General features: G+C 38.1%; 4 protein-coding genes across 4 annotated transcripts; 2 read left to right on the top strand and 2 right to left on the bottom strand.

The window, feature by feature from the left end:
• Positions 1 to 21,758: 21,758 nt before the first annotated feature.
• LOC148695102 (flotillin-like protein 4) lies at positions 21,759 to 24,428 on the top strand. The gene is made up of 2 exons (XM_088698143.1): positions 21,759 to 22,790; positions 23,765 to 24,428. The coding sequence occupies exons 1-2, from the start codon at positions 21,864 to 21,866 to the stop codon at positions 24,275 to 24,277; spliced, it is 1,440 nt and encodes a 479-aa protein (XP_088554269.1). The 5' UTR covers positions 21,759 to 21,863; the 3' UTR covers positions 24,278 to 24,428.
• Positions 24,429 to 27,667: 3,239 nt separating this feature from the next.
• Positions 27,668 to 29,254, bottom strand: LOC148695101 (hydroxyproline O-arabinosyltransferase 1-like). The gene is made up of 6 exons (XM_088698571.1): positions 29,100 to 29,254; positions 28,911 to 29,008; positions 28,731 to 28,800; positions 28,482 to 28,553; positions 28,234 to 28,347; positions 27,668 to 28,113 (listed from the first exon to the last, which is right to left on the bottom strand). Exons 1-6 carry the CDS (start codon positions 29,241 to 29,243, stop codon positions 28,054 to 28,056), a joined length of 558 nt encoding a protein of 185 aa, XP_088554697.1. The 5' UTR covers positions 29,244 to 29,254; the 3' UTR covers positions 27,668 to 28,053.
• Positions 29,255 to 31,382: 2,128 nt separating this feature from the next.
• Positions 31,383 to 34,189, top strand: LOC137718642 (flotillin-like protein 4). Its single transcript, XM_068458191.2, has 2 exons — positions 31,383 to 32,385; positions 33,393 to 34,189. Exons 1-2 carry the CDS (start codon positions 31,459 to 31,461, stop codon positions 33,903 to 33,905), a joined length of 1,440 nt encoding a protein of 479 aa, XP_068314292.2. The 5' UTR covers positions 31,383 to 31,458; the 3' UTR covers positions 33,906 to 34,189.
• Positions 34,190 to 34,687: 498 nt separating this feature from the next.
• LOC137717669 (hydroxyproline O-arabinosyltransferase 1) lies at positions 34,688 to 37,277 on the bottom strand. The gene is made up of 8 exons (XM_068457106.2): positions 36,779 to 37,277; positions 36,352 to 36,419; positions 36,061 to 36,262; positions 35,872 to 35,969; positions 35,692 to 35,761; positions 35,443 to 35,514; positions 35,195 to 35,308; positions 34,688 to 35,074 (listed from the first exon to the last, which is right to left on the bottom strand). The coding sequence occupies exons 1-8, from the start codon at positions 37,184 to 37,186 to the stop codon at positions 35,015 to 35,017; spliced, it is 1,092 nt and encodes a 363-aa protein (XP_068313207.2). The 5' UTR covers positions 37,187 to 37,277; the 3' UTR covers positions 34,688 to 35,014.
• Between the last annotated feature and the right edge of the window lie 34,812 nt (positions 37,278 to 72,089).

Genomic DNA, 72,089 nt, shown 5'->3' with positions numbered 1-72,089 from the left:
GAAATCAGATTAGGGTTTGGTAGAAATTAGGTGGGAAAAAGACTAAGGTGCACCAAAATCTGAAGGGAAAAGGATTGCTCAATTCTCTAAGGAAAAGGATTGCAGGTTCTAGAGCTTCTAGAAGAGGGAGAGGCGCCACATTTCTAGGGATTCTAGAAAGGTTGGTGCGGCATGTATTTAAGGACAGATAGGGTCTTCTAGAAAGGGGATTAAGGGGAAGGGTGTGGCACCCTTTTAGGAGCATATGAGACTTCTAGAAATCAGGTATTTAGGTCCCCTTGCAGCTAGAAATAAGGTAGAACAAGATTAGGTTAGGATAAGGTTTGGATAATGTTCCATGTTTCTTGCTCTTTCCTTATCTTCTTTGTCTTGAACTTGTTTCTCCAGATTTGTAGCATGTTCCTAGCCTATTTTGACTTCAAATTCGTCCATCCACCTTGCTCCATATGCAAGCTATCCATTCGATGCCCAAAACTGCTCCAAATAGCTCTAAAATGCACTTTCTTGCTTCTTTTACCATTAAGACCTAGAAACACACGAAAATAGCTTAAATCACTATAATAAGTAGAAACTAATATGTAAATGCAAGAAAACAAGCTAACTAAGTCACATAAATATGCTCCTATCTTTATCCAAACTGACAGTGTTCATCGGTCGGCTGATTCTACGACTCCAGTACTGTTTATCCAAACTGAAGATGTTGCCGGTTGCCTTCATAATACTGTTTATCCAAATTAAAGATGTGTTGGCGGAAAAAAAGAAAATAAAAATCTCAAGGTGTTTGAGAGGTTTGCGCAGGATAGTTGTGTTTTGAATTAGAGCAGCTTGAATGATGCATCTCCCTCTCTATTTATAAAAGCAATTTCCCAAATAATTGAACTAGAATTTCACTTGGACTGAAATTCCTCATCCCAATCTGATTCTATCTCAACCAATCCTAACCTCTATAGGACTCTGAACTAAGCTCTTTAATCATTCAGATTCATCCCTTGAAGTTCAGCATCTTCTCTGACTCAGAAGTTTTTTAAAACTCTAAAGAGTCCATCTTGTATTAGGATTCAACCATTTCATCTTGATTTAGGCAGAAATCACATTCTGATAGCACTCTTCCGAACTCTATTGGGCTCGACCCATGGCAGAATATTCTTGAGACTCCTAATTGGACCGAGAACCTCGGGCTAGGCCAAAAATATCATTTTGGGCCCAAACATTACCCCTTCGCTTCTAAGGTCTTTGACCTACAGAATTTAGTTGAACTTCAACCTTGAAGAAGTGGCCCATTATCAAATGTCGATCTTCATTTTTTGGTCGATCAAAAGATCCTTGTGAATTTCGAATATTCCCATCCACTCAGATGCATTTATTGAGCACGATCTCCCACCTCGGATGTCAGTCTTTAAACGTCATAAATGTTTGACATGTGGAAACTTCTCGTTGCGACTGTCTGGCTTCAATGATGTATGAACCCCACGTTTGAGGTGCGTAGATGTCGAAACATCTCTTCATAATGATTACGCCTTAAAACTCACCATCACATGCAATCGTGCAACCCCGATTCGAGTGTATTTTGGTCTTTCCACCTGGATTTTTAAATTTTGTAATGATTGCAAAATATTTCGGCCGGATTTACCCCTCAACTTTTGAATTTGAAATCGTCGATCTTTTTTTCCAGTTGCCTATAAATATCACCTCCGGCCTCATTCCAACTTTACACTTCCAAAATTCTCAAAACTCTTGCCATGAGCTTTCGTAACCCAAAAAAGACCAACCTTTGAAACTTGGACAAAAACCTCCGAACTCTTGCTTCAATGGCTACCAATACCTTCATCACCAAGCTTACTGAGGAATGCGACAAGTGTCGCGATTTCATTGACCACAATTGAAAGTCCTAGGATGGGTACTAATTTAATCTAGAAATGTAACTAAATTTCAACTTAAAACTAAAGCAATTTAAGGTTTAAGTTAATCAGTTATGTAAACTAATCCCTACGCAAATAGTCAAAATAAATATAAAGAGTACGCACATGATGTAGGATTTAACAAGGCAAAACCCACCACTGGGAAAATCCTCGGGCTACCAAGCCAGGAAGCACTAAGAAAGAAAGAATACATAAAGACTTACAAGAACTCATCAACTAGACAACCATACTAGTTGGCAGCTTTGTCTTCGCGCTTTGCTACTCGATCTTTCTTCAGTCTTTGAGTTGAAGTGGCACGACACTAACACGATCGTCAATCACCTTTTCCTCGAACTTTGCAAGATACTAACTCGATCATGCATAATGTTTATATGATGAAGTGTTTGGTTGAAAAATCAATCAATTACGAAAATCACAAGGCACATTTTCATAATTGACGTTCAATAAAACCAAATGAAAATCAGCATGAAAAAAATATTTTCTCTTTAAAAACACATGCTATTGAAACCACAAGATGGCAGCCACTGAAAAGTTAATTTGAGATTAATGTACTGAAAGTAATGTTTTCTCTTTTAAAAACACAAAGCTGCTGCCAATCTATAATCCAAGAAAAACATGCATATGTGGCTTGAACCAAAACCAATTTCAAACTTTCCTTGTAACCCTCAAGGCACGGGAACCAATTTGGAACTGATAAGATTTCATAACTAATGATAGGTTTTAGCTAAATGACAATCCTTTTAAAACCACAACTCCTAGATACACACGGCAACAACTTTTTTAAAACAATGACAACCATGCAATCCATTTAGTTGGATAACTCTCATCAATATGCAATCAGATAAGTCTTTTGAAAATACAATCAAATAATCTTGAAAGTAGTTTTAATAAAAGACCTATCTCAAATACAATATCATGAGATATAGATGAATGTAATTTGATGCATGCATGCAAACGTACCTGAATGTGTATCTTGTTCACGTAACATCTTCTCATCAAAAGAGTAAGAGACCTCCCTAGACTTAAACAATTACAATTGAAAATATATAACAAGTCTATGCATTTTGTCAAGAATTGCCAATATTGCACTAACAATCTCCCCCTTTGGCATTTCCTTGACAAAACCCTCAAATATTTCAAAAATTTAAAACTTATGCACTGAAGTCTGTAATCTGCACACATTAAACAAAATACCCATGACGTACAAAAGACAGATGTTGCATGTTTATTAAGAAATAAGGATAATCAATCAACTATCTTTCATCGTCCAAAAGAGAAAATAAAAAGAAGCTTTATTATGAAATAAAGATAATCATTCAAACATGATGTATCATCCAAATAATAAACTAAAAGAAACCCTCACTAACTAAAACATTATTCTAGCAAAAAAAAAATCACTCCCCTTAACTACTAACTAAAATCTCTCCCCCTAACTATAGTCTCTCCCCCTTTTTGTCATAGGAAAAGCCAAATTAATCATGCTTAGGCAACGATTCGTCATCGGTAACCCAGTAGAGATCTTCCTCAGGATCTTTCTCTGGATCATCGTCTGAAGTAGGAGTTGGCAGCGGTGTGCGTTCCAGAATTGGTGGACATGGAGTATGAGAAGGTGGTGGAACACTAGCAGGACGGAAGTCAGAATCATCATTAGATGATGAAATATGAATGAGAGGAGTAAACATGTGATTGGGGATACGATGGATACATTACTCCAATTGAGAAAGTCGATGACTAAGATCCATGATAGAAATCTTAATGAACTGCTCCAACTGAGAGAACTGTTTGCTGAGATCAAGAAGACACTTGAAAACCTCAGTGGGACAATCAGCAGAAAAAGTTGAAGAAGCAGGTGGGGACGAAAACAGTCTGCGAGTCACAGACCTTGTGCGGGGAGAAGAGAAGGGAGGAATAATGCTCGGAGTCGTGCCTTTCAAAACATGAGAACGTGTAGACTTGCGTGATGAAACCATGATGAAAAAATTGTATGGAAAACAAAAATAAGGACGACAACAAAGGAAGATGGAGGCCACGGCAATAAGAAACAAAGATGAAAAAACCAAGGCAATAAATAACAAACAAGGATGAGATGTTCGACTGACAATGAACAAAGGAAAAACACGGGAATAAAAAGACCAAACCAAAGTAGAAGTCCAAGTTCAACCCAACTTAAAAGACCAAAGAGATAAGCAGAACAACAAAATAAATAAATAAATAAAAGAATAGAAAGATGAAAACGACTCATTATCTAGAAATCAAAGGGGATAAAGCAAAGAAAAGGAAAATAACGATTTTTTTTTTTTTATTGTCCACGGAAACATAATACAAACAAAAGAAAGCCAAAATAGTCAAGACTATAGATATGCAATATGATTAAACAAGCCAACTCAAGAGCAACCCCTAAACTCACAAGGAATATTCTCAAATTTCACTCAAGGTGTTTGGGGTGAAGTGTTTACACTCAAAAAGATCATTATGTGAATACCCTACCATAGGCTTGCAGAGCAATCTCATCTCCACACATCAACAAATTACCCTCAAGAGATGAAATAGGTTCTTACGAAGGGTGATAGCAGGGTGTAGGTACGGGATGAAGGAAAAAAAAATATGGAGGAGATAAGTCCAAGAAGCTATAGAATCCTGTCGAAATAAAACGGAAGAGAGGTGGAGACATAGAGAACCACTAGAGCAATAGAGAGTGCTTTGCACATTTAATATATTTGTGGTCTTCAAGTACAAGTATACCTTTGAGTGGCTTCAGAGATAAACAATTGCCAGGTGTGTTATACACACGAATCTTGATTTTTCACCTTTTTTTTTTTTTTTGAGATAGCTTTTCTTGACTTGGAAAGATTTTGTCAGCACAAGTTTTGCTCTGCAATGGGAAACAGTCTTGGACCCTTGCCTAAAAAATTTATTCAACTGGCTTGGATTGTGGGGAGACCCAGGGTATAAGAAGTGAAGCAAGGAATATAAACTGAAGGAGAGGTTCAAGAATGCAGAAAAATACTAAAGCACTGGGGTATAAGAAAAAAAAAATCGTAATTCTTATTTTCATCTCAAAAGAAGAGTAAAGAGCGATACAAAGCCTCGAGAGATCGCAAAGCAAGTTCTAGAGAGTTAAAAATCACATAAGATAGAGCACACAGAAACGAGTAAAAGTGTATGAAAAATGCATACACTAACTAGAGGCTCAAAAGCTCACAGGGTGCAGAGGTGCAGGTAAGAAGTCAAGTTTAATCAGAAAACATACATATAGTATCAACCACCAAAGCAAAAACATATTATGTGTAGCACGAAGTAGAGAATGCAGTGGACAAAAGTTTTGTAGACTAACAAGAATTGGACTTCTTTTGCGTTAAAGTTTAAGAAAAATTAATAACTAAGGAAGAAAAAGAAAAAAAATGAAAAGATGAAGTTTAGAGAACACGACATATTCCTAATGCCTTTCGAAAAGTTTCGAAACGATGAGTGTCGAGAGGCTTAGTAAACAAGTTTGCAAGTTGATGTTTAGTGGCAATAAACTCCAATATTAAAACCTTCTCTTCAACCAGAACACGAATAAAATGATGACGAATGTCAATATGTTTGGTACGAGAATGTTGAACTGGTGCCTTGATTAATGCCTTTATAGCACTAGTGTTGTCACAGAAAATAGAGAAGGTGCCTTGATTAATGCCATAATCACGAATCATTTGCTTCATCCAAAGCAGTTGGGTACAACAGCTACCAGCAGCGATGTATTCAGCTTCGGCAGTGGATAAGGAAACACAATTTTGTTTCTTATTATGCCAAGCAACAAGATTGTTTCCAACATAGAAACATCCTCCAAAAGTACTTTTCCGATTATCAGCATTTCCAGCCCAATCGGCGTCTGAAAATCCAACAATTTCAGAATTGGTTTCAAAAGAATAATGTAAACCAAAATCAACCATGCCACGTACATACCTGATGATTATTTTGACAACTTCCAAATGCGATTCTTTTGGATCAGCTTGATATCGTGCACATGCACCAACACTATAAGAGATATCAGGCCTACTAGCAGTAAGATACAACAAACTTCCAATCATACTCCTATAGAGGGTTTGATCAACACTTTTTCCATTTGGATCCTTGTGAAGTTTTGTGGTTGTTGCCATGGGATTGGAGGCTGGTTTTTGCTGAATCCAAACCAAACTTCTTAACCAGCTCACTTGCATATTTTGTCTGAAAGACAAGAATACCGTTTTCAACTTGTTTGACCTGTAATCCTAAGAAAAAATTCAATTCCCCACACATACTCATTTCGAATTCGCTCTGCATAACTTCAGTGAATTCTTTGACAAGTATGTCAGATGTTGAGCCAAATCTATGTCATCCACATACACTTGAGCTATCATCACATCCTTGTTTATTCTTTTAACGAACAAGGTTTTGTCAACAGCTCCTCTTGTATATCCTTTCTTTAACAAATGGGTTGAGAGTTTTTCATACCATGCTCTAGGAGCTTGTTTCAAACCGTACAAAGCTTTCTTTAACCGATACACATGATCAGGATGTTTTGGATCAATAAACCCCTTTGGTTGCTCCATGTATACTTCTTCTTGAAGTACTCCGTTTAAAAAAGCACTCTTGACATCCATTTGATATAATTTAAAATGCAGATGACATGCAAAAGCAAGTAACAACCTAATGGACTCCAATCTCACAACAGGAGCAAATGTCTCGTCAAAATCCAAACCTTCTACCTGAGTGTATCCTTGAGCAACTAGACGAGCTTTATTTCTCGTTATGATACCATGTTCATTGGTTTTGTTCCGAAAAACCCATTTTGTTCCTATAACATTTGTTTCTTTGGGTTTGGAAACAAGATACCATACATCATTTCTAACAAATTGATTGAGTTCCTCCTGCATGGCCATTATCCAATCATCATCTAAAAGAGCTTCCTTGGCATTTTTTGGCTTAATCTTTGATATGTAGTACGTGAAGTTTACTATAGCAGTAGTTTTGCTTCTTGTTAGTATGGTATCTTCCACGTTGCCAATAATGTCGGACTTGGAGTGATCTTTTTGCACTTGCTTGTGTCCTTTTCTCAAAACTTTTGTTGAGTCAACATTTTGGTGCACTTCAACCTGAGTAGTGGATGACTCATCGGTTAATTTACTTTGAAGGAATTCTTCATCTGAAGCAGGTTGTTCAATACTTAAGGAGGAGTCATTCACAACAACATTAATGGACTCCATGACATTTTTAGTTCTCTTGTTGAACACTCTATATGCTCTACTAGTGAGAGAGTATCCTAGAAAAATTCAAATATCACTTCGTGAATCGAATTTTGCTAACATTTCCCTATCTCTATAAATGTAGCATATACTTCCAAACACTCTCAAATGCTTCACGTTTGGTTTCTTTCCTTTCCAAATCTCATATGGTGTGCACTTTGTACCAGGTCGAAGATAGAACCTATTTGCAGTATAGCAAGCGGTGCTGACTGCTTCAGCCCAAAAATGACTTGTCAAACGAGCGCTAGTCAGCATGACATGACTCATGTCAAGCAACACACGATTTTTCCGTTGAACAACTCCGTTTTGTTGAGGAGTGATTGGAGCAGAAAAATTATGAGCAATTCCTTTTTCATCACAAAACTCAGAAAATGATGTGTTTTCAAATTCAGTTCCGTGATCGGTTCTGAGTTTTATCACACGATCATTTGAAGCAACTCTATCATTTTGAATTCTATTCAACAAGCCACAAAATGCTTTGAACGCATCAGATTTCTCACGCAAGAATGCAACCCAAGTAAAACGTGAGAAATCATCCACCAAGACAAGAATATATTTCTTTCCCCCAATACTTTTGGTCTGTACTGGTCCAACCAAGTCCATGTGCATCAGCTCCAAAGGTCGTGAGGTTAAGATGTAGTTTGTTGACTTGTGTGAACTCTTTGTTTGCTTTCCCACTTGACATTCTCCACAAATTCCAAGTTCTCCAGCCAATATTGGTAAACCTCTCACATATTCCTTCTTGGAAAGCTTGATCATATCCTTACAATTCATATGGCCTAATCTTTTATGCCATAAATCCAAAACATCATCAGCTGCTTTGTTGCATATATTTGGCACATGTGATTCATTTGCATTCACACAATAACAGTTGTCTTTAGACCTTTTTCCTTCAAAAATGTCTATCCCACTAGCAACTTTCACACAACATTTCAACTTATTGAACAATACTTCAGCATCATCATCATCACAAATTTGACTGATGCTAATTAAGCTAGCTTTAAGTCCATCAACTAACATGACATCTTTTAAGCATGGAATTCCTAGAGTTTTGATTTCTCCTTTTCCAACAATCCTTGCTCTTTTTCCATATCTGAAAGTGACTGCTCCATTTTTACAATCCTCGGTGAAGGTTGTGAACCATCTTTTGTCTCCAGTCATATGCCTCGAGCAGCCACTGTCGAGATACCAAGTATCAGACTGACAAGTTGAGAGGGCAGTAAAAGCCACCAAACATGTAAGATTGTCTTCATCAGATGATGGTGACATCTTATCCAATAAGCAAACTTGAGTCTCCTTTCTTCTCCATACTTGTTTTAAGTTTGGAGTGATGGAATTGAGCATTATTTTTGAAATCCTATTCATTCGCTTCGGATTAGCAACAAATCTCATTTTGAGATTTGATTTTCTAGACATCCAATGGGTGGTGTGCTTAGTTCGATCTTCCTTTCGAAGTTTGTTACATCTAGGTCTGATATGTCCTATTTTTCCACAGAAGTGGCAAGTAGGAATGAAGGTTTTTAACCTAATGAAATTTCTTGGATCAACAAAAGTGCTCACAGAATTTGGCTTATTTGTAGTGGTACACGAATTTCCAAAGGGTTCATCACTACTTTCTTTCCTGCTTGGTTCTTGTAACGCTTTGACAAATTTAGTAACAGAAGAGGAAGAACTTCCAGTCACATTAAAATCAAAACCTAAACCACTTCTATCACCTGAATTTTTTCCATAACTTAACATTTTGTCAATTTTTCTTGATCCAATACTAAACTCTTCAACCTTCTTTTTCATGCCTCTTAATTCATTTTCAAGGATTTCATTTTCAGATACGAGCATATGTAGTTTTTCCAACATTGACTCTCGTAGCTTCTCTGCATGTTCCATTTGAGATTGATGCTCAATCTCTACTTCCTTCTTCTCGCTTTCAAGCTGCACAAGTTTATTTTTCAGTTCATCATTTTCTTTCTTCACTTTCATGGTGATATCATAAAGTGCAATATACTTTTGTAAGACTTCTACGGAATCAGGTTCTTCAACTACCGAGTCATCAGTCTCATATCCATCCAAGATTCCAACAAACGCAACCACTTCATCATCATCTTCAGATGCCGTGTCCTTCTCTGAATCGCTGTCACTCCAAGTGGAGGTTAACGCCTTGTTCTTTTCATCCTTCAGCTTTTTAAGAGTATTGGCACATTCATGAGCATGATGTCCATACCCTTGACATTCAAAACACTTGTCTTTGTCATTTGAACTTTTCTTTTCACCAAGTTTGACAAACTTAGAAGAATTTCCATGAGAGACATCTCGAGAACGAGGAACTTTGGAATTTGAATCAAAGTTGTTTCTATTTTCACGTCCCCTGGAACTTCTGAGTTTCAAAAATTTCCTAGCTTGTTTGGTAAGAAGAGCAAATTCATCTTGAGTCAGGTTTTCAAATGAATCCTCATTCACTTTTTCATTATTGACTTTGAAGGCAACATTTTTTCCTTTCTTGACTTCGGTAAAGTCAGACTCATATGTTTGTAATGATCCAATCAATTGTTCCAACTTGTAAGTGCTTAAATCTTTCGATTCTTCTATAGCTGTCCTTTTCGCATGAAACCTTGAAGGGAGAGATCTTAGAATTTTCTTAACAACTCTATGTTCAGGAATGCTGTCACCAAGATTGTGACAACCATTTACAATTACACTAAGCTTAGCATAAAAGTCAGAAAAACTCTCATCATCTAGCATTTTGATATTTTCAAATTGCGTGATGAGATTTTGAAGCTTGGATTCTTTGACAGTGGAGTTACCTTCATGAGTAACTTCAAGAATATCCCAAGCTTCTTTCGCCGTTGTGCATTTGCTAATGTAGTTAAATTGCTCAGGCGAAACGGCAGTGAATAACGCATTCAATGCTCTTTGATTGAATGTGCTAATGCTGCATTCATCTTCACTCCATTGTCTTCTAGGCTTAAGCATAGAAACAGTTACAGAAGATTGTCCTTCGTCTTTTGTTTCACTAACTGTTGGAGGTTCCCAGCCTTCTTCAACCGCAAGCCATACTCTGTCGTCAAGCGCCCAGAGAAATGATTTCATCTTTGCATTCCATGCAGCATAGTTGTCTCCATCAAAATATGGTGGATGAGAAACTGAACCCATAGCCCTATTCCTCCTAGACTACCCACGAATCTCACTAGGTATTTTTAATGACCTGCTCTGGTGCCAATTGAAAGTCCTAGGATGGGTACTAATTTAATCTAGAAATGTAACTAAATTTCAACTTAAAACTAAAGCAATTTAAGGTTTAAGTTAATCAGTTATGTAAACTAATCCCTACACAAATAGTCAAAATAAATATAAAGAGTACGCACATGATGTAGGATTTAACAAGGCAAAACCCACCACTGGGAAAATCCTCGGGCTACCAAGCCAGGAAGCACTAAGAAAGAAAGAATACATAAAGACTTACAAGAACTCATCAACTAGACAACCATACTAGTTGGCAGCTTTGTCTTCGCGCTTTGCTACTCGATCTTTCTTCAGTCTTCGAGTTGAAGTGGCACGACACTAACACGATCGTCAATCACCTTTTCCTCGAACTTTGCAAGATACTAACTCGATCATGCATAATGTTTATATGATGAAGTGTTTGGTTGAAAAATCAATCAATTACGAAAATCACAAGGCACATTTTCATAATTGACATTCAATAAAACCAAATGAAAATCAGCATGAAAAAAATATTTTCTCTTTAAAAACACATGCTATTGAAACCACAAGATGACAGCCACTGAAAAGTTAATTTGAGATTAATGTACTGAAAGTAATGTTTTCTCTTTTAAAAACACAAAGCTGCTGCCAATCTATAATCCAAGAAAAACATGCATATGCGGCTTGAACCAAAACCAATTTCAAACTTTCCTTGTAACCCTCAAGGCACGGGAACCAATTTGGAACTGATAAGATTTCATAACTAATGATAGGTTTTAGCTAAATGACAATCCTTTTAAAACCACAACTCCTAGATACACACGGCAACAACTTTTTTAAAACAATGACAACCATGTAATCCATTTAGTTGGATAACTCTCATCAATATGCAATCAGATAAGTCTTTTGAAAATACAATCAAATAATCTTGAAAGTAGTTTTAATAAAAGACCTATCTCAAATACAATATCATGAGATATAGATGAATGTAATTTGATGCATGCATGCAAACGTACCTGAATGTGTATCTTGTTCACGTAACATCTTCTCATCAAAAGAGTAAGAGACCTCCCTAGACTTAAACAATTACAATTGAAAATATATAACAAGTCTAAGCTATTACAGACTCATGCATTTTGTCAAGAATTGCCAATATTGCACTAACAACAATGCCATCAAACAATCGTCGTGGAGGTTGGCGAAAAGGTTTACAGTCGGGTTTGATACGTAGTTTATGTTCGACTAATATATGATCAAGGCCAAGCATCTTATGGTAACTCCAAGCAAAACAATCTTTAAATTCCTCAAGCAATTTTCAAAGTTCATCTTTCATAGGCTGAGGTAACAAAGCACTAATAAATAAAAGCCGAGGTTCGTTGGCCGTCCCAACATTTATTTCTTCTAAAAGATCTTTGACTTTAGGCCAATTATCTTCAAGCTTGACTGGTGCATCTTTAATTTTGTTGAAGGACAACTCAAGGCCGTTATCCTATTCGACAAGGAACTCTACTAAGTTCACGCCAGAATTTGGTTTCTTGGAAATGGTATACCAGTGGGCCAGCAGTCATTCCATTATAGATGAAACTGCGGCCTTTCATTCATCCTGTCGTGTTGCTTCAGTCATCAGGATATTCGGCTAAGTTAACCAATCCGAGTCTCCCCGAATCTTGTTGGATGGTCTCGGCGCTAACCTCGATGGCTTTCTAGACAAAGATTCTGGTCGGTCTGCCTTCTTTGTTAAAGCCTTGTAAAGTGATGTAGGCAACCTGGTCATCATAATAACGAGCTTAAATCATGTTAGCCTCGAACAACTGATTATCAGCTGGATAAACTATTGTTGATTTGCCGTCCAAAAAAATAAGGACCTGGTATAATGAAGAATGGATACAGCCAGTGTGGTGGATCCAGGCACGACCGAGCACCACGTTGTACTCGGTCTTGGAGTCAATTATAAAAAATGCGGTCATGTGGGTTTGACCTGCAATATTGACTTCCAAAGGGAGTACTCCTTTAGTCTGGGATTTATCGCCGATAAAATTGCTCATAGTTATGCCAGATGGAATGAGGTCATCTTTAGAACGATGCAAAGCTTTCATGATGGAAATGGGCATGACATTGATTGTTGCTCCACAGTCAATGAAAACTTTAGATATCGGATATCCCTCGATATGGGCTGTCACATACAATGGCTTTAGGTGGTGGAGGTTGATGGCATGGGGAAAGAGCTCAGCTAAGGCTACTCTGAGCTTGTCCTATTTGCCAATCAGTTTAGCCTCTTCAGCATTCATGAACTCGACTGGCATTGTTTTTTCAATAACCACATCATTATCCAAAAAGCTTGGTTGGGACGTGGTTGTTTGGAATTCCGCAGATAAGACATAGACCATGTTAATTTCCATGTTGTCGAGGACTGAGAGGCCCATTGGGTTGTGATCCCCGTCTTCTGGATCTTCTGGCAAAGCATCTTGTTCATTGGTTACCCCAATGACGTCATTTTCTACCAAAGGCAAAAGGTGCACACTTGGTATGGCCGTTTTATCTTTGGCTTCGGCAACTGGTGCCGTTGTCACCAGGATTTGATTATGTGTTTGCAAAGCCTTGTGAACCCGCTCCTGATACGTGACACAAGCATCTCGTGTATCCAAGTAAGTGTTTAACCTTTTAACTCATGACCGAAAAAGGATACGATCGAAATAACCTTAAAATGATGTTGCGAATGTTGATGATCATCTAAAGAGAATGAGAGGTCTGTAAGATCTAGATCAGTGTATGGGTCGATGTCGAAGCCAAGAACACTAGCTTCACGAATATGTTGGAATCTGGGCTTTCATTCCCAAATATTTGACCATTTATGGATAATTAGTTTGACATCGGGTTGGTCAAAGCTAAGTCGAGAGACTCCTGACAAGCCTTTGGGAAGCCATACAGGTCATTTTCCTTCTTATGAAATTCTTGCATGTATTATTCTTATGAAATTCCATTTGACTTTAATCAATGGTTCCTGTGGTGGTAGTGAAGGGAGTTTACTCTCAGCCTCCTTCCTAAAATGCTTGATGTGAGCTTTCATTTCTCCAGGCCGAAGAAGCAGTTTGATGTGTTTCTCAAATTCTTCTAACTTGGTTTCAAAATCACGATCAATGACCTTTTTCCCTTGAAGCAACCTGGTCATGATTGTCGGAGGTTGCCGATTCCTTTCTTGCTATCTCTGCCATTTCGTGACTAAAACTTCCTGAGCTGCTTGCCGACAGGCCATGCAGTCCATCCTCTATCAGCGATGTTTATGAGATTTAGACAGAACGGTATATGCGCCTGCAGGAAGATTATAACTATGCCACCGGTGGTCGCGTGGCTCATGTGGTTTGAAAGTTCGTTGGGTCGTGGATGAACTTGAACTTCTAGAGTTGTAGACATAATAATCCTCATCATAAAATGGCCCGTCAAAATTAAGGTGCTGTCTAACTGAAGGTGATTGGTAATTCAGCTGTTGAGGGTTGAGTCTATAAAAAAACCCTTAGCTGGTGTTGTCTCGAGTTGAGCGCTGGTTAATATTTCACCGGAATCTTAGATGCAGGTTCAGCCGAAGGTTTCTGTGGTTTTGACTCAGTTATGACGACTTCTGACGAAACCTACTACACAAGACTATTGGGCTCTCAGACTCATCGAAAACGGAGTCAGACACCGGCTTGGCATATATTGGATTCGAGAAGAAACTAGGAGGTCATTCTCGGTTGAAAAATCGATTTTCAGGTGCGGCCGAGGATTTTGTTTTAGGACGTGATAGGCTGGGATGTACTCAACTTTTCCTTTTTTTTTCTTATCCTTCGGCAAATGGACATCTACCATGCCTATTGTTGCTGAAGGGAAATGATCAACATCGACCAACATCTGTGTCTTTTCTGGGAACTTTAGTTTGCCATTATCTATCTAGCTTTGAATAGCATCATGGAACACAACACAGTTGTTCGTCGTCGTGTATTTGTTTGAGTTATGATATTTGCAATATGTTTTCCCTTTTAAATATTCGGCCTTAAGAATGCCATTCCCTAGCCGAAGCTTGATGATCTTTGCAGTTGTAGCTGGTTAAAGATAGCATCAGCCTTAGTGATGTCAAAGGTATATACCTTTGATGTTCTGATAACTGTTTCAATAGAGGCCGAATGCATTTTGACATCTTTGGAACTAGCATGAGCCAATTCCTTGCATACATAAGGTTTGTTGATGACTATCTCGGCTGTGTCTATGCTGACATATTGGGACTCGTCACCCCCAGCTGATGCATATCGTATCGTTGGGTTCTTATTTATTGTCCCATAGGTTGGAGTTTTCGAGATCTTTTCTTCATAAAGCAGATAATCATATTGCTCAACATGTTGAGTCAACTTATAATATCTCGAAAGTTTGCCCCCAAGAATTTCTTCTAATACTCTATATCTAGGACATTCTAGGCAAGCCTAACAAATTCCACCTCGGGAAGGGGTACTCGACACCAATTCTTGGCTGATTTGAACCTGGTAAGGAATTCCATCGATGACTCATTAGATGACTGGGTCGTCCTAGCTAAAGAGGAGATTAACACTTCCATCCTTGGTCAATAAAATTGTTCGTGGAATTTTCAACTAGCTCATCTCGGTTTTGTATAGAGTTCGGTGGAAGGTTAATGTACCATGCAAACACTGTGCCCGTCAACAAGAAATTAAACAGTCATAGTTTATGAAAATCATTGTTGACATTTTCACATTGGGTAGAGAATTTGGCCACATGTTCTAATGAGGTCAATGACGATTCCCTGGCGAAGAGACTGGAACTGGAATCTTGAATCCTTGAGGATATTCAAACCTTTCTACAAAGGCTGGATATGCATAAATAAATTTTGGGAAATTTGACCCCTTTTTCAAGGCCAAATCGATCATCTTCTGGACTCGGCTGGTGTTGCTTCTGTTATTCGGCCAAATTTGACCGAACTGGTGCTTGGTTCACCATATGTTTTCTCGAGATTGATTATCCTGGGCCAAGTAAGTTTTATCTTGGCCGGTATCTGTGCCAACCTTTCTTCACCTAAAAGGATATTCTTGATAAAACACTGCCTAGGTTGATTGACTGGCTCATTTTCATGAGCTTTGTTAACTAGAATTTCGAGCAACTTATTATTCGAAGCACTATTATCACGTACTTCTTTAAGTATGCTTTTCATCTCTTGACCAAACAGTTGCTCAAACTGCCGAGATTGTTCTTCCAATCGTCGTTGGAGGAAAGATTTAGATCGTGGACTAGAGATCTCATCGTCGTCGTTACAATCCTCTACCAGACCTTCAATAAAACAATCTTTTGCCATCTTGGTAGTCTGGGTGAAAACTACGGCATCATAACTCTAACCGCTGAGATTAATTTCCTTTTCGTAGCGCGTCGTACCTGTGGCTTCAGGTGTTACAGCAACAGGAGGATCCTGCGCATGCGACACGTTACTTTGTACTGGACTCTGAACTATAAGTGCTAAACTAGTAGTCGAATTGCCCATAGTTGTTTTCTTTTTTACTGACCATGTTTCAATGGTTATGAACTTCATAGCTTTAGCACTGGGTCCCACCGGGGGTGCCAAAATGTTGACCTTAAAAACTACTTAGTCTACGTGGCGCGCGTGTTGAGTAATTAATAAGCTAACTATGTTATTCGGTCGAATGTAAGGCATGCCAACTCGTCGGCTAAACTCGATCGGGGAGTAAAATGAATGCTGATGTGGCGTTGGGCGTGCTGCTGACTTTTGCATCTTGCGATTGGGATTGAGGAAGGAAATCATCTCAGCCTTTGGGTTCTAGAACCAGAAGACAAGGCTGCTAGTTTCTTCGAAGTTCACGAATCGTCGACGCTGAGTTCGGCCTTAGTAATTATATTTGTGAGAATATAAGTATACTGAACTGGTACAAGACTGTATGGACACAAATACTTAAATAAGATAAGTGTCTTGATTATAAATGTGGTTCGGCCGTTGGAATGCCGAACTCTAAAATGTAATTGCGCATATCCAATCATAAAATAAACTCGGTTTTCAATGTGCTGAGCCTGGTAACACCTCAGTTCACCGAGAAAGTTGATGAGATGACCTTTTCCAACAAGGACTCGGAAATCCTTGTTGACAGAGACTTGGATAAATAACCAGTCGATCTTGAAGCTATTCATCTAAATTGAAGGTGCTCCTCGGTCGACTAATTCTACGACTCTAGTTTTGTTTATCCAAACTGAAGATGTTGTTGGTTGCCTTCATAGTACTATTTATCCAAATTGAAGATGTGTTGGCGGGAAAAAAGAAAATAAAAATCTGAAGATGTTTGAGAGGTTTGCGCAAGGCAGTTTTGTGTTGAATTAGAGTGGCTTGAATGATGCATCTCCCTCTCTATTTATAGTAGTGATTTCCCAAATAATCAAACTAGAATTTCACTCGGACTAAAATTCCTCAACCCAATCTAATTCGGTCTTGACCAATCCTAACCTCTATAGGACTCTGAACCAAGCTATTTAATCATTCAGATTCATCCCTTGAAGTTCGGCACCTTATCTGACTCAGAAGTTTTTTTTTAAACTCTAGGGAGTCCCTCTTGTATTAGGATTCGACCATTTCATCTTTATCCAGGCGGAAATCACATTCTGATAGGATACGGCCAAACTCTACTAGGCTCGACCCATGGCAGAATATTCTTGATACTCCTTATTAGACCGAGAACCCTGGGCTTTGCCGAAAATATCATTTTGGGCCCAAACAGAACTACAAAAGCAATTTGCAAGTAATTATATGTAAGAGAAGCGGATGAATACCCTAAACTGCTGCATAAAAGCTACAAAGGCAATTTATATAAAACATAAATTTATTTACTAAACATGCATTTAACTTTAGTCTCTTACATTGCAAACATACATTTATTTACAGATCATGGGATATAAGAATCGGCAAAATAGTTAAAAAACTTGAGAACAAACGAAAGTGTGCCAAAATACCATATACTTTCTTCTGAAGCCGCAAATGTATTTTTGTTTTGCAATTTTTGTGCTTGAGTCAGCCCACCTCCCACCATTGTTCACTAAAATTGTCAAACTAGACCTTTTCTTGAAATATAAGCAAAACAATAAGTAAAAAAAAGTGACATACAGACACGGTTGAGAACAATGCTGGGCGTTAATATATATACAAGACATCATGCATTTGAGCAATGGAAGAAGGACCTTGTTGATCAAGTTGCTGTTCTGGAAGTTTACTTATGACTATTTTACGCATTGAAAAATATTAATTTGATATTTCCCAGATTATTAGTACAATAATTAACAATTTCCAAACCAAGATAAGAAGAATAAAAGCACAAAGAAAGAAAAATTTCTATTCCATAAACCCTAATTTTTCTAACATGCACTAAAAGAACTATTAGCTTTGCCTCTAACTGATTGGCAAATGCTATTAGATTTGTCAATCTTCCATTGACACAAGAAACCTAATTTTTCTTATATGCGCTAAAGACTTTATATTCCGTAAACTTAAAAAAATTCTTTTGCACTTTCTAAGAATAGCAAATCCCTCGATTCACTATCATAGTCAATAGTAACCTACAAAACAGAATCTGAACTCATAAAACACCCTTAATAATGCAAAGGTATGGAAAACTAAATATGAAGCACATATAATTCAAAGAAAAATTGAGATAAATTACGTTACAAAGATTGACGGTTCATTCTTCAATAAATATTCAACCGAAGCAAGAAACTACGAAAGCAAAGAAAAAAATGTAGACGAGGAAAAATGAAAAAAAATTAACCATCTACGCCAGTAGTCGATGCCTTCGGTATGTCTCCACAATTTCTTAGGTTTTGACGTCAAAAATCTTTATCTAATAGGGTTTTGGTTTTTTAATTTATTTGGTTTTAAAGTTTGAGGGCATTTGTGTCTATTTAAGTGATATTTTGGATATATTTGAAAGTTTTTATAAAAACGACTATTTTTTAAATTAAGGCCAATGTTTGGCTATATTTGATAAATACTCATATCTATCCACCATTTAGAGGGAGAGTGTTGGAGTGAGTCAACTTTCCTATTTATTGTAAATTTGTAATTGATAGAATTTCCTCCTTAAATAGGAATTCCATGTACCTAGACTTCCTTGCACTTGTATATCCTTAAAGAAAAATACAACATAACAATTCAAACCATAAAACTCTCATATAGTTTTACACTTTTATATATCTACTCATTTGAAGAGAACATAACAAAGCAAAATTGCATGTCCTAACTGAATGAGATGAGGGCCAAAATTTTGGGCATATGGAACCCCTTCGCATGATTTAGCATACATGCCAGCTTTCGAAAGCCGTACATACATTCATAGGGCAAAATCCAATTGTTTATTCTTTCAATCAAATCAAACTAACAAAAAAATAAAACAAAACACAACATAACAAAAAAATAAAACAAAACACAACAAACTAAGACATTAAAAGCATCAATGTACATATGGCCAAACCATAACGAGTTCTAAAATGATAATTATAACGGACAAAAGGTCGACTAAATAACTACATATTTTGCTTCAATAATTTGATGGACCACAATCTTAATTCGAAAGTAAATCGAAACAAACCATAGATTTTGAAACAAATACCTCGATTTTGGGGCTCAACCGAGAAGGAGAGAATAAGAGAGTCGAGAACTCGAGATAGTATGGTGTGAGTCGTGGTGGCTGGAGTAAGATGAGAGGAGAGGGTATGATGTGGTGACCAGAGTCGAGACTTGGAGAAGGTTGGGGGAGAAGAGGTAGAGGTGGAGGAGAGGTAGAGGCAGAGAGAACAAAGAGACAACTCGAGAGAGATGAGAGAGGGTTCAAAATGCTGAATGGTAGAATGTGAGAGACTGAGATAGAAACTAAAACCTTAAGTTAGATGGACGTTTGAAATTAAATCTCAACCAATCTGACAATCCACATAATTCCTAAACCTAATTTAAAATTATATATATATTAGTGTTCTAAAAATCGGCCTAGGCAGCGCCTAGGCGCTGGGCAGCTGAGCTCCTATCCGATTTAGACCAAAACGCTCAATTAGGCTGGCTAGGCGACGCTAGGCGGTTTGAATCTCACTACAATTTTTGCAACCGGATCTACAACTTCCGATAGCAGCAGAGCTTCGGCAAATTTTTGTAGCTTGTCTTTGTAAAGATGAGAGAGAGAGAGAGAGAGAGAGAGAGAGAGAGAGAGAGAGAGAGAGAGAGAGAGTATTAAACGTTTCAATCTGTGGTGGCGCAAGTTGGATTTGAGATCCAATTTTGATGTTCTGAAAGTGAAAGGGCGAAGAAGAAGAAGCACGAAGATGAGGAAAGAGACCGTGCCAAGAGAGAGTGAGAGACTAAAAAAATCATTTTGAGGTTCTAAAAGGGCAAATAAGAAGAAACGATATTTTCTAAGGTCAAAAGCAGGTGATGGGTCCATCTTGGGTGATGTGAAATAGGTAACGTGGATAGCTAAGGGTCAGATGGTTTTAATTATGAAAACCACCCACTTGCGTGGGCTTTTTATATTTTTAAAAGTTTGAGACGTATATTATATGTATATAAATGCTATATAAATTATAAATTATTTAGATAATATTTGTTTTTTTTTTTCTAGGCAAGCATATTAGATATGTACATAAAACATTCATATATGTATGTTCTTCTATAAGAAATAACATATTATTCAATAATTATTTACATTTGATATAGTAAATTTAATTAATTCATATAATATATAAAAAATTTACCTAAATCCGCCAAGGCCGCCTAGATCCCGCCTAGCCGCCTAGGCGCTAGCTCACCGCCTAACTAGCGCCTAATGTTTTTTAGAACCTTGATCTATATATAAATATATATTATAAAATATGTTTCTATTCGGTTCAGGATTACTGAACAAAGACATATGAGATTCTTTTTGGGACTGATTCAGTTTCGGGTACTGAACAATATAAGATTTTCGATTTGAGACATTTTCGGTTCGGTTTTGTGACATTTTTAGTTCGGTTAGAGATTTTCAGTATTTTTTTCACCCCTAGAATTAGCTAGTTGCAGGGTCACAAGTCCTGGATGGGTTGTCCACAACAAATAAATGACACGACCCCCATCCTATCCATATAATCCTAGCCTATCCCATCCAAAGTACTGACTCCCATTCTGTTTTGCATGCATTAGATGGGATTTGTAACGTTAAGATTCTAAAAGGCGCTAGGCATTAATCAGGCAGTGGATAGAGGCATGCATTTAGGCTGACAAAATCATCAATGTCCAAATGACAACCATAACGAGTTCAAAAATGACTATTATAACGGACAAAAATCACTTAAACAACTACATATTTCGCTTCAATAATTTGATGGACCACAGTTTTAGCCGTACGGTGCCTCTTCTAATGGTTGCCAGCTGCATTTGCAAATACACTAACGAAAACAAACTCAAAAATTATAAAATCGTCGCGGACAAAAGTCAGCTCGAATAATTAACAAGCACCATTAACAAAACCAAAAAAGCTAAATTCCAATTCCTGTGTAAATATATAAATTAAATTAAGGATGCCAAATTTGGTGATGGAATTTTACCGTCCTGTACAATGTCGCGTAATAAAGCTCTTATGAAAGGAATGTATGAGTCAAGAGTTTGTTGACAAATTCAAATAGATAAGACAAGGGAAAAACTAAAAATTAAAGAAAATTAATTTAAAAGATAAGAACGGAAGGAAGAGCAAGTACGATGCAATTTCCATCGAAATTTACAGCCCAAATTTTTGACTTTTTGCCATTGACATTATCAAGCAGAGACGCCCACAATCCCCCAAACATCTATATATTTAAACGAAAAATTACAAAGAATTCAAAGTAAACTGTTGAGAAAATGGAAAGAAACCTTGCATGAGTTTATAAAAAATCGGAATATTTTTTGTATTGTTAATTTATTTTATGGTAAAATTTTAATTTTTTCATATTATTGGAACATGTTGTCCTATCTGTTAAGCCCAACAGCCCCACATGATCCACATCACATCGCTTGTGTTTTTCACATGTTAGACTTCAACATTTACTACACATGAGGGAAGCGTCTTGAGAATGAATCACACGTTGATGGGAGGAGGGATCTTGTATTGGCTTACAAGAAATGAAGTTATTCCTCTTATTGTTAATTAATTTTATGATACATGTTAACTTTTTCAGATAATGCGCGTGCTGCTGATTAAGCTCTAGTTATTACATAAATTATCCTAAACCCAATCTTTTTTTGTTAATCCAATCTTTTTGTAGTTTTTAAATTTTTTTGGTCAATAAACCCAATCTTTAATAAATGAGTTGATTTACTATACACACATAAATTATCCTAAACCCAATTTTTTGATAGATGAGTTCTGCATATCGTTTACTATATACCTATGCTCCTTGTTGCTTTCCCTCATATAACATAGCTCTTGCATTGCTCAAGTAAAGAAAGACAAAAATGTATAAAGTAGCAAACCCTTCAGAGTATCTGGTGATCACCGGGATCGGAATCGACGACATAAAACTTGCAAAGAAGGCATGGATTCTCCCCGGCCAGTCCTTCATAATTTTCGACATGTCCCCCGTCAACTATACCTTCGAAGTCCAAGCCATGAGCTCCGAAAAGCTCCCCTTCATGCTGCCCGCCGTCTTCACCATCGGCCCACGCATCGATGACATCCAGAGTCTCCACAAGTACGCCAAGCTCATTTCCCGCCATGACAAGCTCTCTAGCCACGTGAAAGAGCTTGTTCAGGGGATCATTGAGGGCGAGACTCGTGTTCTCGCAGCCTCGATGACCATGGAGGAGGTGTTTAGGGGGACAAAAGAGTTTAAGCAAGAGGTGTTTGAGAAGGTTCAGTTGGAACTCAATCAGTTTGGGCTTTTGATTTATAATGCAAATGTCAAGCAGTTGGTAGATGTGCCGGGGCATGAGTATTTTAGTTACTTGGGGCAGAAAACACAGATGGAGGCGGCAAATCAGGCAAGGGTTGACGTGGCGGAGGCAAGGAAGAAGGGGGAGATAGGGTCGAAGATGAGGGAGGGCGAGACGCTGCAGTATGCGGCCAAGATTGACGCAGAGACGAAGATATATGGGACGAAGAGGGAGGGGGAGGGGAGGATGGCGGAGATTAAGGTGAAGGCGGAGGTGAAGGTGTATGAGAATGTGAGGGAGGCTGAGGTGGCTGAGGCAAATGCTGAGCTGGCCAAGAAGAAGGCCGGGTGGGCGAAAGAGGCGCAGGTGGCGGAGGTGGAGGCCGCAAAGGCTGTGGCATTGAGGGATGCCGAGTTGCAAACGGAGGTTGAGAGGATGAATGCCTTGACTAGGACGGAGAAGCTAAAGGCTGAGTTCTTGAGCAAGGCTAGCGTTGAGTATGAAACAAAGGTATCTAATATATATATATATATTTTTTTTTTTTGCGTTTAAAAATAAAATATGCTACTCGTTTTTTTTATTCTAAAATTTCTTTAGTGATTTTTTTTTTAGTCTAGTTAGTTCACAATTTCTTAGCCTTTTTCTTTCTACTCTAAAATCTCGATTAAGTTAACTGAGTAGTGGCTTTTTACCACAGTGGTGGAAAAGAGTTGAGCCATTGCATGACATGATGAGTTTGAACCTCGCTAGTGGCTAATCTAACAAAATCTACGTTTGACAAAAAAATAAACTGAGAAGTAATTAATCTCAAATCTTGATTAAGTTAATTGAGTAGTAATTATCTCAAATCTTGATTAAGTTAAATGAGTAGTAATTAATCTTTATAAGATCTCTATTTAATTCTCGAGTAATGCCAAGGAGACTAAAATTGCAAACTAAATGATGTGAAACCAATAAAAATGAGCACGTCCATCAATGCTTAACTGATAAACCAATCATCAACTTCCATGTCCTTTAGTTTCTAAATCGAGTCTCCCTAGCATTACTCTTAATTCTCTATATCTTAGACTATGATTAATATTGATGTCTGGTTTCTCTTATTAGTCTCAACATAATTGTCTTTAGTATGTGTCTTGAAGTTTCTCAACATATGAGTTGGTGATACTTGATTTTGGAATATGTAACTCATCTATTAGATGTTTTGGTTTAGAGTTTGTTAGAGGTTCACTAACATGAAATTCTAACTCTGTCACTGTCTCAACCCACATCATCTAACAAATCCATGCATATTGGAGTTTCAAAAGCTATTTTTTGTTGATGGACATAATCCTTCCCTTTGCTTATATCCATTAGTTCCAAATCCACACACGCACAAGCGCACGCATATATAAATAGATTTAGAATTAATTGACGACGGTTGGTTGATTAGTAAAGTTATTGTGTCAAAGCTTTATCTAACAACAGTGTTCATAAACAAATTAAAGGTACAAGAGGCAAATTGGGAGTTATACAACAAACAAAAAGCCTCAGAGGCAATTCTTTTCCAAAGGGAGAAAGAGGCAGAGGCCAAAAAGGCATTGGCGGGGGCAGAATTCTATGCACGTCAACAAGTTGCCGACGGAGAATTTTATGCAAAGAAAAAAGAGGCTGAGGGACTCATGGCCCTTGGACAAGCTCAAGGTGCATATCTACGCCACCTTTTGGATGCAGTTGGAGGAAACTATGCAGCCATGAGAGACTTTATGATGATCAACAGTGGCATGTTTCAAGAAATTGCTAAGATCAATGCCGAGGCCATGCGCGGACTTCAGCCGAAAATCAGCATTTGGACAAATGGCGGGGGAGAGGGTGGTGATGGTGGTGCAAATGGGGCAATGAAGGAGGTTGCCGGAGTTTACAAGATGTTGCCACCATTGTTCAAGACGGTTCATGAACAAACCGGCATGTCGCCTCCGGCTTGGATGGGCACTTTGGAAAATTCCCACTCTAGCAACTAAACTCTCAATTGAGTCCGAGGGTACTTTTACATGTGTTGTGAATGAGAATTATCCGAGCGTATCATGATTAATAAATGTGATAAATATACGTGTGTTGTAAAATTGAGGATATATGTGCAGTGGAATAAATGTGAGAAATATGTTTGGAAAATTTATGTAGTTTTTTGTTAGGGGTATATGGACGCTACTTACATCCACACACCACACTAGGATGCATCACCTTGTCAATACTTTGCTACCAACGTATTTTTACCATATAAATTTAATTATTGAATTTTTTTTTAGTCTTCATGGAAAATCGTCTATCTAAAGTGTTAATCAAATGATAATTGTCTAGTCATATGTATGTATATAAAAAAAATCAAGTTGTTGATATCAAATGACATATTTAGGATACCAAGTAATAAATTGACTTGAGAAGTTTAATTCTTGTACAATGCACCTCCCTAATCCTTGATTGGAAGAATATTTCTCTAGATAATACTTGCATCCCTTTCTTGTGGGATGAACTCATACCTTGACACAAAAGTTAATCAAATGATAATTGTCTAGTCATATGTATGTATATAAAAAAAATCGAGTTGTTGATATCAAATGACATATTTAGGATACCAAGTAATAAATTGACTTGAGAAGTTTAATTCTTGTACAATGCACCTCCCTAATCCTTGGTTGGAAGAATATTTCTCTAGATAATACTTGCATCCCTTTCTTGTGGGATGAACTCATACCTTGACACATATTACTTTTGTTTAAAAGAAAACAATCCCTAAATTCTAGAAACACTAATCTCTTAGGGTCTGTCGAATAACGTTTTACAAAACGATTTTTGAAACACTGTTTATGCAAAACGAAATGACAAGGACGATGGATTCGAACATGATTCCTTAAGAGCAACTCCACCTCTAAAGACATTGCGCCATCACCCAGCCCATTTATCTACTTCAGTGAACAGTAGTAGACCCTAATGAACAGTAATAGGCCAAAGCATCTCCACCCCAAAAAAAATGTGCTGGCACCCAGTCTAAAAATGCGCTGGCACAAACAATCCCCACCCCTACAAAATGCGCTGGCACCCAGTCCATTTAAAATATTAAATAATTTTTTTATAAAATAATAAATAAAAAAATAGTTTTAATTTCGAATAGGATTTTTAACCAATCTCGTCACGCCATGTGTCATTATCCGAACGTACTATTTTGTGAATAGATTTCCGCTAAGATTTTCAACCAATCCCGACAACCCACGTGTCACTTCCTGTTTACAATAATTTAGGCAAGATTTCGATAAGATTTTTAACCAATCTTGTCACGCCACATGTCATTATCCAAACGTACTATTTTGTAGATAGATTTCTGATAAGATTTTCAACCAATCCCGACACGCCACGTGTCACTTCCTGTTTACAATAATTTAGCCAAGATTTCGATAAGATTTTCAACCAATCACGTAGTGCCATGTGGCATTGTCCAGAAACCTCATATTCTCTTTTTTTGTCCATATAAACCCTACATCCCTACATCCATCCTCACACTAAACTCAATCCTTTTTTTTAGCTCATAATTCTTCTTTATCGTTTTCAAATCTTGAGTTCTTACAATGTCTTCTTCAAGGAATACGAGCAAAAAGTTACAAGAGCAGCAAAAAAGGTTGTTGGCACAACATGAAGAATTGGTCAATCTTGACCAAGGTGGAGGTGGAGATGAGGCCTTCGCAATGGAGGAGGATGAGGATGATCACCATAGAAGGCGGAGGGCCTCACATTCCCGCCGTATCATGGAAGCTATGGGTTAGATAGCCAAACCCAGACGTGCAGCAAACATCGATAGAAGAAGGGAAAGACGAGGTAAAGATCTCTTGGAAGATTATTTTATTCCCAACAACGTTTTCCATGATCATGTTTTTAGACGTCGTTTTAGAATGCAACGAAGTTTGTTCGATAAAATCATGAGTGATGTTTGCAACCATGATCCATATTTTGTGCAAAAAGAGGATGCTTTTCATGTTCTAGGTCTTCTTCCTGAGAAAAAAATTACGGCTACCTTGCGAATGCTTACATATGGAGCATCTGCAGATCAAGTGGATGAGATCGCAAGGATGGGAAAAACAACAGTTCTAGAGTCCCTGATGCGGTTTTGCTCTGCAATTGAAGCCCTGTACACCAATGAGTACCTTCGACAACCCACGCCAAGGGACATGCGAAGGCTTCTGAGGAAGGGTGAGATGCGAGGCTTCCCTGACATGATTGGAAGCATCGACTGCATGCACTGGACATGGAAAAACTGTCCAAGTGCATGGCAAGGAGCTTATGGCGACAAAAAAGGAGCCAAAAGCATCATTTTGGAAGCGGTGGCTTCTTTTGATACATGGATTTGGCATGCTTTTTTTGGTGTTCCAGGAGCTCAGAATGACCTAAATGTCCTTGCCCAATCTCCAGTGTTTGACGAACTGCTACAAGGAAATGGGCCGAGATGCACATATTGGGTTAATGGTAATAAATACGAGGGACCATACTACCTTGCAGATGGTATTTACCTAAGGTGGTCAACATTTGTCAAAACAGTGCCACATCCGCAGAGTGAAAAAGAGAAACGCTTCGCAAAGTGTCAAGATGAGGGTTAGGTATTTATAGAAAAAAAAAATTAATTTTTTAAAATTTTTCTGTATTTTTTAAAAAAATTTCACAATTTTTTATTAATTTTTAATAAATTTTAATGTTGTAATTAATCTGGACCGTTGGATTTAAAAAATAATGAAATCCAACAGCCAATCAGCTGCCACGTGGCCAACGGTCAAAATTCTGACCGTTGGGCCTTTTTTTTTTTTTTTTTTAATTTTTTTTTTGGTGAAAAAAACGTGGGCCGTTGATATGTGATCGGACGGTCCATTTTAAAAGTCAAATTTAAATTTTTTTTACCGTTGGAAATCCAATGCCCTACAAAAACTAGCCGTTGGAAATCCAACGACTCTAAGGAGGGCCACGTAGCCCTCAGCTTTCGAAGCCCACTTGCGCTGAAACGAGGGACCCGCGCGCTGCAGCGCTGTCTCCTACTCGCGCCCAATCGCAAGTGTTGTGCACGCGCCAGCGTTTTGGACCGGCTTCTGGGTCTGTCCGAAATGGGCTGGCCTGCTGCCTGGCATGGGCTGGGTGCCAGGCTGTTTCACGGGCTGGAGCTTTTGGACAGCAGGCCGGGCTGTTAATTGGACAGGGTGCTGGGCAAAAAAAGCTCCGGTGGAGCTGCTCTAAGGGCGTTTTCATCTTTCCAAAACGGACGAATCGCTATTTTTATTTGTCTTGTGTTTTTCACCAACATCAAAAGTTAAGAGGACTACAGTTGAACCAAAACATAGGAGTTATCAAGTTTATGTAGCCACATCCACACCACACGATTTAAAATCAAGGGGAAACTCACAATTCTAATCAAGGGGAAAATCCCAACATTTGTTCGCAAAAGATAAATTCATAGGCAGGAGAAAGCAAATGTAGTCATTTTCGTATTCGATCATCAAATGACTCAGCGGCTCTGTCCAAGCTCATGCATTACCTATACATGTAACTTAATCATTCACAAAATGAATTCGTGTTCATGTTTGTATAATTTGGTCATACGAGCAACTGAATTCAAGTGTATGACACGACGTGTGCAGCCCAAGTTGATTAGCGAGACATGGCAATTTTCACCAACTTTTCTGTAAGTGGCATCTGTACCAAAAGGCAGCGCAGCTTTGTTATATACAGACTCAGTGTCTACATCAGCTCCAACCAGCTCTTTTACCTATTCCCCCCACTTTGGAATGTTTGCTGTGGCTTCATTCACCATTTTCACCAGGGTCACCTACACGTTTAAATTTCGAGACAAGATGGAATAAGCAGGGGCAAAGCAATATCGATTATGTTATTCGCTAGCGTAACCAATTATGCGGAAACACTACTACTACTAGGTGATGATACATACCACGCTTTCTGGAACACCATGTGGAGGCATAGTAAGGTTTCTAGGCGGTGCGACAGTATCATAAGACCTTTTATCAAATCTCCATTCTCCAATTTTCCCATATGTTAGTTCACCCTGATATCAGAATATCAAAACCAGACATTAAAGAACTGAAAGTATTCATTTGAAAACTGAAGACACGTATTGGGCAGTAAATCGAACTGTCAGAAATAAAATAAACGTATACAAGAGCTTATCGAACATACTACCTTCATATTATAGTCACATCCATAAGTGTAATGAATTATGAACTTCTTGCCAATTTTTTTATCCCACGGAGGCTGATATACATCAGAAAAATAGTAATGCTGGTAAGTTAAACGGTAGTAGTAAATAATGAAATATGTAAACAAATCAATTAATCTTGTAGAAGGTAACAAATGGCTAAATTCAAAATTACGTAATAACTTGCAATCGAGAAAAGTTATACATTCAAAGAAAGAAAAGGGGTTCTAAACCTGAAGCATGAAGTCCTTGTATAAGATATTAGCAACCCCATGGTGAGCAGATGCAACAGCATAAGCATACCTATATCATGATGCAAAACTAACTTATAAGGTCAAGGAGTGTTCTGATAACTAATTTAGTTAACCGGCTGTAACGTCATCAAAGAACTAAATTAACTAGTGAGAGCTCACATTTCAAGAACCCAACCAAAAGCTTTATCTGTCTCAGGATCCTTCTTCATTGCCAAAGAAACATTCATCCACGTGGGAGCAATTTTCTTGAGAGATTCCTAATATGATTTATTTTAAAAAGAAAGGTCAAAACACCATAAACCTAAAGATAACTGTTGTTATAACTGGGAGAGATGACAAGTTTAATACCTTCCCAACGATGACGGGAGAATTTCCAATTGGATCAATTTTAGTTATTGGTCCCTTGTCCTCAGAGAAGTATTTCCGGAGGACTGACTCCCATCCTATCCAAGATTTTGGATTTGAGACATTTTCGGTTCGGTTTCGTGACATTTTTAGTTCGGTTAGAGATTTTCGGTATCTTTTTCACTCCTAGAATTAGCTAGTTGCAGGGTCACAAGTCCTGGATGGTTTGTCCACAACAAACAAATGACACGACTCCCATCCTATCCATGTAATACTAGCCTATCCTATCCAAAGTACCGACTCCCATTCTGTTTTGCATGCATTGGATGGGATGTGTAATGTTAAGATTCTAAAAGGCGTTAGGCATTAGTCAGGCAATAGATAGAGGCCATGTATTTAGGCGGGCTTAGGTGATTTTTTTTTACTTTTACTTAAATTTAAACATATATAATAAATTGTCTACTTATACTTAATACATACTATATTGTGGTATATAAATTACAAAATAGAATGACATGTAAATTATAAAGTATTATAACTTATTGAAAACATGAGGAACAAACATGTAATGAGTGTTCATCGATCTAAGTATTCCACAAGTCTCCTACATTTGATGAAAAATAAAATACAAAATGAAAGTTATTTATTTTTTGTCTAAGTGAGAGTCGCCACCTAAGTGGGCTAAAGGGACCCCTAGGCATGTGTAGGCGTCAGTTTTTAATTTTACAAGCTTTGGGATTAATAGTGGTGGTGGCCCGCTTTGCGTCTAGGAGATATATATGCACCATTATGAGGGAAAGCGTTGGAGTAAAGTCAATTTTCCTATTTATTATAATTTTGTAATTGATAAGAATTTCTTCCTTAAACAGGGATTTCATGTACCTAAACATCTTTGTACTTTTATATATATTTTATACTTGGAGAAAAATACAACACAACAATTCAAACCGTAAAACTCTCACATAATTTTACAATTTTATATATCCACTCATTTGAAAAGAACATAACAAAGCAAAATTGCATGTACTAACTGAATGAGACGAGGGTCAAAATTATGGGTACATTACATACATTCATACGGCAAAATCCAATTGTTTATTCTTTCAGCAAATCAAACAAACAAAAATAAAACAAGACACATCAAACACAAGACACTAAAATCATCAATGTCCAAATGACAACCATAACGAGTTCAAAAATGACAATTATAACGGACAAAAGTCACATAAACAACTACATATTTCGCTTCAATAATTTGATGGACCACAGTTTTAGCCGCACGGTACCTCTTCTAATGGTTGCCAGCTGCATTTGCAAGTATACTAACGAAAACAAACCCAAAAATTATAAAATCGTCGCGGACAAAAGTCGCTCGAATAATTAACAAGCTCGCATAATTAAAAAGCACCATTAACAAAACCAAAAAAGCTAAATTCCAATTCCTGTGTAAATATATAAATTAAATTAAGGATGCCAAATTTGGTGATGGAATTTTACCGTCCTGTACAATGTCGCGTAATGAAGCTCTTATGAAAGGAATATATGAGTCAAGACTTTGTTGACAAATTCAAATAGATAAGACAAGGGAAAAACTAAAAATTAAAGAAAATTAATTTAAAAGATAAGAACAGAAGAAAGAGCAAATACGATGCAATTTCCATTGAAATTGACAGCCCAAATTTTTGCCTTTTTGCCATTGACATTATCAAGCAGAGACGCCCACAATCCCCCAAACATCTATATATTTAAACAAAAAATTACAAAGAATTCAAAGTAAACTGTTGAGAAAATGGAAAGAAGAACCTTGCATGAGTTTATAAAAAATCGGAATATTTTTTGTATTGTTAATTTATTTTATGGTAAAATTTCAATTTTTTCATAGTATTGGAACATGTTGTCCTATCTGTTAAGCCCAACAACCCCACATGATCCACATCACCTCGCTTGTGTTTTTCACATGTTAGACTTCAACATTTGCTACACATGAGGGGAGCGTCTTGAGAATGAATCACACGTTGATGGGAGGAAGGATCTTGCATTGGCTTACAAGAAATGGAGCTATTCCTCTTATTGTTAATTAATTTTATGATACATGTTAACTTTTTCAGATAATGCGCGTGCTGCTGATTAAGCTCTAGTTATTACATAAATTATCCTAAACCCAATCTTTTTTAGTTTTTTAATTTTTTTGGTCAATAAACCCAATCTTTAATAAATGAGTTCATTTACTATACACACATAAATTATCCTAAACCCAATTTTTTTATAAATGAGTTCTGCATATCGTTTACTATATACCTATGCTCCTTGTTGCTTTCCCTCATATAACATAGCTCTTGCATTGCTCAAGTAAAGGACAAAAATGTATAAAGTAGCAAACCCTTCAGAGTATCTGGTGATTACCGGGATCGGAATCGACGACATAAAGCTTGCAAAGAAGGCATGGATTCTCCCCGGCCAATCCTCCATAATCTTCGACATGTCCCCCGTCAACTATACCTTCGAAGTCCAAGCCATGAGCTCCGAAAAGCTCCCCTTCATGCTGCCCGCCGTCTTCACCATCGGCCCACGCATCGATGACATCCACAGTCTCCACAAGTACGCCAAGCTCATTTCCCGCCATGACAAGCTCTCTAGCCACGTGAAAGAGCTTGTTCAGGGGATCATTGAGGGCGAGACTCGTGTTCTCGCGGCCTCGATGACCATGGAGGAGGTGTTTAGGGGGACAAAAGAGTTTAAGCAAGAGGTGTTTGAGAAGGTTCAGTTGGAACTCAATCAGTTTGGGCTTTTGATTTATAATGCAAATGTCAAGCAGTTGGTGGATGTGCCGGGGCATGAGTATTTTAGTTACTTGGGGCAGAAAACACAGATGGAGGCGGCAAATCAGGCAAGGGTTGACGTGGCGGAGGCAAGAAAGAAGGGGGAGATAGGGTCGAAGATGAGGGAGGGCGAGACGCTGCAGTATGCGGCCAAGATTGACGCAGAGACGATGATATATGGGACGAAGAGGGAGGGGGAGGGGAGGATGGCGGAGATTAAGGTGAAGGCGGAGGTGAAGGTGTATGAGAATGTGAGGGAGGCTGAGGTGGCTGAGGCAAATGCTGAGCTGGCCAAGAAGAAGGCCGGGTGGGCGAAAGAGTCGCAGGTGGCGGAGGTGGAGGCCGCAAAGGCTGTGGCATTGAGGGATGCCGAGTTGCAGACGGAGGTTGAGAGGATGAATGCCTTGACTAGGACGGAGAAGCTAAAGGCTGAGTTCTTGAGCAAGGCTAGCGTTGAGTATGAAACAAAGGTATCTAATATATATCTATATTTTTTAATTTTTTTAATTTTTTTTTTTTTTTTTTTGCGTTTAAAAGTAAAATATGCTACTCGTTTTTTTATTCTAAAATTTCTTTAGTGATTTTTTTTTATTCTAGTTAGTTCACAATTTCTTAGCCTTTTTCTTTCTACTCTAAAATCTCGATTAAGTTAATTGAGTAGTGGCTTTTTACTACAATGGTAGAAAAGAGTTGAGCCATTGCATGACAGGATGAGTTTGAACCTCGCTAGTAGCTAATCTAACATCTAATCTAACAAAATCTATCGTTTGACAAAAAAATAAACTGAGCAATAATTAATCTGAAATCTCGATTAAGTTAATGGAGTAGTAATTATCTCAAATCTCGATTAAGTTAACTAAGTAGTAATTAATCTTTGTAAGATCTCTATTTAATTCTCGAGTAATGCTAGGGAGACTAAAATTGCAAACTAAATGATGTGAAACCAATAGAAATGAGCACGTCCATCAACGCTTAACTAATAAATCAATCATCAACTTCTATGTCTTTTAGTTTCTAAATTGAGTCTCCCTAGCATTACTCTTAATTCTCTATATCTTAGACTATGATTAATATTGATGTCTGGTTTCTCTTATTAGTCTCAATATAATTGTCTTTAGTATGTGTCTTGAAGTTTCTCAACATATGAGTTGGTGATACTTGATTTTGGAATATGTAACTCATCTATTAGATGTTTTGGTTTAGAGTTTGTTAGAGGTTCACTAACATGAAATTCTAACTCTGTCACTGTCTCAACCCACATCATCTAACAAATCCATGCATATTGGAGTTTCAAAAGCTATTTTTTGTTAATGGACATAATCCTTCCCTTTGCTTATATCCATTAGTTCCAAATCCACACACGCACGCGCGCACACATATATAAATAGATTTAGAATTAATTGACGACGGTTGGTTGATTAGTAAAGTTATTGTGTCAAAGCTTTATCTAACAACAGTGTTCATAAACAAATTAAAGGTACAAGAGGCAAATTGGGTGTTATACAACAAACAAAAATCCTCAGAGGCAATTCTTTTCCAAAGGGAGAAAGAGGCAGAGGCCAAAAAGGCATTGGCGGAGGCAGAATTCTATGCACGTCAACAAGTTGCCGACGGAGAATTTTATGCAAAGAAAAAAGAGGCTGAGGGACTCATGGCCCTTGGACAAGCTCAAGGTGCATATCTGCGCCACCTTTTGGATGCAGTTGGAGGAAACTATGCAGCCATGAGAGACTTTATGATGATCAACAGTGGCATGTTTCAAGAAATTGCTAAGATCAATGCCGAGGCCATGCGCGGACTTCAGCCGAAAATCAGCATTTGGACAAATGGCGGGGGAGAGGGTGGTGATGGTGGTGCAAATGGGGCAATGAAGGAGGTTGCTGGAGTTTACAAGATGTTGCCACCATTGTTCAAGACGGTTCATGAACAAACCGGCATGTCGCCTCCGGCTTGGATGGGCACTTTGGAAAATTCCCACTCTAGCAACTAAACTCTCAATTGAGTCCGAGGGTACTTTTACATGTGTTGTGAATGAGAATTATCCGAGCGTATCATGATTAATAAATGTGATAAATATACATGTGTTGTAAAATTGAGGATATATGTGCAGTGGAATAAATGTGAGAAATATATTTGGAAATTTTATGTAGTTTTTTGTTAGGGGTATATGGACGCTACTTACATCCACACACCACACTAGGATGCACCACCTTGTCAATACTTTGCTACCAACGTATTTTTACCATATAAATTTAATTATCGAATTTTTTTTTAGTCTTCATGGAAAATTGTCTATCTAAAGTGTTAATCAAATGATAATTGTCTAGTCATATGTATGTATATCAAAAACATCGAGTTGTTGATATCAAATGACATATTCAGGATACCAAGTAATAAATTGACTGAGAAGTTTAATTCTTATACAATGCACCTCCCTAATCCTTGGTTGGAAGAATATTTCTCTAGATAATACTTGCATCCCTTTCTTGTGGGATGAACTCATACCTTGACACATGTTACTTTTGTTTAAAAGAAAACGATCCCTAAATTCTAGAAACACTAATCTCTTAGGGTCCGTCCAATAACGTTTTACAAAACGAAATGACAAGGACGATGGATTCGAACGTGATTCCTATTTTTATTTCCAAAGCGGACGAATCGCTATTTTTATTTGTCTTTTGTGTTTTTCACCAACATCAAAAGTTAAGAGGACTACAGTTAACCAAAACGTAGGAGTTATCAAGTTTATGTAGCCACATCCACACCACACGATTTAAAATCAAAGGGAAACTCACAATTCTAATCAAGGGGAAAATCCCAACATTTGTTCGCGAAAGCAAATGTAGTCAATTTCGTATTCGATCATCAAATGACTCAACGGCTCTGTCCAAGCTCGTGCATTACCTATACATGTTTGTATAATTTGGTCATACGAGCAACTGAATTCAAGTGTATGACAGGAAGTGTGCAACCCAAGTTGATTAGCGAGACATGACAATTTTCACCAACTTTTCTGTAAGTGGCATCTGTACCAAAAGGCGGCGCAGCTTTGTTATATACAGACTCAGTGTCTACATCAGCTCCAACCAGCTCTTTTACCTATTCCCCCCACTTTGGAATGTTTGCTGTGGCTTCATTCACCATTTTCACCAGGGTCACCTACACGTTTAAATTTCGAGACAAGATGGAATAAGCAGGGGCAAAGCAATATCAATTATGTTATTCGCTAGCGTAACCAATTATGCGGAAACACTACTACTACTAGGTGATGATACATACCACGCTTTCTGGAACACCATGTGGAGGCATAGTAAGGTTTCTAGGCGGTGCGACAGTATCATAAGACCTTTTATCAAATCTCCATTCTCCAATTTTCCCATATGTTAGTTCACCCTGATATCAGAATATCAAAACCAGACATTAAAGAACTGAAAGTATTCATTTGAAAACTGAAGACACGTATTGGGCAGTAAATCGAACTGTCAGAAATAAAATAAACGTATACAAGAGCTTATCGAACATACTACCTTCATATTATAGTCACATCCATAAGTGTAATGAATTATGAACTTCTTGCCAATTTTTTTATCCCACGGAGGCTGATATACATCAGAAAAATAGTAATGCTGGTAAGTTAAACGGTAGTAGTAAATAATGAAATATGTAAACAAATCAATTAATCTTGTAGAAGGTAACAAATGGCTAAATTCAAAATTACGTAATAACTTGCAATCGAGAAAAGTTATACATTCAAAGAAAGAAAAGGGGTTCTAAACCTGAAGCATGAAGTCCTTGTATAAGATATTACCAACCCCATGGTGAGCAGATGCAACAGCATAAGCATACCTATATCATGATGCAAAACTAACTTATAAGGTCAAGGAGTGTTCTGATAACTAATTTAGTTAACCGGCTGTAACGTCATCAAAGAAATAAATTAACTAGTGAGAACTCACATTTCAAGAACCCAACCAAAAGCTTTATCTGTCTCAGGATCCTTCTTCATTGCCAAAGAAACATTCATCCACGTGGGAGCAATTTTCTTGAGAGATTCCTAATATGATTTATTTTAAAAAGAAAGGTCAAAACACCATAAACCTAAAGATAACTGTTGTTATAACTGGGAGAGATGACAAGTTTAATACCTTCCCAACAATGACAGGAGAATTTCCAATTGGATCAATTTTAGTTATTGGTCCCTTGTCCTCAGGGAAGTATTTCCGGAGGACTGACTCGTACTTTTTCGGTTCAATGTAGAAGAAAGGAAATGCAGCTCCAAGCCCATCAGTAGACAAGTTCGGTATTGGCTTGACAATTACATGATCGGGCTCTGACATCAGTATGTAACTGCATACACAGTAAGTCAACCCAACAGAAACACCAAATATGACCGACTTATTAAGTACTGAAACTATGAAGTAAAGCATAGTGCGTACTCTTCTTTGATGTCTGCTTGCTGAAGCCATTGCACAAATGCCCATGGTCGGTTGAGAACAATATAACCCTGTGATTGCAATATGCGCGGTGAGAATCACAGAGGGTTTATACTGTGTCAGCATTAGATCTCATCAACTTAACTTCTTTCGGGTTCCGTAATTTACAACTTCTAGATTGCATAATTTAATCATGAAAGTAAATTCTGCATCACTATATTAGCAATGCCCCTAAAAGCAATCAAAATCTAATTTCTCCAATTGCATTTTTTATGAGCAACCCAAAATTCTACACACAAAAATAACAAAAACACATCTCCCAAACACAGAGGAAAAGTTCAAAATTAAGCTAAATCCAATTACCAGCTTCCAAAAAAAGCAGATAAACATATACAGATTAATCAAAATTTTAAGAGAAAAGCCCACCAACCCGATCCATTCCAGAAGGCAAAGGCTGGGCAATAAAAGTAGGGATTTCATCCATGTACTTGTCCGGCTTCCCATTGTGCAAGATCCTAGTGAACCCGCCCATCTCCGAGCCGGGTTCGTTCTGAAACTTCTTGAACCAGTAGTACATGATCCTGCACTGCCACGTGTTGTAGACGGAGTCGGAGGCTGTCACCGCCGTGTGGAACAGTCGCTTGGAGCTCCCCGATTTGCCTCGCGATCTGTGGATTGGCATCTGGATGATGGGGTCCACTGCAATCGACGATGATGATCTCGACGGACCGGGAAGGTCCTGCTGGAGTGGTGAATTGGCTGAGATGATGATGTTGTATGTGATCAGAGCCACGGAGAAGGTCACGAGTACGGTGAAGAAGAAATTCCCACAACCCATTTTTCCTCTCCCTAAAGCTCTCTCCCTCACTAAAAATGGCGACTGGAGAAAGTCGTCCGTGAGCTCATCTCAGTAGAGCAGGTCAAGGTGGTGGCTGGACCTTTCATTTAGATTTTGCCTAAAAGTTTTGGGCCTGGGCCTTAAGTATGTTAGGTTGGTTGGTTAGTTTAATCAAAGAAACTTGGAGAGGTTAATTATGATCTTAATCAACTTCTAGATGCATTTAGCAACCTATTTATTGATCAAACGAGGTGTTAATGACGACTATTTTTGCTAGCATTAGCAATGGTTGGCTTCATATCTTTTGTACCCATATTTTGTATCAAAAATATACCCACCTCTAATGTTTAGACACGTGTCAACCTCTACTTAAATATGTAACATCAATGACGTTAGCTGCAAAAACACTCAACAGGCACCGAATCAGAAGGAAGTTGGTGGTTTTGTAGCTACAAAAACCATGCTATTGAAAATACTAGTGGGTAATGAATGCCCACAGTATTGAAAACCTTGGCAGAATATTGATATGTGGAGATCATTTGTCAAAGGTGTGGTGTAAATATTCAAAATGTAATAATACGGAGTTGTTCTATAAATAGAGCACTCCGACTGCTATCAATGGATAAAGAGCAGAGAAAGAAAGAGAGGAAGAGGAGAGGAGAGAATAAATAGAGTTATCTTTGTACTCTTATTATTCAAATTATAATGAAAGGAGAGGAGAGAATAAATAGAGTTATCTTTGTACTCTTATTATTCAAATTATAATGAAAGCACCACTGCTGCTCGAGGACGTACTCCCCTCGTAAATTTTGTGTCTTGTTTTATTTATTCCACTGCATACACATCGTCGATTTTACAACACGTTATCAGCACGAGAAGCTCTCATGTCAGTGGAAAGCACAACGCCATAAATATGGTGAAGCACTATCTACCTCTTACCTCCGTCATCTAAAATCTCACAGAATAAAAGATATGTCCATTTTTCATCTCTCCCACTGCGCAAGAAGCGCCCTACCGAATTCCAGTGAGAATTGAAATTTATGACCTGAAGTCGTCACGAGATGAGAAAACTCGTACCTGACAACTGGTTTCCAGAGATCCAGAAGAATCTCATCAGTCTTGGAAACCCAGATCACGTTGTTTTCGACGGATCTTGAGAACTCCCATGAATACTTGGTTGTTTGAGATGGTGATGGCAAGAATGAATCCACACAAGCCTCCCTCTCTTTTGCCTTCGTCAACCCCACTATCATCTATGTCTCTGTAGGGAGGTTCTTGCTTAATGATGCCATTTTCCCTGGGTCATGCAAGAACAACGCCAGTCTCTAGTAGCCTTTTGGATTGAATTGAATTTGGGCAACCTCCATAACTACCCAGCTGGCCCTACGTTTCGAGACTGGCAGAGACAAAGAAGGAAGAAAATAATAGAAAAGGGGGATTGATGGAATGGTAAGGCACATGTGAAGAAGAAAAAAAAAAGAAAGGTGTTGACTGCACCCTAGAAAAAAATATAAAGGGATTTGAATGGTGCATGACACCATTTGGTCAAAATAATATAAATGGTTTCTGTTGGTGCATGACACCATGCTGCAGAAATAAGAAAAGTAACAATAATAAGGTGTGAATAAGTGCTGACAGAAGAAAGAAAAATAATAAATAAAATGAGGTATGATACTTCTTGTTATTTATGTGAATAGGTGTTGGTTTAAAACCCTTTCACAAGTTCTATTTAAAGCAATTTATTTATCATGGACGGTTTTATCGCCTACTGCTTTAAGTTTTGATTTATGTGAATGGTGTTGAATTAAAGCCCTTGTCACAAGCTTTATTTATTTAAATGCAATTTATTTACTATGGCTGGAATTACCACATATTACTTTAATTTATTTATTGTACTTCTTTTTGTTACGATGAGTACATACTGGACCCTAAGTTCCTTGATCAGATCAGAACCTGAAGTTTCTTGATCATCATCATATAAAAATGATTGGACCTGAAGTTCCATCAAACAAAAAGATCGGGCATGAAGTCCCTAGATCCTCAAGATCAGGACATGAAGTTCCTTGATGAGTACCTTAAGTTTGAAGTGTCGCAGTGCTTCAACTTAATTGCAATAAAAGCCATAAGCGTCTCAATCTACAGACTATTAAATAAGGACCAGAAGTTCCTCATGTCCATACTCAAAATGGTTTAGCAGAAGTATTTATTAATCGGATGAAATTGATTACCCGCGCTCTGCTGATGAAAATGAAATTGCCAAGTTTCTACATGGGGACATGTCATTTTACATGATGCATTATTGATTTGGTTGAGACTTGTTGACAACCATCAATACTTCTCAGTACAACTCGTGTTTGGGAACCAACCAAACATTATAAATTTACGAGTTTTTGGTTGTGTTATCTATGTGCCTATTTCACTACCACAACATATTGAAATGAAGCATCATTGTGGATTAGGCATTGATATTGAACATCATCTATCATTCAATATTTAGAACCCTTGACTGGGGATATGTTTACCGCATGGTTTGCGGACTGTCATCTTGATAAGATAATTTTCCAACCATTAGGGGGAGAAAATAACATCATTCCAAAAAAACAATGAAAAAATATCATTCCAGAAGAGTGATGAAAAAAAAACGTTTCCAGAAGAACGAAGAGAATTTGTCTTATTTTGATTCACAAAGCAATCAATGTGAAAATGAAGTAAGAATAATTGAATGATGCAACGATATGCAAATCAAATGCTAGATGCATTTAATGATGCAACGAAAGTGATGAAATCACATATACTTGCTGCTAAAGAATTAATGTCCCTGTTGGACAATATAGTGAGGTAGCAAATGATTTATCTGCTGCACGCCTGAAGCATGGCAGACCCTCAAACTCAAAAGGTTCAGTCATTCAAAAGAAGAAGAATATGGCACTACTAAAACTATTGCATTCCCGAAGCATAACTGTCGCATGCCAGATGCATGATAGTTGCCGCAAGGATACTTGTCCCGGAAAGGTCAATCCGCGGACATGGGAATATTGATGTCTCATGCATGAAGCATGATACACGTATAGGTTCCAATGACTCAACTCCCGAAGTGGAGATTAAAATCCAAGCTCTATAATGCTCAAGAGGAGGTTATGATCCGCATTCTCTAAACTATGACTATCCTGGAAGAGATAGTGTAATGCCCTTGATGAGGTCATGGATATCCAAAGAAATGAAAAGCTTTTATGCATGCGCATGCACATGAGAATATGGGATCACAGATTGATGATAACTAATGGTAATTTTGGTTTTTACAAGTAGCTACTAAATTCATCAATGAGTTGTGTTGATATTGAGTCCCGTTCTTTTTCCATCAACAAAATTATGGGCCAAAATGGAGAAAGGCAATTCTATTACAATTTTGTAAGAACGTGGAAAAATAGACCTATATACTTGAATACAATACAAATAGCCAAAAGGATGTTGAACCTAGAAGGTTACATATGGGCATTTGTAATACTGTGAAATACACTCACATGATATGACACATGGTTGTAAAGGAGTTCATATAAATGGAGAATTATATACGAAGGGTTATGAGTCGTCCACATCATATCTCCATAAGTAAATCCCTCAAATATACATGGAAGCGAATTGCTCTGTATAAATTCTAAAGGAAAATGAGTCATGAAGTGTAGAAAATCCCTGAAGGATTCAAATTGCTTGAAGTAAGCCCCTGAAGGGTAAAGCATAAAATATGTACTCAATACTAATGGATGGTATAAATTGCCTTAGTGAGTACTTTCATTATGGTATTGTTGCAACATACTAAAATCTCTTGAAAGAATTAATGATATTAAACTGAAGAGTCAAGAAAGATTATGAAGTGTTGAGAGAAATATTGTATCGAACTGCAGAATCGAACAATATGCCAACATGAATCTTATCCATGATGTTTATGATATTAAAGAATTATATGTATTGAAGATTATGAGTTGAATACTCAAATGATTTAGACACTAAGAATGATCATTTATCTTCGCGAGGGTAAAGATAAATTGATATTTGGTTCAGAAATACCACATCTTAGTAAAGTATATGCTTTATTATATTTAGCACAATACACTGAATGAAATAAAGCTTATATATTAATATCTCCGAGAAATTACATACACATGAGTTAAAACAAACAAACAAGACGGAACCTTCACAAAGGTTGCTCATGTGAAGCCTCAGTACTCGGAAGTACCCCAAAAGGGGGAGACACCAGAGGTTGATTATTTGGAGTCTCAATACTTGGTGGAACTCCAGATAGCTGAGACAATGGATGTCTTTAGAATAAAGACTCGAACCCCTGATTGTCATTTTGAATCCGACCTTCGGATTCCAGTAGCTGGTCGAGCTTTCTTTTCATGCTCGTAGAGTAATTATTTACAAGCATGTGTAACACTCTATTCTCATGCTTAAGCCCTCTAATCTCTTGTTTAAGACTTGCCACCTCAGCCATTAATGATTCAACTTGGTGAGTTCAAGCAAGTAGGCGCTGGCCCATATTAGATACAGAGCCCGCACATTGAACACTAAGAGCCAATAAGTCTTGAACGGCCGCTTCATCAGATCGGTTTGAAAGGATTCTGTTATCCTTTGGAGTGAGAAGATTCCTAGCTACCACTGTAGCGGTTATGTTATTCTTCATCACAGAGTCCCCAACCGTAAGAGGACCATTAGAAGATGAGAAATATGGGCGCCATATGTTATCCTGACGCTGCTCGTTTGTATCACTTTTGATACTCAAATCTAAGCAAATGTTAGATGGGTAAGCCATTTTCAGAAATGATGAAGGAAGTTAGATAAAACCTCAAAAGTGCAAGAAAGGGAAATTTCTACAGGCAACAATTTTCTGAGTGTTTCTGAACAAAATTGATATCTTTATAAAAGGAGGGACAACATGACCACTTATTCAAAAATCGAAGAGACACCGATTTTCGAATTTCAAAAGCTGGATTTCCTTGCATGACGTCTGTCAACATTTCTCAGATGCAATCTCAGCTCTTGGATATCACGTGCAACTTTGTCAAAGATCTCTGATAAAGTTGAAAACATGTGAATCTTACTGTTCTAATTACACCACAGTTGCTGACAAGAGTAAAGGCACAGCACTACTACCTGCTATTGGGAAATCCCTATATATGTCAACCTCTATCCTCCATGGCAAGGCAGAACTGAAAAATATCTAACTCTTCCTCATCTCCGAGAATGCATCTTTCACAAAGTATCTCGAAATACTCAGTTTTCTTCCTCTCCGATAATACCTCTACAAACAAGTCACACCAGAGCAAGAGTATCTCATATCATCAAGGACGAGAACAAGAGTATCTCATATCATGCAATCTCCCTGTCCTTTCCTTTGCCCTTGTTCTTACCTGCCAAGACAAAGACAGAGAAAGCAATATGTCGGAACCTCCACTCAAACTTTCGCTGCCACCAAGAAGTGATGGTCCATTCAAATGCAAGGTTTGCATTTAACTCCTGCATCGGTGAGCAACTACTACAAGAGAAAATGCCACACATGCATGAGGAAAAACAAGGGAACATACCACTTCTGTAAAGGGAACAAATAAGGCAAGTGAAAATGATACATTGAAGTATGTGGAGACAAGCACAACAAACACATGTCAGTTCATCCCCAACAAAGTCTAAGATCACTTGTCACATGAAGCTCCTCATGATCCAATTTCATTCAAGATCAAGCCTAGACGACCTTTGAAGAAATCACAAGTCCGATTCAAGATCAAGTGTCCACCATCCTTGAATCAAATTTAGCTCCAGATAAAATAGGTAATTTCAGACCTTTGGAGGAAGTCTAGCAGAAGGCCCTCCAACCCAGTTCAAGAACAAGTCTGTGGAAAGTTAACAACAAGTAAAATACCTCATTCGGCAACTATCACCACTAAGAGACTAAAGTAGCAGGATCAATAATTAGCCTAAAGAATTTGAAATCAGGGGGAGATACTCATCAAGGGGGAGCATCCAAAAATAAATCAAGATTTTAACGAGGCAATTGATGTTGATATGTGGGCATTCAAGGGGGAGTGTTGAAAATACTAGTGGGTAATGAATGCCCACAGTATTGAAAACCTTGCCACAGTATTGAAAACATTGGCAGAATATTGATATGTGGAGATCATTTGTCAAAGGTGTGGTGTAAATATTCAAAATGTAATAATACGGAGTTACTCTATAAATAGAGCACTCTGACTGCTATCAATGGATAGAGAGCAGAGAAAGAAAGAGAGGAAGAGGAGAGGAGAGAATAAATAGAGTTATCTTTGTACTCTTATTATTCAAATTATAATGAAAGCACCACTGCTCCTCGATGATGTACACCAGTCACACTGACTGTAGAGGAACCTCGTAAATTTTGTGTCTTGTTTTATTTATTCCACTGTACACACATCGTCGATTTTACAACACATGCAAAGTTTTGAAAAATTGCAAATTAAATAGGGTAGTCATATCCACACACATTTTTATTTCTCATAACCTTTCTCAAATTTCTAAGAAAATCAATGGTAAAAAATTAACAAGGGTGTGAAGGAGGTAAAAATGGGTGTGACACCCTGTCCCAAATTAAATTTAATATAATTTTAATCTCTAACCTTAGAAAATTACGAAAATGCCCCTGTTGGACTATATTCATGGATGTTTGAATCCTTAACACTTTTTTTTATCACCTTGCACATATTTCTACGTCGTACGTGTCCTTATGAACATGTGAGCATAAATGGGCGTAAATCGGACGATTTATGCACGTTACCCAATGAGGGGCAAAATGGTAATTTTGCACTCTTAGAAATTGTTTACTTGTTTATCAAAACAACACTGAGTTGTCGGTATTGTAGATTGCAGATCGTATATCGATGGCTTATTCGTAGGGTTCATTAAGCAAGTGGGCAATTAGGCCCATTGACGTTAGTATTTTATTAATTAATTATTATTAGGGCTTGACCCAAAGGTATGCACAAACATATTCCTGAAGTACTCGACGATACGAATGTGTGGGCATAAGCGGAATCGAATTTGGAATTACGATGAAGATTTTATAAAACTACGAAGCATAAGGGCATTTTGGTAACTTCATTATTCTAGATTAATTGCCCCTTAATTATTTTAATATTTCTTGTGGGGTTTTTTCTGTCTGGTGGGACCTACACACGTGGGTTTTCTCTTCCTTTTGTCCCTATGTCACCTTTCTTCCCACTATCTCGAATTCCCTCATCCCTCTCTTTCACTTTCATTTTAAACTCTCTATGCGCTCTCTGTGTAACACAGAGAGGCTGAGCTCCACACACAACACACTCGCCACCTTTCCGATGAGCCTTACCAGAATTACCACACGAACCATTGATGCATATCTTGTAGGGAGTCCACCAACCTCGAGCTCTCTCACCTCACATCCTTTCGTCCCTCATTGAACAATAGCAAACTGGAAAATGATTCGCCCCCATATATGGGCTTTCTCCTTCCTCCCTCATCTCACATTTCATTCCCCAAGTCAGGAACCATCACCAGCGCCACTTTCAAATTGTGATTAAGGGTGATTTAGTGCATAAAACAAGTCGGGGAAGATTTCCCCAAATTTTTTTGGAAGGAAGGAACCGTTGTTGTCATGCCACTTTCAGACCATTTTTTTGGCCAACACTAACCATAACTTGGCTCCATTTTGGAACAGTCAGTGTTCTAAAATGTTGTCTGGGTGGCCACCTAGGTGCTAGGCGTCGGGTCGCCACCACGATTATTTCAAAAACGTTCAGCAAATCGGCAAGGATATTAGGCGGTGCCTAGGTGGCCGACTAGGCAGTGCTTAGGTGGCCGACTAGGTGGGCTAGGCGTAGGGCTAAGTGACCTCCGCGACGGTTCTGTTAAAATATTTCGTTTCATTACACTGCAAGGGTGACAAAAGAGAAATTGAGAGAGCGTGAGGGAAGAGTAAACATGAGAGAGATATGTAGAAGGAATTAGAATAACAGTGCAATTGTAGGAAAAAAAACGAGAACTTTGAATTGGAAGCCTAGATTTCTTCGTCGAAGAAGATTTCTTCACTGTTCTTGAGGAAATTGACTGGACTTATGATTAGGTTTTGGAAAATTATATAAAGCAAGAAGATGGAAATTAGGCGGAGAGATGGGGAATCAGGCAGAGCAATCGAAGAAGAATGGAAGGGAGAGGAAACGAGAAACTTAATTAGGTAGAGAAGATGGGGAATCAGGTAGAGCAATTGAAGAAGAATGGAAGGGAGAGGAAACGAGAAACCCCAAAATAAGGGCCTTACTGATTTCCAATGTGTCAAAAGTCACTGCCCTTTGTCAAAAGCCATTCCCTCTGTCAGATCGATTTCCAAGGCATCAAAAGCACTAGGCTTATGAATTATATTTAAAAAAGTTACCCACTCCATTATTAAACAAATATATTATATATTATTATCTACTCTTATTTTTCAAATGATGTACTTAAAAATTCTTTACATTACCTATATATATATATATATATATATATATATATATATATATATATATATATATCTCTTCCTTTTTAAAAAAATAACGTGTTACATTACCTATATATGCTTACTGTTTTTTAAATATTGAATTTGTTGGATGGATATACTTTATGTATTCTTCTACTTCTATTTTACATTTTATCATTCTTCTATTATTCATACAAGTATAGTTTTTTTAAGTGTAAATAGGCATTTATTACAAGATATATAATAAATTTACATAAATCCGCCTAGGCACCCGCCTAGACCCCGCCTAGGCACCTAGGCGCTAGGCCCCTACCCACCGCCCAACTAGCACCTAGCATTTTTTAGAACCTTGGGTACAATTTTGTTCTTCATATTCTTAACTTTGATTGGGTTCTTGATTCACTGAAATTGGTTGAGAATTAAGCTAGAAATCAGCTCTAGAAATAGATCTAAAAACTGACCAAACCTATGCTTTGCAAGGAAGGCGAGTATGCCTGTACCCGTGGGCGTGTGGGCGCACGTTGGTTGTCGACCATGCGGTGGCGCGTGGAGAAGCCGAAGGTCCCTCTTTAGGTTTCTCGACATGTTGAATCCGTATCCGCCCTCCGTTTTCCAAAACTCGATCATTTTAAAATAATTTCTTTATTAGCCATACTTTGTACATTAGCTCGTCATATATTTACGTAAATGGTTTCGTTTCTATGTTGAAACGCATCGCAAGGTTCTTTGATGCCCACGAGGTGGTATCGACCCGACGATATGATTTGTGAGTGGGTCTTTGCTTTTAAATATTGTATATTTAGTTTCCATTTATATGTTTAATAAAGAATTTTCTACATTACGCCTAGATTAGACTAACATTTTTAAACATTAGTGTATTGTCGGATTTTATGAAATTCTCATAAATTCTATGGGATGCACGTTTATGCATATTTTGACGTGTTGCCATAAATATATTTATAGTCACAAATATTATTATTTTATTGTTGTGAATTACAAAATTTTCGTAGCATGATCATATTTAGATTATTGCTCATCGTGCATGCTACACTAGTGTTAGTGCTCACCCGAGTAAGGGCCAGTCTTCATGTGTATGTTCACATCGCATCAATATGCTCACTTTGGATACATTGTAGGTGCCAATTCTGTCACAGATGGCTATGGGCAATTAGGACTCGTATGTGACGCGCATAGCACCAGTCTTCATGTGATTGTAGTACTAAAGAGTAAATCATCATTACACCTAGTCCTATTCATGTAAGAATACCTCTGCATGAACTCGTGTGTCAACATATGTTGATGAGCACCTGATATTATATGTTCACATTTGCAAGATATTGTGATTACTGGATGTTATATGTAGAATATTGTGATTTATCATATTTTTGAAAAGGTTTTACAAAACTTTATTTTCAGGCCCACTCACCCTTGTTTGTGCCCCTCCAGGTTTTAGTGGCAGAACTCGTGTGACAAGGATTTTTGGCAAAAGTTGATATAGGAGATTATTTTCAATGGTATAATTTTTATTCCAATTTTACTATACTTTACTTATGCTTTGACATCACCACATGTTAAATGGGTTCAATCCCGCTCACATGCGCACTCTTGCATTTAGTCACTTTTAGGTTTAAATTTGTTTCACATTTTCGATATCACTATACCTTATGGCTTTGTCACATTTCCGGTGTCGGCCAGCACAACTTAATTTGGAGTCTAAGTGGACCTTCTGGGTCAGGGTGTGTTGATTGGGGTGTGAATAGTTGTTTGGGCCCAAAATATTATTTTGGGTCGAGCCTGGGGTTATTCTCAGCCCATAGTGTTTGTCTAGAATTTTCTTGTGGGCCGTCTAGTTAGGGTCAACTGAATCCTGTTACGAGGAGGATTAGTTTAGACAAGGGTGAAATAGTTGACTCCTAGTGCAGCAAGGAGTCTTAAAGCTAAAGATGCTTAGGATCAGGAGATGAATATGGTTTGTTATAGAGTTTGGTTTAAAGTTTTATTGGAGCTAGGACTGGCCGAAACCTAATCAGACTGGGTTGAGGAGTTCTAATCCGAGTACATTTCAAGTTCGGTTATGAGGGGCTTTTGCTATTATAAATAGAGAAGGAAGTGCATTATTTAAGCCCTCTTCAAATCAACACACAAATTGCCCTGCGCAAAGCTTTTCAACAACCTTGAGATTTTATCCTCTTCCCATTTCTTCCCTCTAACACATCTTCTGTTTAGATAAACAACATTGTGAAGGCAACTGGCAACATCTTCAGTTTGGATAGATAGCACTGGAACCGTAGAATCAGTCGATGGAGGAACACCTTCAGTTTGGATAGATAGCACTGCTTCGAGGCCGACTGGTTATTATTCAAGTCTCAGATAACAAGGATTTTCAAGTCCTTGTTGGTAGAGGTCATCTCATCAGCCTTCTTGGTGAAGTGAGGTATTACCACTTTACCAGGCCCGGCACATTGAAAGCCGAGTTTTGTTTATGATTGGATACTCGCAAGTAAGTTTCAGAGTTTAGCATTCCGATGTCCGAACCATATTTGCAATCAAGACATACATTTATTTCGAGTATTTGTGTCCATATAATCTGGTAACAGTTTGGCGTGCTTATACTCTTATGAATATAATCACTGTGACCGAACCCGGCGCTGACAATTTGTGAACTTCGCAGAACTAACAGCCTTGTCTTCAAGCTTTAGAACCCAAAGGCTGAGACGTGTTCCTTCATTAGCCGTAGTCGCAAGATCGAGAAGCCAGAAGTGCGCTCAACGTAAATTAGCATATTTGACTACCCGACCAAACTCGGCTGATGAGTTAGCATGCCCCGCACATAATCGAATGACGTAGTTAGCTTATTAGTTACTTAGTCTGTGCGTCACGTAGGCTTGGTAGTTTTTAGGGTCAACATTTTGGCACGCCCAGTGGGACCCACTGCTAAAACTACAAAGTTCATGACCATTGAAACACAGTCAGTAAAAAAGAAAACAGTTATGGGTAAGTCAACGACTAATCTTCTACCTGCAGTCCAAAGCCCAGGACAAGATGGCTTGCCACGGGCACAAAATCATTTTGTTGCCGTGACACCTGAAGCCACAAGTCCAACACGCCGAAAAAATGAAGTTAATCTCGGCAGTTAGACTTGTGACGTAACAATCCCCACTAAAATGACAAAAGGCATTTTTTAAGGATCAGTGGAGGATTGTGATGAGGACGGTGATGAGGCCTTTGATCCATCATCTAAATCTTTCCTCCGACGAGGATTTGAAGAACAATCCCGACAATTTGAGCAAATGTTCAGCCGAGAGGTAAAAAGCATACTCGAAGAGATGCGTGATAATATTGTTATACATAACAAGTTGGAAGTACTAGTTAATAAAGCCTATGAAGATGGACCCGCCGATAGTTCCAGGCAGCCTTCACTTAAAAATAACCCCCTGCCAGTGATATAGGTTGAGACAAGATCTGCTCAACTGAAAATGATTGACTTAGAGAAAAATGGTGGATCGAGCAGCAGATTAAACAAATTTGACCAAGGAGCAGAAACGACATCTGTTGACATGGTCAAAGTCCAGATGATGATTAATTAGGCTTTGAAAAAAAAAAAGGTTGAAGTTTCCAAATTTTATTCACCCATATCTAGCCTTTGTAGAAAGGTTTGAGTATCCCAAGGAATTCAAAATTCTGGACTTTGGCCTTTTCGCTGAGGAATCATCCTTATCCTCATTGGAACACATAGCTCGGTACACCGCTCAATGTGAAGATGTCAACAATGACTTTCATGAATTACAACTTTTTAATTTTTCGTTGACCAGCTCAGCATTCGCATGGTACATTAATCTCTCATCCAACTTCATCCAAAGTTGGGAGGAATTAGTCGAGAAATTTTATGAGCAATTCTATCAGCCAGGGATGGAAATGTTAGTCTCTTCTTTGGCCAAGATGGCTCAATCATCTGATGAGTCACCAATAAAATACCTTATGAGGTTTAAGTTGGCCAGAAACTGGTGCTGAGTACCTCTCCCTAAACTCGAGTTCATTAGGATCGCCCTAAATAGCTTAGACGTGGAGTACAAAAAGAAATTCTTGGGGGCAAACTTCTGAGATATGTATGAATTGGCTCAACATGTCGAGCAATATGATTATTTGCTCTGAGAAGAGAAGATCTCGAAGTCTTCATCCCGAGGAACCATCTACAAGAACTATACGATTAGTTATGCATCGGCTGAATGCGAAGAATCCCAATATGCCAGTACAAACACGGCCAAGATAGTAATCGACAAACCATATATATGCTAAGCATTGGCTCATGCTAACTCCAAAGATGCCAAAACCTGCTCGGCCTTTGAGGAAGCTACCATCAAAACGTCAAAAGTCTATACTTTTGATATCACTAAGACTGATGTCATCTTTGACCAGTTATTGCTCACGAAAATAGTCAAGCTTTGGCCAGGGCATAATATTCCCAAGCCCAAAGATTTAAAAGGTAAGACATATTGGAAATACCACAACTCAAACAAGCATACAACAAATAACTGTGTCATATTTCACGATGCCATTCAGAGCTGGATCAACAACGGTAATCTTCAGTTTTCTGAGTAACAAATGGTCATGGATGCCGATCCTTTCCTTACGGCAACGGTAAGTATGGTAGATGCTCATCTACCAAGGGATAAAGGGAAAAGGAAGGCCGAGTTTGTCCCAATGCAATTCCTCTTTAAGCGGAACTCTCGACCACGATTGAAGATTGATTTATCTTCAAACGAGCCATCCAAATACTTTTCAAACCCAGCTTATGTCGAGTCAATGTCGGACTTCAGCGCAGAAGAAACTGACGCGCCAATGGTTTTATGTAGTTGGTGCAAATCAAACGTTCTCTTGACTGAATCGAAGGAAAAGCCACTGCGAGTTGAAATACCGTAGCAGGCGCCCACAGTTACGGCAACATCCAAAAAAGTGCTCAGTGCAAGCCAATGCCAAAAGGCTTTTGATAGGCTTAGCCTTCAAGTATGAGATAAAGCCGTCTTCGGCCAGACGATGCCTTGACTTTGCCCCACAGTTTTATAATGAGGAGTATTATACGCGCAACTCTGGCAACTCAGGTTCACCAAAGAACCAGTGGATTTTCAAACCACTAAGCTACGTGACCATCGTTGGTATACATACAACTCCCCTACTGGTGTATATACTGCGTTGTCCAATTCATAGAAACGTCGGCGCCAAATAATAAACTGTATGGCTCGTCGATGAGCAGCTTAAGCTACCCCAGCTATTAAATGGCAGCCGAAAGAAACAATCGGCAACGAAGATGACCGACAACCTTCTGCAATCATGACCGAGCTGCTTCAATGGAAGAAGGTAATTGATCATGATTTTGAAACCACAATCAAAGAATCTGAGAACGAAAATGTTACCTTAAAAACTACCAAGCTTAAGTGGCGCGTAGGCTGAGTAACTCATAAGCTAACTACGTCATTCGATTATGTGTAAGGTGTGCCAACTCGTCAGCCGACTTTGGCTAGGGAGTAAAATATGTTGAAGTTGTGTTGAGCGCGCTGCTGACTTCTTAATTTTGCAACTGCGGCCGAAGAAGGAACTCGTCTCAGCGTTTGGGTTCTAGAGCCTGAAGACAAGGCTACTAGTTCTACGAAGTTAACAAATCATTAGCGCTGGGTTCGGTCACAATGATTATACTCATAAAAGTACAAGCACGCCGAATTGGTACCAGACTGTATAGACACAAATACTCGAAAGAAATATATGTCTTGATTGTAAATGTGGTTCGACCGTCGGAATGTTGAACTCCGAAACTTACTTGTGAGTATCCAATCATAAATAAAAGTCGGCTTTCAATGTGCCGAGCCTAGTAAACTCGTAACACCTCAATTTGCTGAGAAGGTTAATGAAATGACTTCTACTAACAAGGACTCAAAAATCCTTGTCAATCGAGACTTAGATAATAACCAGTCGGCCTTGAAGCAATGTTGTCTATCCAAACTGAAGGTGCTTATTGATTGGCTAATTCTACAGCTCTAGTGTTGTCTATCCAAACTGACGATGTCACCAGTTGCCTTCAAAGTGATGTTTATCCAAATTGAAAATGTGTTGGCGGGAAGAAAAGGGAAGATGATAAAATCTCAAGGTTGTTGAGAAGCTTTGTGCAGGGCAATTTGTGTGTTAATTTGAATGGGGCTTAAATGATGCACTTCCTTATCTATTTATAGCAGCAAAACCCCCTCATAACTGAACTAGAAATGTACTCAGATTAGAACTCATCAACCCAATCTAATTAGGTTTCGACCAGTCCTCGCTCCAATAGGACTTTGAACCAAGCTCTATAACAAACCATATTCATTTCCTGATCCTAAGCATCTTCAACTTTAAGACTCCTTGTTGCACTAGGAGTCGATTACTTCACCCTTATCTAAACTAATCCTCCTTGCAACAGGATTCGGTCAACCCTAACTGGATGGCCCATAAGAAAATTCTAAATAAACATTACTAGGCCAAGAATAATCCCAGGCTCGGTCCAAGATAATATTTTGGGCCCAAACACATCTTTAACCTTTTGTAAAATGAGTTATAAGGCCATCTTTAACAATGTATTTTATTTTTTTGGACAAACGATTATATAGGGGTGGGGGAGTGGGCTCAACCTCACAATGGACTAGCAATAATGTGGTTCAAATTCGTCTTTGGCAATAACTGAACCTAAGACCTCTCACTTACAAGTGAAGAGGAATACTATTAGACCATAGTACTAAGTGTCCATCTTTAACCATATTAAAAAAAAAAAAAAAAAACTAAAAAACTAAAAAATAGAAGGAACAAAAACGAAGTTCACCAAGTTGAAACCATTGCACACACCTCTAGTAACTCATTATTTTCCTCTTTTCTTATGTCAATTTCTCCCCCAACCAATTCAAAATCTTCATCTAACATCATAGAACCATTATGATTACCTAAAGAAACCTTTCATTCCCTCGTACCCATTAATAGTTTCAGCAACTAGCGTTCAAATGTGCCCAGTTCATCTAATTGATGTGGTTTGATACCCCTTGGTTGGATAGCCCATCTAATCGAAAAGGGTTACTTGTCATTGAGCGAGTGTGGAAGTTGTGTGAGTAGTGGTGGCTTGTTTTCTTTCTAAGAAATAGTTTAGGAATATCAATGAGTGAGAAAATAATGTTCATTCTTTTTGTTGGGGACCTTTTGATTGTGTTGGATTTGGGCCTTAGTGGAAACTCTCAGCTCTTTTGTTTCCAGTACCAAGTCTTAAGATACCTCGAAACAATTAGCATGTCTTAGGAAGTACCTTAATTGAATCAATGGCTCAAATACTGAATAATTGCTATAATTTATGACTTGCCTAAGTGAATCGTGACGTGGAAGCTAAATGCTTATTAGTTTAGCATGAAAGAACTCAGTGCATGCTTTTATGGTTTTGGGAATGGCTAATCTAGTGTTCTTGATGTTTTGGGAATATTCGTAATGGCTAAGGAAGCTTGAAGATATCCCTGGAAAGGTAGGAGAATTTCTTCTTCAAGAATTTAGGTTTACTGCACTTAAAGAAAAGCTTGCTCTGCCTAGTACAATCTTGCCTTGATTCTCTCTCTATGTTGTCTGTGTTGTTTTCCCACGTTGTGTCCTCCCTTGTGCTGACTTTCGTCTAATTTTATAGGCATAGGGTATTTTCTAGCTTTCTCTAAGGAATCCTTTGGCTTCCTTTTTTTCTTCTTGTTTTTGATAAATCTTTAATTCTCTTTTCCCTGGGCGCAGCTATGGCTTTCCTTTTTTGTGTAACACTAAAGAACGTTGCTAATCTCATAAAGACTGGGTTGTGCACACTGCCAGACCACCCTCTTCCATGGTTAATTTCCACAGACCTCTCTTTTGGCAATGTAATTCCTTGTTTTCCTTCCTCGCTTTCCTGTGTAAGCTTGAAAGGGAAAGATCCTTTCTCTGTTCATTAATGGAATGTGTTGCACTATGTTTGAACGTGATTTTGTAGGCAACCTAGCTTTGGGCTTTGGTTTCTTCCTAAAGACCTAGTTGGTTTGCAAGGGAAAGAGAAATTTGGTCTGTTCTTTATCAAACTTACCTACGTGAAACAAAAAATTATGGGCTTGGATTTTTGGTGCTCCCATGCAGCCCAAAGTCTTCCATAACCTTAGCTTCACAGAGGCCCAATAAACTTATGTAACCATCAATGACACTATTTACTTGGCAAACCCCCACATGTGGCTTATGCCCACTTTAGTGTGTAGTGTGCTTGGCATGATTTAATTATAGCGTTGGTGTCATAACATGGCTTTACATGATAAATGTGCATGGGCTTGTTGTGGTGAAAAAAACGTCCAATTTATGAATTATTATTTTATTGGCAGCATGATTGTAATTCACATGCCCTTTGCTTTTGCACTTTTGCATGTATTTAGGCTTGACTCATGGCATGTTTACAACGCAGGCTTTGAGATGTGTTGGGCTTGTACGAGAGGTTTTTGGGCCCTCACACTTTACAACATTTTGAGAGGAGTGGAAAAATAAGGTGGGTGAGAAAAGAGGGTTGAAGGGTGGGCATAGCACCACTCCTTTGGTATTACTAATGAGTAATGAGTTGTTAAGTACAATTAATATCATCTTGAGAATTTTTTCCCTTTTTTAATACAAAGCAACAATGATGAAACAAAGACAACTTCGTGTACAAGGACAAACACTTTGATCACATAGTTACAATAACATAATGAGTTTAAGAGAGTTCTTTTTCTTTTGTCGAAAGAGTTTGAGAGAACGTTATTTGCAAGGTAGTTGTTATTAGCACACCAAGAATGTAGGAAAAATTGTAAAAGTTGGTGATCACTATTTTAAAGTGCTAGTAACAATTTTCATCAATGAAAGAGCTTGTTATTGGGTTGTCATAAAAATAAAATAAAATAAAAAATAAAAAATAAAACAACTTAACGAAAGCAAGATAGTCAAGCAAAAGTTGCAAAAAATGGGTGTGGGAATTTCTTCTTCACAGTACTCGTGACCTTGTTTAATCATCATTATTGATTGCAGGTTTTTTTTTTCTTTTTCTTTTTCCATCTATGATTTATGGATTTTCATTCCCATACCAAACAACAATAAGAATGGGGAAATGAAGAGTTAGGTATTACTAAAGAGTTGTTAAGTACAATTAATAGCCTCTAAAGTTTTTTTATTTGTTTATTTATTTATTTATTTTAAATACAAAACAACAATGGGAAAAAAAGAAGACAATAAGATTATATTGAAATTTTAGTGACAATTTCCACTGCGATGACTCAATGACTCAACACATACAAGAGAGGTCACCGATGAAAGAGCTTTGTGATTGGGTTGTTGTCGAGGTGAAACCTTAAAGAGACCAAGAAAATCACGTAAAAAGGTCACCGATGAAAGAGTTTTGTGATTTAGTTGTTATCGGGAAAAAAACCTTAACAAGAGACGAGATTAATCATCTAGAGTGTTGTCGTCAAAGTTAGGATGTTTAAGAAGAGCCTTATCCGATGTCAAATCAAATAGTATTGTGCAAATGCCTGTAGCCATCTTTGAATTAGAAAGATACTTGAGATCTTAGGCTTTCTAATTCAAAGACAAATCTGTACCCAAAGTTCTTTGGTTCGGGTTTTCTGGAGTATCTCCTAAAATTACGAAACAAAATCACAACTTTAATAGTAAATAGTAAACAGGGTACTCTCTAATAGGCCAGTGCTTTCAATAGATTAACAAGCATTGAATAATGGGATTTGCGATTGTTGTTTCTATATATGAAACAGAAACAGAAGATGTTCATAGATTGCATAGAAATAATAGATCGGTATAAAATGATGATTACACTACCTTTAAAAGAAGATTCAAGATTATGTCACAAGCCAAAAGGATGCAACCCTTATCTTCAACCTAGTTCAAGACTCCATTTACTAGCCTCATGAATAATTTCATTACCCTCATGAGCAAGATCACATCCCTCATTACAAGCATGCATCCATGTTTTTAGAGCTCCTCGATTAGCTATGGCACCAAGTTCATTTCCCCAAGGGTGTCCTAAAGTTCCGCCACCAAATTGTAGTACAAAATCATCTCTAAATATCTCCGTCAAAGCATGCATATGCCAAATGTGAATACCCTTGAAGCCAAAGACACTAGCAGAGAGATCCAATCTTAAATACAGCGGCTTTAATCTTTTTCAACAAAATCATCACGTAGAAAATCAACAAAGCCTAAAGTAATCTCTCTTTCCCTCTCAAGTTTACCTACTGTAGGAATTTTGAGACTCCTATTGTTCCACATTGGGAAACATTGAATTGTCAATGGCCTTTATATAGGCTAGTCCTTTATACTAGTAGTTAGGATTTGGACCATTTGGAAATGGATAGAGGGCTTAGGCCTCATGGTTGTGCGATTAGGTTTGTATATTATAGCCTAAGACAATTAATATTAATTAATCAACACAAGGTCCTTGGGCCTTTAGGAGTTAAAATTAAGATTCATTAATTTTAATTTCGGATTAAGTTTTTAATTTATTTATTAATTAAAAAACGTTTTGATTAAGAGACACAACTCTAATGTATTTGAAAGGGTGTGAAACAACCTATATATATCTGCAATCATAGTTTCCAAGTATGATCATCTTTTCTCCTGTACAAAATTCCTAGAGAGTAAACACACAAAACAATTCGCTAGAATTCTATAATCCAGTGTGGGTTGTAGAATTAGGTAGTTGTATCCTGGTTGAGCAGACATTGTAGAACCACAAGCACAAAAGTGGGACTAAAATATTGTTCGAATAACATAGCTTTTGCTCTAGCCTCTACCTTTGATTCAGTCAAGTTAGTATCATTTTAAATTCTGTATGTATTGTGTAATTTCATTTTGTATTGCAAGTATTTTTTTAGGAATAAAGTATAAGTATTTCAAGTTCTATATTTCTATTATTTTTGTTTCTAAATTGTTCTCCAACAATCTTTGAACAGTATGGAACAATTAGGAACTAAACCTCATTCTGAAAAGCCTGAGAAATTTAAGGGTGGAGATTTCAAAAGATGGCAGCAGAAAATGCTGTTTTATTTGACAACTCTAAATTTGGCTAATGTTCTGCACGAGACTGTACCTACTGCAGATGGAGAAAATATTTTTCCTGCAGAAACTTTGACGGCTATAGATGCCTGAAATCATAATGATTTCCTCTGCATAAATTATATTCTTAATGCATTAGATGATTCGTTGTATGATGTTTATGTGGTATGCAAAACAGCCAAGGAACTTTGGGAATCACTTGAGAAAAAAATATAAAACAGAGGATGCTGGTTTGTGGGCAAATTTTTGGACTACAAAATGGTAGATTCTAAGTCCGTTGTCTCTCAAACTGAAGATCTCTAGCAAATCATCCATGACATTCATGTTGAAAGGATGGTGATCAATAAGTCTTTTCAAGTGGTGTCTTTTATAGAGAAATTGCCACCTTTTTTGAAGGAGTTCAAGAATTATCTCAAGCACAAATGTAAGGAGATGCCCTCGAGGATCTCATTGTAAGGCTGAGAATTGAGGAAGATAACAGAAAGAATGAGAAGAGCCCGGTTTTAAGTATGGAAGCTAAGGCAAATGTTGTTGAAGGAAGTTCATCAAAGTAAAGGCCGAAATTCCAAAAAACTAAGAAGAAAGAAAAGAATTTTTCCATTGGTTCTTCAAGAAAATTGTTCTCTTCATACCAAAAAGTCGAGGGGAACGAGCAGTTGTTCATGGAAAATACGTCTGCATCAGTTGTGGCTGTAATAGGGAAATGTGTTCTGAAATTCACTTTTGGAAAGGAATTAACCCTTCTTGATATGCTGCATGTCCTCTGTATAAGGAAGAATCTTGTTTTTGGTCCTATCCTTAGTAACAAAGGATTCAAACTAATTTTTGAGTCGAATAAGTTTGTATTAACTAAAGGGGGAATGTTTGTAGGAAAGGGTTACCTTGCTGATGGATTATTCAAACTAAGTGTACTTGTTAATGCTATGAATGAAATAAATAATGCTTCTACTTATATCATTGATTCGTCTAATTTATGGCACTCTAGGCTAAGACATGTAAATTTTTGTTCTCTTTTTAGAATGCATAATTTAAGTTTGCTGCCCAGACTTGATTATTTAGATAATGTTAAATGTGAGACTTGTACAGAATAAAAAATTGCAAGTCAAAGCTTTAAATCAGTGCATGAAAAATCCAATGATTTATTAGATTTAAGTCATAATGACTTGTGTGATTTTAGATCATATCCAACTCGTGGTGGAAAGAACTATTATGTAACATTTATAGATGATTTCAGTAAGTATTGCTATGTTTATTTACTTCATAGTAAAGATGAGACCTTGGATATGTTTAAGACATATAAGGCAGAAGTTGAGAATCAACTTAACAAGAAGATTAAAGTCTTAAGGTCCGATAAGGGAAGAGAATATGAGTCTCATGCCTTTGCTGAATTTTGTGCCACACATGGCATAATTCGTCAAACAACAACCCCCTATACATCACAACAAAATGGTGTTGCCGAACGGAAAAATAGGACTTTTAAAGACATGATCAACTCCATGTTGAATAGCTCTGGGCTTCCACACAATTTGTGGGGAGAAGCCTTACTTACTGCAAATAAAATTTTGAATCGAAATCCACTTAAAACGAGAAATGAGTCACCATATAAATTATGGAAAGGAAGAACCCCCAACTTTTAAATTGCTTAAAGTGTGGGGTTGCTTGGCAAAAGTACAAGTCACATTGCCAAAGAGAACAAAATTAGGGCCTAAAACTATAGATTGTGTTTTTATTGGCTGTGCATCTAATAGTTCAGCTTATAGATTCTTAGTTTTTCATTTTGAAGTAAGCGATATACATGTCAATACTATTATAGAATCTATAAATGCAATATTTTTTGAGGATATATTTCCATACAAAATGGGCAAGTGTAATTTCTTGAAAAAGAGATTACATGATGATGTATATGAGGTTAAGAATGACAAATCCGAGTCTTACATTTGTCATTTGTCATTTGTACCACATGGTTTGGATTTCTTTGATACATACTTGCCTGTAACGAGAATTATGTCAATAAGACTGTTGATTGCTATAGCTGCACTTCATAACAAGGAAATACATCAAATGGATGTAAAGACTGCGTTCTTAAATGGAGACTTAGATGAGGAAATGTATATGGAACAACCTGAGGGGTTTGTGGTTAAAGGTTAAGAACACAAAGTTTGTAAACTTGTGAAATCGCTATATGGGCTTACAAGCTCCAAAGCAATGGCATGAAAAAATTTGACCATATTATGATCATACATGGGTTTAAGATAAATGAGTGTGATATGTAGATTATATGCGTATAATGGGAACTAACAAAGAGATAAGAAATTGGACCAAGAAAATATTGAAATCAAGTTTCGAAATGAAAGATCTTGGTCTAGCTGATGTGATTCTTGGTATAAAAATCAAAAGAAACCAAGAAGGTTATACTCTCATACAATCCCATTATATGGAAGCTACACTTAGAAAGTATGGTTATTTGAAAAGTAAAGATGCAATTACTCCTTTTGATGCCAATAGCAAACTAAAGAAAAATAGTGGTGATGCTACATCTTAATGTGAATATTCACAAGTTATTGGAAGCCTTATGTACATCATGAATTGTACAAGGCCTGATATAGCATACTCAGTGAGTAGACTGAGTAGATATATGCAATCCTGGGCATGATCATTGGGAAGCTTTAATTCGAGTATTGAGATACTTAAAGCATACAATGAATTATGGATTGCATTATACGAGGTATCCTTCTGTGCTTGAAGGATTTATTGATGCTAATTGGATATCCGATAGTACTAATACGAAATCCACAAGTGGATATGTATTCACTTTGGGAGGAGCAGCAATATCTTGGAAATCTTCCAAACAAACGTGCATAGCCCGATCAACGATGAAATCAGAAATTATAGCTCTCGATAAGGCTGGAGAAGAAGCTGAATGGCTAAAGAGATTTTTTGGAAAATGTTCCCATATGGCCTAAACATGTAACGGCAATATGTATACACTGTGATAGTTTAGCTGCAAATATTGAGCTAAAAATAATGTATACAATGGGAAGTTTAGACAAATTAGACGAAGGCATAATACAATAAAGCAATGGCTCTCTAATGGTGTAATTTCTATTGACTATGTTAAGTCAAAGGATAATATGCAGATTTGCTTACTAAAGGTTTGTCTAGAGAGAAAGTTAAGCATACATTGAGGGGAATGGGTTTAAAGCCAATATAGTAAAATGAAACTGCCAAACGGAAACCTAACCTAGCTGATTGGTGATCCCATGGTCTAGATTCAATAGGCAAACTGGTTTGGCCAGATTCAAAGAAAAAAACACACTTACATACCCATTCCTATGATGGAAGAAGTGTGGTGATTGCTGATGGGTGTAGGATACTTTAGTTTAATGATGTTGATACTTGTAAATCAAGTGGAATAGTAGTAGCCTATTCTTAATCAATATCACCTATATAAGAGTAAATGAAGGGTCGCATTTATGAGAATTACATGGCTACATTCTCTAAAGCTCTCATGAATCCAGAATTTGTTCAGGACCAAAAAGAACACAAACGTATGGATTTGTGATGTGTTGGTGTGGCATATGTTTTACTTATTGTCTTGGTTTACTGCGAATTAGTAATATGTCAAAATTGCCCAATATTTAAGCTTTCGACTCATGGACTTAACCTTTCTCATTTTGGGAAAAGGGGTTTACCTCTTCCAATCAAGTGTATATACTAGCGTTCAGGCCCAAAAAAAATTGTGGTCATAAGCATTTGATTTTAATCTAATGGTAAGTTGTCATTTAATTTTTGTTGTACTTTGTCATTTAACGTTGGATAAGATTGGACTGTGATTGACTAGGGTTTCTTAAGGCCTTGTGATCTATAAGAATGTGACTTGCTAAAAACTAAGGTTGAAATCAAGTTTTTTCGGTTGTAAGAATGCATTTTGGCTCACGATAATGGTAGTGAATGCCTTTTTGTACTATGCAAATTTTGAAATTTAAAACTCATCTAAACCATAATTGATCTGGCAGAGCAACATATGTTGGCAACTTGAACTGCACTTAACTGAAGCAATCATCAGTCATTAAACGTGCATAGACAGCTCCCAACAAGGGATAGGTTCGGTTTCGGTCGGTTCATTTTTTGGCCTAAAATTGGAAACCAAACCGAAATTACTGTTCGGTTCAGTTAGGTTTTTCTTCGGTTTTTTTCGGTTCTGGTTTTTTTTTTTTTTTTTTGGTTTTTTCGGTTCGATTTTTTCATGAATTTTTTTTTTTTTTAATCTGGATATTGGTGAAGGCTTATTAACTTCAACCTTGGTGCAGTTTTATCATATGTGAAGATCCGGTAGACAATAAAACGATTAAATGGAAAAATAATGAAAGAAATAGCCAGAATCTTCAAATCCATGAAGCATTCCTGTAATAAACACATGAAGCATTCCTATAATACTAGTCATCCAATAAAGATCCTCACACATTCAAATTACCAAAAAATTGGAAAAACAAATCTTTAGTTAAAAATAAAACCCTTCAAATCCATTCAAATCTAATAGAATATTTAAAATAAAAAAAACCAAATTCCAGATCAATAAAATTGTAGACCCAAGTCACTCATATATATCAAAATTAAGCCATATTAAAGAATAAAATCAACAAGAATTATATACAATTTGCACCATACTTAGTCGAATGTTCCAGATCAAAGCTTAGTGACCGAGGAGAGCAAGTCCATCAAAACAGTTGCAGTGAAATGTGTCTAAATCTGGTGCATATCAACAATGGCGAGCGAGAACCACCTTGTTGTTGACTATGGCGGAAGCCATGGTTGACTTCAACGAAGGTATGAGTTGGACAATCGCATAAAAAGAGACGCAGCAGGGGAGAAAAAAAAAGAAAGGGAAAGAAATGGGTGAGAGGGAGATGAGAGAACAAAAGAAGAAAAAAGCAAGAGAGAAATGGGAGAGAGGAAAGTGGCAACATGAGAGGAAAAAAATGAACAAAAAAAATGGAGAGAAGGAACATGGCTGGGACAAGAAAAGAAGGAATAATTAGTATGCCAGGGTTTCTAACTTTCTGATAGGAGGCTTAACATTCTATTTAGGCTTGAAGGATTTGAAGTTTGGGCTTAGAATTAGTTTGGAAATAAATATCCATTATATATAATAATTAAAATTTTATATAAAATTAATATATATTTATTCGGTTTGGTTCGGTTTTTGAATCCTAAAAACCGAAACAGAACCAAACCATTTCGATTCGGTTCGGTTTTTTTCGGTTTTTGAGTTTTTTAACCCACCCCTACTCCCAACCAAGGTTAAACTTAGTGCTACAACTTGGATTAGGCCAGCCCAAATCCGCCTATGCCCAACTTGATTTTGAACCTGATCGAGCAGGTTAAAATGAAGTAAAAATTCGCTCAAATCCGACTTCAACTCGACTATTTATTGGGTTGGGTTGGGTTGATGCTTTGCCTATCCATGTCAACGCAAAACCAACCTGATTTCTAGCCCGAATTACTCATGCACATAATTATGGCCTCACTTCAAATTATATAAGCTACATACAAGTTTGGGAGGACTACACTCGAAGTCTGTTGTTTGGCTTTCATTTGAAAAAGGAACGATAGTCTTGCTTTTACGTTTCTTTTGGGTTAAACATTGGTATTGTCTTGTCATTTTATTTTAACTTTGCATGGTTGAAACTTTAGAAATGCATCTCACGCTATTTGGTTTATTTTTTGTATGGATGGTGATGCATAAAATTGAATTTTAAATAGTTTAGTGTTATTTGGTTCAAAATTTGAGATTTATTTTATAAAATAATGTGTTACCATTGGACAAACCCAAATCCAACCGTAGTAAGCCCGAACCCAAATAAACCCGCATGAGCCCAAGTTCAACCTATACATGAATTAAGAATTTTAGATTAGGATTGAGTTGATTATCGATGTGACAGCCCGTCTCGGACTTTTCATATCGTAGGGGTAAAATGACGATTTTGCCCCTAGTGTTTTGTTTCGTTGTGTGGTCGTTTTGGGGTTTTGGTTGGTTGATTTTGGACCACACACACACACCTACACTTGCTCCGATTCTCTGCCCTGTCTCGTACCTGTCTCTCTCTCCCCCCTTTCCTTTCTTCCTTGTACGGACAAGAACCAAAGTGCTTGAAAACCTTACGAATCGTGGAAGAAAATTGTACCTTTGTGCTCATGAGGTTCTTCAGAGTTCAACCATACCCATTTCAGGTAAGGGAACCTTCGTTTTCACGTCGAACCCGAGAGGTTCATTTCGGAGTACTATTCATGCACACGTAAATTCATGTGTTTTTGGGAATTTCAAGTTTGTATGAAGCTTGGTAAGGTCCTTAGGAAGCTTGTGGTGGTTCGTTTCGGGATCGTGAGTTGCAGGTTTGGCCGGATTTGGTGGAGTTTTTCCGGCAAGATTCTATTGGTTTTAGTGCTTGAAAGTGCTAAGGATTTGTTCCTCTAGTTGCAAGCTTCATTTTGGTACCAATTTCGTGAAATTTGGGTGAAAAACGAGTGAGATATTAAGTTTAGAAATTTTCTCGGTTTTCCAGCGACGGCGCCGGAGGTTGGCCAGAGAAGACGACAGAATATTCCCTCAGTTTGGATGGAATATTCCTAACGGCGTTAGGTTAACTTTAACGAAATCTGTCAGAGTTAACGGAATACTCCTGACGGCGTTAACTGACGCCGTCAGTGTGCCAGGCACGTGCCTGCGTGTGGGCGGTGCATGTGGCCGTGCCTTAGCTGGCGCGTGGGGGCACGTGGGGTGTAAGAAAATTATTTTAAAAATATGGGGATGTTCGTGAGGTTGAGTAGTTCACGTTGGTGTATTCACACACCCTATTTGAGCATTGTTTGAGAAGTTTTTACCTAGTTTGGGTTATGTGCTTTAAATTAACGTTTTTATAGTTGTTTCCCATATAGGTGAGACCTATCCCGAGGACGAGCGCATTCACTCGAGGTAAGGGGGTTACGACCCTTCTACATACCAGTAAGTGGGCTTTTGGTTTTCCGTATATACCTATATACTTGTGATTTTTCCAGAAAATGAAATAAAACGTTTATATGTTTTAAATGCCATGCTTTACGTTTGCCTAATTAATTATGCATTAGTAGTTGTATATATATATGTTTGGTGCTGCGAACGCACAGGTAAGTGCCAACTAAGTTGTGGTTTATGTTTATGTTTAGTAGTGATTTGAGATGCATTGAGAGCTCATAACCTGCATCCCCGGTGTTAGTGCTCCCGCCTAGAGTAGGGCACAGTCCTTCACGTGATGTTCACCTCCCACACCACATGCTCATCTTGGATCCAAGTTAGGTGCACAGTCCTGTTGTAAAGACCACTTTAGGTGGTTCAGACTTGTAAGTGACCTGCGATTATTTGTCCAGTCTTCACGTGATCGTAGCACTTGAGCGTATTTATTTACACACAGTCATGTCGGATAGACCACTTTAGGTGGTTCCGACTCGTGTGCAAGTATAGTTAGTGAGTGGAGATTTGAGCTCTAGATTCAGCCAGGTGACTCCGGCTGACAAATTATATGGCATTGATTGACATTACCTGAGTACTTGCATTATTTTTAAAGGCATTCGACATGGCATATTTCTAAGCATGATTTATGTATATGTGCATATTCTATTTTCTGGGAACTATACAGGTTTTACGGCGAAGGGTTAGAACTTTTGTTATTGAACTGATTTTGAAAAGCTTTGTTTTTGCCCACTCACGCTTTCTGTTTTGCGCCCCTCCAAGTTTTAGTTTGGATAGCTCTTTTGGTGGCTCTCGAGGACTTCACGGTATATTTGACAGATTGTCACCAGTGTAGGACCACCTTTGAGTGTGTTTATTTAGTATTTGTTTCCCCCTGACTGCACTAGGTCTTCCGTGCTCTGAATTTTGTTCTTCACACTTATGCTTGCACATGTATATTATTTACTCGGTGTATAGCTTGGTTTTTATTTATTCGTACTTTTATTATTATTCTTAGCTTCCACATTGTGCATATGGTTACGTCACATTCATGTGACAGCCAGTATGCCCTGATCTCGATCGGGGTGTGTCAGTTTGGTATCAGAGCATAAGTTTGGCAGTCCTGTAGTTTTGCGAGTATTCTTATTGTTTTGGTGTCTTCTGTCAGAACTATGTCGCCTCGTAGGGAACCACATCGCTCTACTGAGCCTAGTTTCCCCGATGTAGCTCAACTGGGGGAAGCTATTGCCACCATTATTTAGTCGGTGCTCCGCCCTCCCCAGAGGACTCTTCTGGAGACTATGTACAATCTGAAGCTTGATAAGTTCGAGGGCCACTAAGGTTTTGAGGGAGCGGAGCGATGGCTAGAACATATTGAGAAGACATTTCGTGTTCTGCATAATCAGGGGAATCTCCCTGTTAAGAAGTAGGTTGAGACGACATCTTGGTTTTTAGGTAAGGATTCGGCATCCTGGTGGGAGCAGGAGGTTCATCGTTTGTCCCCAGATGAGAGGACTAATTGGGAGGTGTTAAGAGAGTTGTTCAGGAGAAGGTTTGTGCCTCATGAGTATATAGATTGTAAAAAGCAGGAATTCACTGAGTTGAGGCAGGGGAAGTTGACTAACGAGTATTACCGGAGGTTTACTGATTTGTCCCGTTATGATTCGGATGTTGCTGCCAATCCGGTAGAGATGCTTCGTCGTTTCCGTTTGGGTACTAAAAAGAAGTGGCGTTCTATAGCGACCACTACCCCTTGTGACGCCTACCAGGAGTTCTATGAGATTCTGTTGAGGATTAAGGATTCTGAGAATATGCCCAGTGAAAGTGAGGAGGAAGAAAAACATGGTAACCAGAGGAAAGATGACAAGGGCAAGGGTCAGGCATCGCTCGGACCTCGTAAGACCCAGAGCTTTAAGCGGGGTGGCACTAGTTCTAGTTCTTCTAGTGGTGGTTTTAGTGCCACTGTTCAGGGTCGTGGTGGTAGATTTGCTGGTGATGCTAGGGGCCAAAGGCAGGGTGATGCTTGTAGAAGAAAGGCTCTGGTTTGCAGCAAGTGTAATAATCGACATTTTAGAAAGTGCAGGAGAGGCAGTGGTAGTTGCTTCACTTATGGGCAGATGGGACATCGGGCTGGAAATTGTCCCCAGAATCAGTAGAGGCCCCAGCAGACTTTCTTGCCACCACCTGCACCGATCCAGCAGGTTCCTGGTCCTGGTAGTTATGGGCAGACGGGTCATGGTGGTGCCTATTACTATCAGGGTGATGCTGTTCCTTATGCCCCAGGACAGTATCCATATCCCCAGGATCCATATTCTTGTAATGGTTATCCCTAATATTCTGGCGGCTATATGTCGTATCCTCCAGTTCTAGCAGGTGGATCTCAGTGGTATCAGGGAGGACAGCCTCAGCAGGGGGAGATTGCTGCGAGTAGTGCGGGATCTTCGAGGCAGTCTGGTCAGCCTAGTCAGGGGCGTGGTGCACAAAGTCGTGGTGGCCAGACGAGTAGAGGTCGTGGTGGACGGCAGCAGACCTAGGAGCGTATTCACAATATCTCTCTGCAGGATGCTCAAAATAATCCAAACTTAATCATGGATACGTTCAATATCCTTGGTTATTTTGCTAGAGTATTAATTGACTGTGGTGCTACACATTCTGTGATTTCTCATATCTTTGCTCAAGTGATGCAACCTCACCCTACACCTCTAGGGTATGATTTAGAGTTTGCTATGCCTAGAGGGGAGAGATGTATTATTGATTGTGTGTATCCAGGGTGTCCAGTGATGGTGGAGGATGTTATTATGCCAGCTGACCTTATCCCGTTGGATATTGTTGACTTTGATGTGATTTTGGGCACAAATTGTTTGCATCTCAATCGTGCCAATATTGATTGTTACGGGAAAATAGTTACCTTCCATCGTCCTGAATTATTTGTGGTTACTTTTGTGGGCGAGCAGAGTGGGGTGAGACATGGCGTTATTTTTGCTATGCGAGCGAAAAGGTTGTTATCGAAAGGTTGCCATGGATACTTAGCTCATGTGGTGTTGAATGATGTTGCTCCTAGTAGTATGGAAGATGTAAGGGTAGTCAGATATTTTCCTGATGTTTTCCCTGATGATTTACCTGGTTTGCTGCCAAACCGAGACGTGGAGTTCACCATTGATTTGCTTCCAGGTACTAATCCTATATCCTTGACTCCTTATCGTATGGCTCCTTGATGCGAACTAATTAAGCACACAAATTAAAACCCTCTTGTGACAATTGTAGTATATGTATAAGTAGGGATCGTTCTAAACCGGGGATTGGGAGGGATTAATAAATCACTTGGAAACTGACTCAAAAACTTAAAACAAAGGTTAAAACACTAAACTAGACTCAAAGAATGCAAAACTACACACTTAAAACACTAAAACAAATCAAAAGACTCAAAACAGCACCTAAACACTCAAAACTGCCTTAAAAACACTTTCTGGGCAGTTTTGAGCACTTTGACTACTTTGGACGAATTTGGGAAATAAATTGATTCAAAACACTTAGAAACACAAACTAAGACACTTTCTAACTAAATTAGACACTAAAGTAAAGGGGGATTGAGTTTTTGACGAAATTAAATAAAATGCACAGATTGTAATTAAGGGCAGAATGTAAATATGAATGTGATGAAATTATGGATGGAATACTAGCTAGAAGGTTCTTCTCCACACATGTCACACTTGCATACAAGATGATTTTCGGTTGGTCTTTCGATGAATTATGAAACTCAACACTCCGGGTTAATTAGGTCCGCTTAAATTAACCTTCAGATTTCCCTAGAATCATTGAATTGGATGAATATGCATCGCAAACAAATTATTCCTAACCAGTTCTCTATATGAACAGCATGATAAAGATACAAGTTAGAATCATTACGTTCTTTGGAAATCATAAGTGTTGACGAGGCATTCGTTACTATGATAAGCATGAAACTATTGCCAAGAATTCATTTAACGCAATTGTTTATAAGCAACCTCCACTACTTGTGAATATAAGTTCATAACTATTAGGTGAAATTCACTTATATTCTAGCGTCATATTCATGCATGAAAATTAAGCGTGCACTCTCAATAAACATACACAAATAAGTTATCAATCAAGCAGTTAAACAAATTGAATCCACAATACATGAAATTCCAACCAAAGGTAATCAAATCATATTACAAGCATAAACATAGTTTCGAATCACCCCCTAGCTAATTAGGGATTTAGCCTCTCATGTTCACAGAAAGAGAAATAAAATTGAGTTTAAACATAACGAACAAAAGATTGATTACACCTAGAACGCACAACGAATCCACTTGAATTTCTGCGCGTCCAAGCTCCTCTTTCTCCTTTCCTTGCTGCGGCAGAGATGGTTTAGGGAATTTCTGGATTTTATTTTGGGTTGGGGATGGATTTAGGGAAGTTTGGTGGTGCGGCAAGAGTGGTGGAAGGTGTATGGAGGTGTGGAAGGTGGCTGGAATTGATGTGGTGGCTGCGGCAATGGTGGGAAAGGTGTGGAAGATGGCTGGAATGAAGGGGGAAGGCACGGCAGAGAGTGGAGAATGAATGGTTGCTGCGGCTGTTAGGTTTTGTGAGTGATGGGAGGCTACGGCTGATGAATCAATTCGGTTTTAAGTGGCTGAATGATAGAATAATAAGGTTCTAGGGTGAATTAATTGTACGGCTAAGATGGATTTTGTGGCTGCGGCTAAGGGAATGTGTGTGGCTGAAAAATGTGAAGAATGCATAGAATAGGGTGCAGCTAGGTTGTAAGACCTAGGGTTTTCTGAAATTTAAAACCTAATTTATTTTTATTAACTAAAATTCACCTAAAGGCTGCTAGAATTTAGGAAATAAAATCAGAAATTAAGGAGGGAATAATTAAAGGGTGCGGCTAGGGTTAGGTTAGGAGAGGGAAATAGGGTTTAATTGCACAACATTGGACAAAAGTGCCCCCCCTTGCACGGCAAGGGAAGGGAATTAGGGTTAAGGCACGACAAGGTTGTGTAATTGGGCTAGGGCCTTGGTTTTGTGTCCTAAAGTGCCTACAAGGCCTTCAAAGTGGCTAGAAAATACGGACGTTTAAGTTTAGGAAAGGTTACCAAAACGGGAAACCTAGGGTTAACTTTCCTACTTCAAGTAGGAAACCTTGTTTGAGTAGGAATCCTCGTTTTGGTAGGAATTCATCGTTGGAGTAGGAATTCATCGTTTCTTCAAGTCTTCAACTCATTCATTCCTCTTTTGCTCCAAAAGGCTCCAATTTGCATCTTCTTGCACACTTTGGCCTTATAATCTGAAAATACACAAAAGTGGCCTTAAACACTAAAATAACTACGTAAACACAACATAAATCCACGAGAACAAGCTAATTAAGTAGCATGAATATGCTCCTATCACTGCTGCTGAGTTGAGGGAATTGAAAGTTCAGTTGCAGGAATTAGTGGACAAGGGTTTTATTCAGCTTAGTACTTCACCTTGGGGATCTCCAGTGTTGTTTGTGAGAAAGAAAGATGGAACTTTGAGGCTATGTATTGATTATCGGCAATTAAATCGGGTAACGATTAAAAACCGTTATCCATTGTCGCGTATTGATGATTTGTTTGATCAGCTTTGAGGTGCTTGTGTATTCTCCAAGATTGACTTGAGGTTTTGGATATTATCAGTTGAAGATTAGTAGGGAGGATGTCCCTAAGACTTCTTTCTGGATTCATTATGGTCATTACGAGTTTCTGGTTATGCCATTTGGATTGACGAATGCAACAGCTACTTTTATGGATTTGATGAACCAAGTATTCCAGCCGTATTTGGATAGGTTTGTTATTGTGTTCATTGATGATATTCTGGTGTACTCTAAGTCTAAATCGGAGCATGTTCGACATCTTACTTTGGTGTTGAAAAGGTTGAGGGAACGCCAACTATATGCTAAGTTTAGCAAGTGTCAGTTCTGGTTAGATCAAGTAGCATTTTTGGGGCACGTTATTTCAACTCAAGGTATCTTGGTGCATCCTCAGAAGGTGGCAGCTATGGAGAAGTGGGAACAACCACGAACCATCACTGAGGTGAGGAGTTTCCTTGGTTTAGCAGGGTATTATCGACGGTTTGTTAAGGATTTTTCTGTGATTGCTTTACCACTGACGAGGTTAACGAGGAAAGATGTTAAATTTGAGTGGGATGATAATTGTGAGCAAAGTTTTCAGCAGTTGAAGTATTGTCTCACTCATGCACCTGTTTTGGCACTCCTGGACGATAGTGGTTATTTCGAGGTCTATAATGATGCTTCCTTGAATGGTTTGGGATGCGTGTTGATGCAGCATGGTATGGTGATTGCTTATGCCTCTCGACAGTTGAAGCCTTATGAGTTGAATTACCCTATGCATGATTTGGAGTTAGCAGCCATCATCTTTGGGTTGAAGTTATGGAGACATTATCTTTATGGAGAAAAATGCAAGATCCTTACAGATCATAAGAGTCTTCAATATCTTTTCACGCAGAGGGACCTTAATCTTCGTCAGCGGAGGTGGTTGGAACTGCTTAGTGACTATGACTGCACGATTGATTATCACCCTGGTCGTGCAAATGTGGTAGCTGATGCACTTAGCAGGAAGTCTCAGGGTCGTATCAATGCGTGGTACGCTAGTCGCGTTCCTCTTCTGGCAGACTTAAGATCCACGGGTGTGAGGTTGGAGGCAGAAGATCAAGAGGTGGCTCTACTTGCTAATTTTCAAGTTAGGCCAATTTTAGTTGACCGTGTGCTTGAAGCTCAGATAGCTAATGAAGAAATTCAAGAAATAATCCAAGTAAGGAATCAGGGGAAGAGGAAATACCTCAAAGTTCGTGAATTGGATGGCATGCTTATGCAAGAGGGTAAGATGTTTGTGCCTAATAATTTGGATTTAAAGAAAGCAATTCTCGATGAAGCACATATCTAGGCTTATGTTATGCATCCAAGAGCTACTAAAATGTATCATACCATTCGACCATTTTATTATTGGCTGGGTATGAAGAGGGAGATAGCTGAGTATGTGAGTAGGTGTACTGTTTGCCAGCAATTTAAAGCTGAAAGGAAGAAGTCGTTTGGGTTGTTGCAGCCGTTTCCCGTTCCAGAATGGAAATGGGAAAACATTACTATGGATTTTGTGTACAAGCTTCCGCGTACACATAATGGTTTTGACGGCATTTGGGTGATTGTTGATCGGCTTACCAAGTCAGCACATTTCATTCCGGTGAGGGAAAAGTATTATTTGGGCCGTTTGGCTGAGTTGTTCATCTCGAAGATCGTGAAGTATCATGGTGTTCCTGTGAGTATTATTTTGGATCGTGACCCAAGATTTACTTCTAAATTTTGGGTGGCTTTTCAAGAAGCTTTAGGTACGAGGTTACTTTATAGTACAACATATCATTCTCAGACAGACAGACAGTCAGAGAGAACCATTCAGACGTTGAAGGATATGTTGAGATCTTCGGTGTTACATTTTGGCGATGCTTGGCACAAACGGTTGGATTTAATGGAATTTACCTACAACAACAGCTTTCATTCGAGTATCGGCATGGCACCATTTGAGGCGTTGTATGGTAGATCTTGTCGTACACCCTTGTGTTGGTCAAAGGTCAGAGAAAGAGTTTTGGCGGGCCCGGAGATTGTTGAGGAGATTACTCAAAATGTTTAGGTAATCAAGTCTAACCTGAGGCGTTGTATGCGAAATTTATACGCACACAAATTAACCCTCTTTTTATCATTTGTAGTAAGTATGTAAGTAGGGATCGTTCTAGGCCGGGGATTAGGAGGGATTGCAAAATCACTTGGATTTGACTCAAAAACGTAAAAACACAATATAAGACACCAAACTAAACCATATTCTAAAAACACAAACTAAATTGATTTCTAATTAAATTGAACAATAAAGTAAAGGGGGGATTGTGTTTGGACGAGATTAAATTAAATGGACAAATTGTAATTAAAGGCAAAACGTAAATATGAATGTGATGAAAATATGGATGATGGAATAGCCAAGGGGTTCTTCTCCACACATGTTACACTTGCATACAAGATTGATTCTCAGTTGGTCTTTCGATAAATTATGAAACTCAACACCCCGGGTTAATTAGGTCCGCTTAAATTAACCGTCAAGTTTTCCTTAAGTTAATGAATTGGATGGGTTTGCGCAACGCAATTCACAACATTCTCCAAAAGTCCTTTACGTGAACAGCACAATAAAGATACAATCAAAGATCATTAAGCATTATGAAAACTATAAGTATTGACAAGGCACTCGTTACTATGATGAGCATGAAAC

This window comes from Pyrus communis, chromosome 8 (genome assembly GCF_041283825.1).
Source record: "Pyrus communis isolate YQ-2024b chromosome 8, ASM4128382v1, whole genome shotgun sequence".
NCBI classification, from domain to species: Eukaryota; Viridiplantae; Streptophyta; class Magnoliopsida; order Rosales; family Rosaceae; genus Pyrus; species Pyrus communis.
This window is presented reverse-complemented; position numbering and strand designations above follow the sequence as displayed.

Bases quoted from the DNA above. Each gene is read 5' to 3' on its own strand.
- LOC137718642 (XM_068458191.2), top strand. From the start codon at position 31,459: ATGTATAAAGTAGCAAACCCTTCAGAGTATCTGGTGATTACCGGGATC. The intron at 32,386-33,392 runs GTATCTAATATA...AACAAATTAAAG, and splicing joins GCGTTGAGTATGAAACAAAG to GTACAAGAGGCAAATTGGGT.
- LOC137717669 (XM_068457106.2), bottom strand. From the start codon at position 37,186: ATGGGTTGTGGGAATTTCTTCTTCACCGTACTCGTGACCTTCTCCGTG. The intron at 36,420-36,778 runs GTTGGTGGGCTT...TTGCAATCACAG, and splicing joins TGCCTTCTGGAATGGATCGG to GGTTATATTGTTCTCAACCG. The intron at 36,263-36,351 runs GTACGCACTATG...CTGTGTATGCAG, and splicing joins CAAGCAGACATCAAAGAAGA to TTACATACTGATGTCAGAGC.
- LOC148695102 (XM_088698143.1), top strand. From the start codon at position 21,864: ATGTATAAAGTAGCAAACCCTTCAGAGTATCTGGTGATCACCGGGATC. The intron at 22,791-23,764 runs GTATCTAATATA...AACAAATTAAAG, and splicing joins GCGTTGAGTATGAAACAAAG to GTACAAGAGGCAAATTGGGA.
- LOC148695101 (XM_088698571.1), bottom strand. From the start codon at position 29,243: ATGTCACGAAACCGAACCGAAAATGTCTCAAATCCAAAATCTTGGATA. The intron at 29,009-29,099 runs GTATTAAACTTG...AAATCATATTAG, and splicing joins CTCCCGTCATCGTTGGGAAG to GAATCTCTCAAGAAAATTGC. The intron at 28,554-28,730 runs GTTTAGAACCCC...GATGTATATCAG, and splicing joins ACAAGGACTTCATGCTTCAG to CCTCCGTGGGATAAAAAAAT.